This window comes from Amblyomma americanum, chromosome 2 (genome assembly GCF_052857255.1).
Source record: "Amblyomma americanum isolate KBUSLIRL-KWMA chromosome 2, ASM5285725v1, whole genome shotgun sequence".
Classification (NCBI taxonomy): Eukaryota; Metazoa; Arthropoda; class Arachnida; order Ixodida; family Ixodidae; genus Amblyomma; species Amblyomma americanum.
Window position 1 is genome coordinate 65,893,962 of NC_135498.1, and position 71,545 is coordinate 65,965,506.

Consider the following 71,545-nt stretch of genomic DNA (forward strand, 5'->3'; position numbering starts at 1 on the left):
CCGGGCGATAGGCGAAGCTACAAGGAAGCATGTATTAACGCACATGGTAGCTGGCCCGTCAGGCAGCAACCCTTTTGGAGTCTTGCCAAGGTGTGGCAGAGTTCACTGGCCAATTGCTCGCACTCCTGCCTGGATGCATAAGACGGGCATAGCATCGTCTTCGCTATGTTCTTTATGTGGTTCGTGCGGGGATGTCAAAATCGATATTATGTACTGCCCAGAGTACAACCCGAAAAAGCATGTGATGTTCGCTTCCTTCAAGATGACAGGAACCATTCACAGTACAGTTCAGGACATTGTCTACCCGAGTAGAAACCGGACAGGCAGAAGGGAGGCTGCACGCCTTCTTTTAACATTTCTACAGGACACTGATCTTGTTTCTAAATGGTGACAGCAGGAGCGGACTATGGCCTACTGTGATTGAATGTGTGTGTAGATGATGTCTTCTAGAGTGAACTACGTTAAAATGTGAGTGAATGTGTGTATGAATTGTGGCACTACAATTTACTATGTTCTATTGTGACTGAATATGTGCATAGATGGTGACTTCTGGAGTGGACTGTGATGTGGACTGTCTTGAGTGATTGTGTGCATAAATGGCGACTGCGGGAGAGGAATGTGTGCTATTATAAGATACTGTGCGCATAGCGGGGTAGATGAGACAAGTTTAGGACAATGCAGCGATGGCGTAGAGGTAGAACATCCGCCTCGCGTGCAAGAGGACCGGGGTTCAAATCCTGGTGCCGCGCAATTCTCCACCGGGTTTAAAAAAAAAAAATCCGCGTGTCGATGGAATTGCATAACCAGGCCTGGAGTGCGGCCTGATCTCGGTGACCAGAACCGATAACGCACTCTCTCACCAGAGCAGGATTTGGCCACCCTGGTGTAGTACTTGGCCACAACCTTCTATGATCAAACCAATTAACCCTCGGCCCTCAGTCCCCAGCGGCTGCAGAGCAACTGACCACGGTGGCGGTCAGACCTGTGACGCAGCGGAGGGTGCTAAGAATCTCTGGCTCCGGACAGGCCGCCATTGGAATCTGAACCTGGCAACGTTTAACGCTAGAACTTTAGCTAGTGAGGCTAGCCTAGCAGTGCTGTTTGAGGAACTAGCGGGAATTAAATGGGATGTGATAGGGCTTAGCGAAGTTAGGAGGACAGGTGAGGCGTATACAGTACTAAAGGACGGACACATACTGTGCTATCGCGGGTTAGAGGACAGACGAGAACTTGGTGTGGGATTCCTCATTAATAAGGATATAGCTGGCAACCTAGAGGAGTTCTACAGTATTACCGAGAGGGTAGCAGCTATAGTAATTAGGCTGAATAGGAGGTACAAGCTGAAAGTGGTGCAGGCCTATACGCACCCACATCCAGCCATGATGACCAGACCGTTGAAAGTTTCTATGAGGACGTAGAATCGGCAATGAATAAAGTAAAATCGCAGTACACTGTACTGATGGGCGACTTCAATGCGAAGGTGGGCAAGAAGCAGACTGACGACCACGCGGTAGGTGACTATGGCATAGGCTCTAGAAATAGCAGGGGAGAGTTATTAGTCGAATTCGCGGATAGAAATAATTTACGGATCATGAATACCTTCTTCCGCAAACGAGAAAACAGGAAGTGGACCTGGAAGAGCCCCAATGGTGAGATTAAAAATGAAATCGACTTCATACTATGCGCTAAACCTGGCATCATTCAGGATGTGGCCGTCCTCGGAAAGGTGCGTTGTAGCGACCACAGAATGGTAAGGTCTAGAATTAGCTTAGACTTGAAGAGGGATCGGAAGAAGCTAGTGAAGAAGAAGACCATTAACGAGTTAGCCGTAAGAGGGAAAGCACAGGAGTTTAGGATAGCGCTGCAAAACAGATATTCGGCTTTAACTGAGGAAGATGATCTTGATGTTCATTCAATGCACGATAATCTGACATCAATAATTACGGAGTGCGCAGTAGAAGTAGGCGGTAGGACAGTTCGAAAGGATACCGGGAAGCTATCTCAGGTGACGAAAGATCTGATTAAAAAGCGCCAAAACATGAGGGCATCTAACTCTACCGATAGAATAGAACTAACGGAGCTATCAAAGTTAATAAATAAGTGCAAGGTAGCCGACATAAGGAAGTTTAATATGGAGAAAATCGAGCATGCTATAAAGAACGGAGGTAGCCTAAAAACAGTGAAGAGGAAACTAGGCATAGGTAAAAACCAGATGTATGCATTAAGAGACAAGCAGGGCAATGTCATTAGCAATATGGATAAGATAGTTAACGTAGCCGAAGAGTTCTACACAGACCTGTACAGTAGCCAATGTTATCAGAGCGTTAATGAGGAAGACAGCAGTGCACAGCAATGCGTCATCCCGCCAGTAACGAAAGATGAAGTAAAGAAAGCCTTAGAAGCAATGAAAAGGGGAAAAGCAGCTGGCGAGGATCAGGTAACAGCAGATCTGTTGAAGGATGGAGGGGACATCGTGCTAGAAAAACTAGCCACCCTGTATACGCAATGCCTTATGACCTCGACTGTACCAGAAGCTTGGAAGAATGCAAACATTATCTTAATTCATAAGAAGGGAGACGCCAAGGACTTGAAAAATTACAGGCCGATCAGCTTACTATCCGTTGCCTACAAAGTATTTACTAAGGTAATCGCTAATAGAGTGAGGGCCACGTTAGACTTTAATCAACCAAATGATCAGGCAGGCTTTCGTAAAGGATATTCCACAATAGATCATATTCACACTATCAATCAGGTGATAGAGAAATGCGCAGAATATAATCAACCTCTATATATAGCTTTCATTGATTACGAGAAAGCATTCGACTCAGTGGAAACCTCAGCACTCATACAGGCATTGCGTAATCAAGGGGTAGAAGAGCCTTATGTCAAAATACTGGAAGATATATACAGCAACTGCACAGCTACTATAGTCCTCCATAAAGTCAGCAATAAAATTCCAATAAGGAAGGGCGTCAGGCAAGGAGACACGATCTCGCCAATGCTGTTCACCGCATGTTTACAGGAGGTATTTCGAGGCCTGAATTGGGAACAGTTGGGAATAAGAATAAATGGAGAATACCTAAATAATCTGCAATTTGCTGATGACATTGCCTTGCTGAGTCACTCAGGAGGTGAACTGCAAATCATGATCAATGAGTTAGACAGGCAGAGCAGATCGATGGGTCTAAAAATTAACATGCAGAAAACCAAGGTAATGTTCAACAGCCTAGCAAGGGAACAAGAGTTCACAATCGGTAGCGAGAGCCTAGAAATTGTGACGGAATACGTCTACTTAGGGCAGGTAGTGACAGCTGATCCGGATCATGAGAGGGAGATAACTAGAAGGATAAGAATGGGGTGGAGTGCATATGGCAAATTCTCGCAGATCATGAGTGGCAGTTTGCCAATTTCCCTCAAGAGGAAAGTGTACAACAGCATAATCTTACTGGTACTCACCTACGGGGCAGAAACGTGGAGGCTAACGAAAAGAGTTCAGCTTAAGTTAAGGACAACGCAGCGAGCCATGGAAAGAAAAATGATAGGTGTAACGTTAAGAGATCGGAAGAGGGCAGAGTGGGTCAGGGAACAAACACGGGTTAATGACATCCTAGTCGAAATCAAGAGAAAGAATGGGCTTGGGCAGGGCATGTAATGCGAAGGCAAGATAACCGCTGGTCCTTAAGGGTAACGGAGTGGATTCCAAGAGAAAGTAAGCGGAGCAGGGGGCGGCAGAAGGTTAGGTGGGCGGATGAGATTAAGAAGTTTGCAGGCAAAGGGTGGATGCAGCTGGCAAAGGATAAAGTTAATTGGCGAGACATGGGAGAGGCCTTTGCCCTGCAGTGGGTGTAGTAAGGCTGATGATGATGAACATAGAAGGGACGCTACGCTGGAGCAATTGCCGCAAGAGTAAGCAAGGCTAATCCCACCTGTAGTATTCAACACCTCAACTCAACTCAACTTCATTGGCCAATGTCTTAGCTGCGCCGCAAAGCACCAGTGCTGTTGCAACCCCGCCGAGCAGATGTGTGCGGCACCTGGTGCTGCGCCAGCCGAAACCAGAAAATCTAAAACGGAACAGCAGAGAACGAGGGATAACAGCAAGTCTTCTCGGTGGCTCGATGAGGCAACCAATATGGCGCTCGCGTGCAGTCCGACGTCTCGTCCACACTTTGCGCTGATTTAGATTAAGATTGCGGGCCTACCGGCCGCAGTCGCGTCCACGTTAGCGGCACGGCAGATGAGCTCAGGGAGAACTGTGCCCCCAATTTGCATATAATTTTCTCTGGCATCAAGGAAACAACTTTTCGCGTATCGGCGAGCTAAGTGATTGAAACCTCCACCACTAATCTTTTTGAGTGGTTATACGAAGGAAATTATTCATGGCATATTACTCAGGGTAAGGCAGCCCGGATGAAAAAACATCTAAGCGCATCTGTAATTCTCAAGGCTTAGGATGAGGCGTAAAGATTTTACTGCTTTCTAAAGGCGTTGTTCAAATATGTTGTACTTTGTTTCATGCCGGTCTTAAGTGAACAAATGACTAATGCATATTCATTCATTCATTCATACATTCATTCATTCATTCATTCGCACTCTTAAAGAATATAAGTTACAAAGATTCACCCAAGAAAGCAACCAGCCGCACATTATTTTTCCTTTCTGCTCGAAGACCGAAGTACTGCGTGCTAGCTAGCGAAAATGATACGACTCGCGGTGACGGTACCGACATCGGCAGATTTTACCGTAACGCAGCGCGTCCCTCGTTCAAATACTGCTGTTAGACGTTGTACTTCGGGAGGGAATATGCTGGGAGTGTTGGTTCATCGTTACAACAAAAGTATAGCGCGGTAACTACAGAGGACGAGGCGAGGACATGACAAGCGTTTGTAGTTAAATTTCTCGTAGTGTTGCCCATGATTTTCTCTTAGTTTACTTCGAGCGCTGAGAGCTTAAGCTCAGGTGGTGCTTTTGCTTTGGCAAACTGACTCCTTTCTCATCATTCCCTCGCCTTTAATCACGCATTCGTGCTCCCGGCAGCCATGCAGAAAGTCGCTTCATAAAAATGTAAAGCTGTGAGTGTGCTGCTACGCAACGCAACACCACGCTCTTATACCTTCATGGAGAAAGGGCAGCGCCACGAGAGCAGCAACAGAAATCCTCACTTGACAACGCCAATTGCTTAAGGTATAACAATTGGCTGACAACGTAACACTGCGCCCTTTTTAGTTTACGATAATTTGTGCGTGTGGTGAAGACCGGATTTGCTCTTCGTGATTTCTACGTTTACAGAGCGTTTGAGATTAGCCTTGCCATGTACCGCTTTCTCCGGGAGCTACCATGGCACGTGTTTCGAGAGTATTATTTGCGGAAAGCTTTAGCTTGAGGCTACCTCGGTACTGCATAGTTGCCGCACAGGGAACGAACTACCCATGCGTGTCGCCCGCATGCGTAACCAGCTTCTGGCTGACAGATCTAAAAGGCAACGTTCGAAAGGGGTTTCAATATTCAATATTCGCCGCTTATGATTATGACAGCTCCGCAATTTTGTTTCCGAAGCTGAATTTCGCACCATAACGCAAATGTAAAGCAATTTAGTAAAAATGGTAAAAGGACGACCGCAATAACTGCTGAAGGTAATCACAGCACTTGTTCACAGCGCGAGGATACTCGGAGAGCTACGGGAAAAAAAACTTCTCCGTCGAGCCGGATTCGAACCAGCGACCTATGGATGTCCATAGTGCAAAGCCTCCTACAGTCCACCGCTCTACCAACTGAGCTATCGACGGGGACGAAGGTGAGGCCGGCTTCTTTTCCTGAAGTGCGTCGTGTGCAGGCCTTGCAGGAAAAGCCATCGCGGCAGCGTATCGCTTGACTTTTGACTCGACAATGGCCTCGAGGGGCCTGGGCCGCTATTCACTTTCTTCGCTTCGTGCACTGAGTGTTTTGGTGTCTCGTTTTATTTTACTGCAAATGTGACCGTTTTAGAGAAAAGGAAACGCGCCGCAATTGGTGCCTCATTCTCGCTGGGCAATTTAACCAGCCAATGAGGGAATTGATAAAGGGGAGGGCAGAAAGAGATAGAGGCGTCGTATTCGCGGTTCCCGATTAATTTACACCGCCCGGGTTTCTTCAACACGCGCTTGTATTTTGCATTTTGTCTCCGTTTAAATGCGGCCTTTGAGGCAGGGATTCGTTTTTCCTTGCACTTATGCGATCGCTATTATCCGTCCAAAGAGGCGATTTTCACGAACTCGGCATCAGTGCCTTTTCTAATTTAAAACCTGTAATGGGAGGGGGTAAGTGAAGCCCCCTCTAATTTCAGGCTTTGACTCTGTCCAGCTGGTATTTAACGTGCACTGACATCGCACTTTGACGTACTCTATGGTGGCGTCCACCTAACGCGTTACGCAAGCATCACATTGTGGGAAGCAGCCCACACGGAGTTTCTGAACGCAATGCTATTCTACACCACTGCAAAAGAGGCCGTTTCCTCTTTCCCTGGACTAGAGCTGTGAGACAAGCTCTTCCGTAACAGGCAATTGCAGTGCTTGTCTAGCTGTGCTGGTGCAGCGCTGGAATTGTCTGGCGATATGTACTCGCGCAATTGACTTATATTGATGAACGGACTGCATGTATGGTATTGTTCGCATTGTACGTTTGAATCTGAATCTAATTCTTGAAGTACTATTACCATTTCGTTCATAACTCATTGTACTGCGTATGGAACGCATGGTGTAAGAATATGTTCTTACACCATGTTGTGACGTCGCGGCTGACACAATTGTTCCCCGGCCTAGTCAAGGTCTGTTGACCGCTTTCTGCAATAGGAGCTTTTAACATTGTACGAATGTTGGAATAAACTCGATTTGATTTGAGAAATTACGCTATCGATTTCTTTTTACTTTGCCTCTTTGCGTTGTTGCACCACATAAGGACGACGCTCATTGGTCTGAGTCGCTCCATCACCGCCCGCCATGGCGCATCCAACTGTGCCCATCCTCTTCTACTTCCCGATGATTTACTAGTTTCATGCAGACGCCGTTGCTTGAAGGGCGTTGTATATACCTGTATCACACCGGAAGAACTTGGGCCGAAATCCCGGTTTCGAACCCGGCTGCGGCGGCCGCGTTTCTTTTCCTCAAGAGTGCCCAGAGCAGCCCTTCCTTCGGGAGGCGGCGCAAAAGCGTAACGGTTTTCTCTTGACGACACAATGGCCCTGGGGTGCCTGCACTGCGATTCAAAATGTTGATGTGACGACGTTAGTCTGCCGGAGATCATTTCACAGCTGTGGGTTGCTCTTAGATTGGCTGAAAAATATAAAAAGAACACTCCGTCGAGCCGGATTCCAACCAGCGACAAATGGATGTCCGCAGCAGTTGACCTCTACAGTCCACCACACTACCAACTGAGCTATCGACGGGGACGGAGGCGACGCCGGCTTCTTTTCCTCAAGTGCGCCCAGAGCAGCCCTTCCTTCGGGAGGCGGCGCGAAAGCGTAACGGTTTTCTCTTGACGACACAATGGCACCGGGGTGCCTGCACTGCGATTCAAAATGTTGATGTGACGACGTTAGTCTGCCGGAGATCATTTCACAGCTGTGGGTTGCTCTTAGATTGGCTGAAAAATATAAAAAGAACACTCCGTCGAGCCGGATTCCAACCAGCGACATATGGATGTCCGCAGCAGTTGACCTCTACAGTCCACCACACTACCAGCAGAGCTATCGACGGGGACGGAGGCGACGCCGGCTTCTTTTCCTCAAGTGCGCCCAGAGCAGCCCTTCCTTCGGGAGGCGGCGCGAAAGCGTAACGGTTATCTCTTGACGACACAATGGCCCCGGGGTGCCTGCACTGCGATTCAAAATGTTGATGTGACGACGTTAGTCTGCCGGAGATCATTTCACAGCTGTGGGTTGCTCTTAGATTGGCAGAAAAATATAAAAAGAACACTCCGTCGAGCCGGATTCCAACCAGCGACATATGGATGTCCGCAGCAGTTGACCTCTACAGTCCACCACACTACCAGCAGAGCTATCGACGGGGACGGAGGCGACGCCGGCTTCTTTTCCTCAAGTGCGCCCAGAGCAGCCCTTCCTTCGGGAGGCGGCGCGAAAGCGTAACGGTTATCTCTTGACGACACAATGGCCCCGGGGTGCCTGCACTGCGATTCAAAATGTTGATGTGACGACGTTAGTCTGCCGGAGATCATTTCACAGCTGTGGGTTGCTCTTAGATTGGCTGAAAAATATAAAAAGAACACTCCGTCGAGCCGGATTCCAACCAGCGACATATGGATGTCCGCAGCAGTTGACCTCTACAGTCCTCCACACTACCAGCAGAGCTATCGACGGGGACGGAGGCGACGCCGGCTTCTTTTCCTCAAGTGCGCCCAGAGCAGCCCTTCCTTCGGGAGGCGGCGCGAAAGCGTAACGGTTTTCTCTTGACGACACAATGGCCCCTGGGTGCCTGCACTGCGATTCAAAATGTTGATGTGACGACGTTAGTCTGCCGGAGATCATTTCACAGCTGTGGGTTGCTCTTAGATTGGCTGAAAAATATAAAAAGAACACTCCGTCGAGCCGGATTCCAACCAGCGACATATGGATGTCCGCAGCAGTTGACCTCTACAGTCCACCACACTACCAGCAGAGCTATCGACGGGGACGGAGGCGACGCCGGCTTCTTTTCCTCAAGTGCGCCCAGAGCAGCCCTTCCTTCGGGAGGCGGCGCGAAAGCGTAACGGTTATCTCTTGACGACACAATGGCCCCGGGGTGCCTGCACTGCGATTCAAAATGTTGATGTGACGACGTTAGTCTGCCGGAGATCATTTCACAGCTGTGGGTTGCTCTTAGATTGGCTGAAAAATATAAAAAGAACACTCCGTCGAGCCGGATTCCAACCAGCGACATATGGATGTCCGCAGCAGTTGACCTCTACAGTCCACCACACTACCAACTGAGCTATCGACGGGGACGGAGGCGACGCCGGCTTCTTTTCCTCAAGTGCGCCCAGAGCAGCCCTTCCTTCGGGAGGCGGCGCGAAAGCGTAACGGTTATCTCTTGACGACACAATGGCCCCGGGGTGCCTGCACTGCGATTCAAAATGTTGATGTGACGACGTTAGTCTGCCGGAGATCATTTCACAGCTGTGGGTTGCTCTTAGATTGGCTGAAAAATATAAAAAAAGAACACTCCGTGGAGCCGGATTCCAACCAGCGACATATGGATGTCCGCAGCAGTTGACCTCTACAGTCCACCACACTACCAGCAGAGCTATCGACGGGGACGGAGGCGACGCCGGCTTCTTTTCCTCAAGTGCGCCCAGAGCAGCCCTTCCTTCGGGAGGCGGCGCGAAAGCGTAACGGTTTTCTCTTGACGACACAATGGCCCCTGGGTGCCTGCACTGCGATTCAAAATGTTGATGTGACGACGTTAGTCTGCCGGAGATCATTTCACAGCTGTGGGTTGCTCTTAGATTGGCTGAAAAATATAAAAAGAACACTCCGTCGAGCCGGATTCCAACCAGCGACATATGGATGTCCGCAGCAGTTGACCTCTACAGTCCACCACACTACCAACTGAGCTATCGACGGGGACGGAGGCGACGCCGGCTTCTTTTCCTCAAGTGCGCCCAGAGCAGCCCTTCCTTCGGGAGGCGGCGCGAAAGCGTAACGGTTATCTCTTGACGACACAATGGCCCCGGGGTGCCTGCACTGCGATTCAAAATGTTGATGTGACGACGTTAGTCTGCCGGAGATCATTTCACAGCTGTGGGTTGCTCTTAGATTGGCTGAAAAATATAAAAAAAGAACACTCCGTGGAGCCGGATTCCAACCAGCGACATATGGATGTCCGCAGCAGTTGACCTCTACAGTCCACCACACTACCAGCAGAGCTATCGACGGGGACGGAGGCGACGCCGGCTTCTTTTCCTCAAGTGCGCCCAGAGCAGCCCTTCCTTCGGGAGGCGGCGCGAAAGCGTAACGGTTTTCTCTTGACGACACAATGGCCCCTGGGTGCCTGCACTGCGATTCAAAATGTTGATGTGACGACGTTAGTCTGCCGGAGATCATTTCACAGCTGTGGGTTGCTCTTAGATTGGCAGAAAAATATAAAAAGAACACTCCGTCGAGCCGGATTCCAACCAGCGACATATGGATGTCCGCAGCAGTTGACCTCTACAGTCCACCACACTACCAGCAGAGCTATCGACGGGGACGGAGGCGACGCCGGCTTCTTTTCCTCAAGTGCGCCCAGAGCAGCCCTTCCTTCGGGAGGCGGCGCGAAAGCGTAACGGTTTTCTCTTGACGACACAATGGCACCGGGGTGCCTGCACTGCGATTCAAAATGTTGATGTGACGACGTTAGTCTGCCGGAGATCATTTCACAGCTGTGGCTTGCTCTTAGATTGGCAGAAAAATATAAAAAGAACACTCCGTCGAGCCGGATTCCAACCAGCGACATATGGATGTCCGCAGCAGTTGACCTCTACAGTCCACCACACTACCAGCAGAGCTATCGACGGGGACGGAGGCGACGCCGGCTTCTTTTCCTCAAGTGCGCCCAGAGCAGCCCTTCCTTCGGGAGGCGGCGCGAAAGCGTAACGGTTTTCTCTTGACGACACAATGGCACCGGGGTGCCTGCACTGCGATTCAAAATGTTGATGTGACGACGTTAGTCTGCCGGAGATCATTTCACAGCTGTGGGTTGCTCTTAGATTGGCAGAAAAATATAAAAAGAACACTCCGTCGAGCCGGATTCCAACCAGCGACATATGGATGTCCGCAGCAGTTGACCTCTACAGTCCACCACACTACCAGCAGAGCTATCGACGGGGACGGAGGCGACGCCGGCTTCTTTTCCTCAAGTGCGCCCAGAGCAGCCCTTCCTTCGGGAGGCGGCGCGAAAGCGTAACGGTTTTCTCTTGACGACACAATGGCACCGGGGTGCCTGCACTGCGATTCAAAATGTTGATGTGACGACGTTAGTCTGCCGGAGATCATTTCACAGCTGTGGGTTGCTCTTAGATTGGCAGAAAAATATAAAAAGAACACTCCGTCGAGCCGGATTCCAACCAGCGACATATGGATGTCCGCAGCAGTTGACCTCTACAGTCCACCACACTACCAGCAGAGCTATCGACGGGGACGGAGGCGACGCCGGCTTCTTTTCCTCAAGTGCGCCCAGAGCAGCCCTTCCTTCGGGAGGCGGCGCGAAAGCGTAACGGTTTTCTCTTGACGACACAATGGCCCCGGGGTGCCTGCACTGCGATTCAAAATGTTGATGTGACGACGTTAGTCTGCCGGAGATCATTTCACAGCTGTGGGTTGCTCTTAGATTGGCTGAAAAATATAAAAAGAACAATCCGTCGAGCCGGATTCCAACCAGCGACATATGGATGTCCGCAGCAGTTGACCTCTACAGTCCACCGCTCTACCAACTGAGCTATCGACGGGGACGGAGGCGACGCCTGCTTCGTTTCCTCAAGTGCGTCCAGAGCAGCCCTTCCTTCGGGAGGCGGCGCAAAAGAGTAATGGTTTTCTCTTGACGACACAATGGCCTCGGGGTGCCTGCACTGCGATTCAAAATGCTGATGTGACGACGTTAATCTGCCGGACATCATTTCACGGCTGTGGGTTGCTGTTAGATTGGCTGAAAAATATAAAAAAGAACACTCCGTCGAACCGGATTCCAACCAGCGACATATGGATGTCCGCAGCAGTTGACCTCTACAGTCCACCACACTACCAGCAGAGCTATCGACGGGGACGGAGGCGACGCCGGCTTCTTTTCCTCAAGTGCGCCCAGAGCAGCCCTTCCTTCGGGAGGCGGCGCGAAAGCGTAACGGTTTTCTCTTGACGACACAATGGCCCCTGGGTGCCTGCACTGCGATTCAAAATGTTGATGTGACGACGTTAGTCTGCCGGAGATCATTTCACAGCTGTGGGTTGCTCTTAGATTGGCAGAAAAATATAAAAAGAACACTCCGTCGAGCCGGATTCCAACCAGCGACATATGGATGTCCGCAGCAGTTGACCTCTACAGTCCACCACACTACCAGCAGAGCTATCGACGGGGACGGAGGCGACGCCGGCTTCTTTTCCTCAAGTGCGCCCAGAGCAGCCCTTCCTTCGGGAGGCGGCGCGAAAGCGTAACGGTTTTCTCTTGACGACACAATGGCACCGGGGTGCCTGCACTGCGATTCAAAATGTTGATGTGACGACGTTAGTCTGCCGGAGATCATTTCACAGCTGTGGGTTGCTCTTAGATTGGCAGAAAAATATAAAAAGAACACTCCGTCGAGCCGGATTCCAACCAGCGACATATGGATGTCCGCAGCAGTTGACCTCTACAGTCCACCACACTACCAGCAGAGCTATCGACGGGGACGGAGGCGACGCCGGCTTCTTTTCCTCAAGTGCGCCCAGAGCAGCCCTTCCTTCGGGAGGCGGCGCGAAAGCGTAACGGTTTTCTCTTGACGACACAATGGCCCCGGGGTGCCTGCACTGCGATTCAAAATGTTGATGTGACGACGTTAGTCTGCCGGAGATCATTTCACAGCTGTGGGTTGCTCTTAGATTGGCTGAAAAATATAAAAAGAACACTCCGTCGAGCCGGATTCCAACCAGCGACATATGGATGTCCGCAGCAGTTGACCTCTACAGTCCACCACACTACCAGCAGAGCTATCGACGGGGACGGAGGCGACGCCGGCTTCTTTTCCTCAAGTGCGCCCAGAGCAGCCCTTCCTTCGGGAGGCGGCGCGAAAGCGTAACGGTTTTCTCTTGACGACACAATGGCCCCGGGGTGCCTGCACTGCGATTCAAAATGTTGATGTGACGACGTTAGTCTGCCGGAGATCATTTCACAGCTGTGGGTTGCTCTTAGATTGGCTGAAAAATATAAAAAGAACAATCCGTCGAGCCGGATTCCAACCAGCGACATATGGATGTCCGCAGCAGTTGACCTCTACAGTCCACCGCTCTACCAACTGAGCTATCGACGGGGACGGAGGCGACGCCGGCTTCGTTTCCTCAAGTGCGTCCAGAGCAGCCCTTCCTTCGGGAGGCGGCGCAAAAGAGTAATGGTTTTCTCTTGACGACACAATGGCCTCGGGGTGCCTGCACTGCGATTCAAAATGCTGATGTGACGACGTTAATCTGCCGGACATCATTTCACGGCTGTGGGTTGCTGTTAGATTGGCTGAAAAATATAAAAAAGAACACTCCGTCGAACCGGATTCCAACCAGCGACATATGGATGTCCGCAGCAGTTGACCTCTACAGACCACCGCTCTACCAACTGAGCTATCGACGGGGACGGAGGCGACGCCGGCTTCTTTTCCTCAAGAGCGCCGAGAGCAGCCCTTCCTTGGCGATGCGGCGGGACGAGACAATGGCCCCAAGCGGCCTGCTCGGCAACTCACCTTCCCGCGTTTCGCACTAAGAAATTCTTTACATCACCATTGTTCTGATTGGCTGCTTCCTTCGGGTTTCTTCCTTCCATTGTGTCCTCTTTTCAGTGGACTGCTGTATTTATTATAATTTGTTCAGATACCCCATTTTCAAAAACTCCTGACGCAAATAAGTGTTCTAAACTGCAGTAACATGTGATCAAACTTCTGGAAGATATACGCTAACTATGACCACTGCCAGCTGCCTTATCTACAGCCTTAAAGGCTCAAAGGGCACCACATGAGGGGGCAGGGGGGAATGATATAAAACACATGAGATGATGAGCGGACGTCGCCTAATATAGCAGTTTTTGCGCACGAATTTAACAAATAATGCAGAACAACGAAAACTAGAAACCCTCAAGAAGGCAGTTGACCGTTCGGAATAAAACGGTGACACAAGAATGATTAAATCACAAAACGGTAATTAAATATTATTTAAAAGGTCAGCGACCACGGAGGAAAATGTTTCGGGATTAGATTTAGTAACATCAAAACTAGGACATCTACAAGGACGTGCGCTGCGTTGCATTTTCCTTACCCATGGTAGTATAGAGCCGACTTACCGCCCTAAAGGTTTCGAAGGAAGTTAAAATGAATAAATCTTTTTTATTATTATCAATAACAAAACACTGCAGAACAAACGTGAATACATTAATGAAACTAGCACGCATAACGCGGAATAAGCATCCTGGAACAAGCTGCCAGAACAAGCTGTAAGTTTAGAGAGTGGCGGAGTGTCCTCATCATTCTTATCGGATGTATTTAATAAAGGTTGATCTGTGGGGTATCGATGTGTTTTGTAGTGCATTGTTGAAACTGTTCTGCATTGCTTTGTTTCCTTTCCGTTCGGATGTTAGGCAATATGAAACCACTTCCATTCAGATATTTGGCTCTGTGTTGCGCCTGGACAGTATGTGCACTCTTTTGTTTCCATTCTGTTCTCATATTACTTTGTACAATCCACTCATTTTCACGTTTCCGTATCTGCAGCGCTAAAGACGGCACAGAAGGAACACACACGTCAAACAACAGAGCGCTCTTTTTCACGCCGAGAAACTTGTCTCACCATACTCAGTAGTTCCGGTCTAGATATACTCGGCTCGACTGCGAACTTGGGCCCCTTGGCATAGGACTTGCGTGATGTTGTGTGGAAGGAAGACACCCTCCTTGACGTGGATCTGTTGTCCAGTCGTTTGGGGTCTTCTGGGGAAGTAGCGCACGAAGTGCTGGGAACGTCCGCTGCCAAAGGAATTCAGTGGTATGGTGAATACACATTGATAACTGCTGCCGCTGAATCTTTGAATGATCTGGTCCCGCATAGAAATGTACCAGAACCTTCAGGCGTTCCCTGTACGCTCGCACATGCTGCAGCCATTCCGACCGGAGAAGATTGCAGTCTTTTTCCATGGCTTGCTGAGGGTTGAACACCGCCAAATTGGGCGGAAAGGTTGTGTGGAAGGATTCTCTCCCGAACGCAAAAGCCGAGCGAGCGAACTCTGCATGTAGCCGCAGCGACTACTGGAACCACTTGGAAAGGATCAAGAGCACATGCAAAAGAGCCCTTTGTACTAGAAATGAAGTTCCACAATACCGTATGCTGGGCGAATTGGCTTTTAACTTCCATATCTATAGCGCTAAAGACGGGACAGAAGGAACACACAAGTCACACAACTGAGCGCTCTGTTGTGTGACGTGTATGTTCCTTCTGTCCCGTATTTAGCGCTGTAGATATGGAAGTTAAAAACCAACTCGCCCAGCATACTGTATTGTGGAACTTCATTTTTGATGTATTTTTGCACTGTGTTTTCCGTGGTTTCACTGCACTGTTTTCTTTGCTTTCCGTCCTCACGTTAGGTGGTATCAAGCCAGTCCTACTGAGGCCCTATTTGGGGCTGATAGTATCTGTAGATAAATATACTGAGCAGTGAGATTGTTCCATGGTGAAATTGCTGCAAGTAATCGTGAGGAAGGAAACGAAGACACACACGCGTCTGGGAGAAAATGTTTGCGTGGGTTATGGGCCCTAGTAGAAAGAGAGATAGGAGGCAGACAAAACAGGCGCTTTTGGTGAGAGCTACATAAAAATATATCGTGAATACTTTTTACATCTTGAGTGTTGCGCCTATTTTTCCATATTCTTTTTTCTCCTGTTGTCGGAAATGTTTTCTTTTATTCAGATTAATTTTCTTCCTTCATTAGAGGCCGGTTCAAATCCTGTGGGGTGTGGAAATATGGGGGGAGGGGCAGACTTCCACCCCCGCACTCATGCTCCGCTTATGCAGCGTTCCCGCTCGCTAACCGCGGAGCGGTTCGTGCTCGTGGGAACAAATGGAAGGGACGACAAAGCGTGAACACTCAAATCGTATTTATTACTCTTGCAATTAATACATAGAGCGGGCCAGCTAGCTACAGAACGTCAACGAGGCATTCCTCGGAAATAGAAGGCTACGTAAGGAGGGCTTCCGACTTACCGACTGGGGCAGGGGCGCGACTTCGGAGACATCGGCGGCGAACATTTGTATGCGCCGACAACGCCGGCCGGGTTTTCCCGTGCGCTCCGCATTCTTGGAGCCAAGCCATCCCCGAGCATTTTCTGGGGAAGGAGACGAGAGCGCGCGTTTTCTGCGCTCGGTTCGCTGAATGGAACCATAAGTACAGCGGCAAGGCACGACGGATATCAGTGCGCCGGCCGCGAAAGGTGACGTCACGCGCGGCTCCGACGCTGGAGCGGACGCGGCTATGGCGAAGCGCACGCCGCACCTGTTGCTCCTCCTTGGTTGCCATGGTAACGACGCATGCGCACAACTTTTCCCTCCCAGCCACCGCGAAATGCTCGACTGGTAGCCCCAGTGTAGCTCACGCTGCAAAAACTACCTGTAACATAAACGAGATCTTAGATGTCTTTTTCAGTGCATGTCAGTACTGTGGGTGCTGTTAAAATGCGTGAAGGAATGAACAAGACCAAAGGAGACGTTATGCGAGGGATGTGAGCTCAAGGTGTCTTTTTGTGACGTCACGCGTAATTGTTTTCAGCAGGCCGAGGTGATAAATCGCGCAGCGCAGTTATGAATGCCTGCGAGGACAGCAGCGAAGTATGCTTGCGAAGTGTTCCAGAAAGATTAAGCGTATTCAACCTTTGGTCTGAGTTGCCTTGATCACGCCATAGTCCCATGTTCGGCAAGTCTTCACAACGGCACGTTTCGATATGTACCACTAATTACAGCGATGATGTCACGTGAAAATTTATATTTACATGATGGCGCGTTGATAACTAGTATAGAGCTGAGATGGTATTGTAGTGTGAGTTGCAATGTGAAGGCGGCAAAATTTCATAGCTTTGTATTGCGCAAAGTTTAATGGCGTGAGGCAAGATTAATGCCACGTGTGGCAGTGTTTAGGAGTTTTTGGAGTACGTTCATGAATTCTTGGTCAATTAAGGCGTCGTGTATGAAGACATTGTCAGCGAACAACCTGAGTTTAAACAGTGTTAGAAGTCAGGCCATTCATGTGTATTACTAAAAATAAAGGAAACAGCCACGCGTCCTGTGGAACACGCGATTTTAGCCTCAAAAAGGAAGAATTATGATTACAAATTATTAATTATTACAATCCCTCTCAATGAGTGCGCTACTTACGTTTAAAAAAATTGTATAGCTAAAAGGCCGGACAACTTCAAGAATATGTGGTCATGGAAGACCCGATCAAAGTTCTTCGAGAAGCCTAAAATGTGAACCAGTCAGGGGGTAGCGGCCACGTATTGTTATAAAACGAGTAAATGCGGTGTTAACTGGGTTGCGCATAAAAGTCGCTTCCTACGGCCGTGCTGTTGAGGATGGAAGTTGACTGGCTAAGGGTGTTGTTAGTGGTCCCCTGATTTTCCTGAGTGCTATTTTCCAGACGTTAGCAGTGCTGAGAAATTGTGAAAATATTAGTCATAGCATTTGATATTTCAGTGATTCAGTATTTCTCTCTGTTTTATTATTGATTTTGTCGTAGGCAAGTGACGTTGACAGAGTAAGTGAGCGAATAAAGTTTGGTATGCCGACGTCTGCATTATTGTTCTATTCCTTTCATTGCTTGTGAACAAAAGTGCGTATCCGACTCATGAAGGTGAGCTTTACGAGTGCAGAAACTGAAGCGAAATACTCGTTTAGAGCGGTGGCACCATTCTCAGGGCTGAGCAGCTCGCCACCGCGACGTGCTGATTCTGTATCTAGCCTTTTCGTTAGCCTCCAAGCTTAGGTTCCTCTGGTGAGTGTGGAAAATTACGTCTTTTACGTGATTATGCGGGATAATTGGTGATCTGCTGAGCATGACTTGGCGGTAGATGTCAAAATTACAGATCAGCATCACCCACTAAGACTATTTTCCTCAAGCAGCAGGACACGTTGATTTTGGCTTCCTCAGGCAGCAGCACAAAACATTTGTCATAGAAAGAAGTTATCTGTCACTGAAAACAAAGAAAGCATGATGAAACTGCGATTATTTTTGTTGTTTGTTTATTACAGTATAAAAATAATTGCGTAATCACTTAGAATATAATTTCAAAGAAAGTAGGTCAAAAGACAACATTACTAGTGAGATCCGAATTAAAGAGCTCAGCATGTCCAGCGCTCTACCAACGGGCTGCTTGCGAAATGCGTAAACCTCGGCAGTGGTGATGGGGGCGTCCAGCCTCTCATTTGGGCCTCCCGTGTACAAGATTGTGCTAGGAGGATGGGGGGCGCCGATGTATTTGGTTTTGAGGGCGGTGAAGAGGGCCGCGTCGTCTCCGGGGTACAGATGGGCGATTTTCTTGAGTGTACGGTTAGTGGCAGACCGCGATGTTTGCGGATCGACGAGGCTGCGGCTCGATCTACCACACGCAACACGGCAGCTGGCGCGGACAAGATCACAGTTGGGATGATTTGAAACCTGGACAAGTGGCAGATCGAGGTCCTCACTACCTACATAAATGACACCCTATGGGAGGCGGGAGAACTCCCTGCAGAGTGGAAACACTCCGAAATCGTGACTATCCCAAAACCAGGCAAACCACCAAGCCTGGAAGCATTACGACCCATCTCCCTCACCTTTTGCCTGGGCAAACTATACGAGCGCGTTATCCAGACCCGCCTCCTAAACTACATAGAGGACAACAACCTTTTCCATCCACTATGATCGGTTTCAGAAAAGGTCTTTCTACGCAAGACGCTTTCCTCCTTCTCAGGGAAGAAGTACTCAGTAACATCCCGAGAGGCGGCGAGCACCTAATTATGGCACTTGATCTGAAAGGCGCTTTTGACAACGTTTCTCACGACGCCATCTTGAAAGAGCTCAACGCCCTCGATTGCGGACCCAAGACCTTCAACTACACCAAAAACTTTCTCAGCAACCGCACTGCCACAATTGGCATGGGAGATGTCCGCTTCGGCACAAAGCAGACACCCAACAAAGGCACTCCCCAAGGCTCTATCATCTCCTCTCCTCTTCAATATAGCTATGATCGGCATGGCAAAAGCACTCGAGGCTATTGAAGGCATCGGCTGTACTATCTACGCTGATGATATTACCATCTGGTCCACCTGGGGTTCCCTTGCCGAGAAAGAAAGCACCCTACAAGAGGCAGTCAATTGCGTAGAAAGACAAGCAGCAAATTGCGGCCTCCGCTGCGCACCCGACAAATCCGAAATTATCCGCATTCAGGGCTATGCCTACAAATCTCCCGGCGACATCGAGGTTTACCTCGAAGGCACGAGAATAAAGGAAGTCCCTCTTTTCCGCATCCTGGGCCTTTGGCTTCAGAGCGACAGGAAAGCCAACCACACGTTACAGCGTCTCCGGACAACTGCCCTCCAGATCTCCCGCATGATTCGGCGCATCACTCGCAACCGAAAAGGCATGAGAGAGGAGGATACAGGCAGCAGCACAAAACATTTGTCATCGAAAGAAGGCAGCTGTCACTGAAAACAAAGAAAGCATGACGTAACTGCGATTTTTTGTTGTTTCTTTATTGCAGTATAAAAATTATTGCGTAATCGCTTACAATATAATTTCAAAGACAGTAGGCCAAAACACAACATTACTAGTAAGATCCGAATTAATGACCTCAGCATGTCGAGTGCTCTACCGACGGGCTGCTTGCGAAATGCGGTGGGCGTAGGTTCGGGTCGCTCCGGTGGCATAGTGCTTTTTCCTCTACTCTGTGTGAAACTATTCTCTGCCTAGACGCCTAAACAACTAATTTGTTGCTGTAATCAACACAAACAGGAAAGAAAAATCGTGCATTTCCATAAATATTTATTTGTGTCAGGCACTGTTTACTTCTTTCGTCTGTATCCTGGCCTGCCCTTCATCTCCTTACGCTCGTCCGTTAAAAAATTGATCGGGTAGTTTCTTGGACAGTCCTTCTTACACTTTGACTCTTCAATTGTTTTGATAAGGATCATGGATGTTTATGGTGCAAGGGCATCTGTGGCCAAAGAGCGCCATGACACAACGTACTTTCGTTTGATCAAGATGGGGTCAAAGACCCATTTACCGAGAATTTCACCCTGAATTCGCCGAGAACTTGGCCAGGAGAAGCTTGTACTCATTGTTTTAATGTCGCAACATATAAAAACAGAGAGAAAAAAAGTCCAAGATCAAAATGAGATCTTTGCTAATAAAAGCCATTGGACGCATGGTAGGCACTCAGATTGTGCTGCGAACGCCGCTGTCAGCAATGACTCTTTATTTTATTTGACAGCACTTATACAGTATAAATTGGAATGTATCGTTTTGCGAAAAGGGTTTAATATCCTATACTATATGTTCATAGAAAAAATCACGGCTATTTATACCATTCCGCTTTTCCTAAAATAACTTTACCTGTTTTAAAGAAAGCGCGAAAGCCTTGTATTACTCCTGATTCACAAAAATGTGTACAAGCACGAAACCAATTGTTTGGAAGATTTATAAAATCGAAAAATCTGTCAATTGTAAAACTATTCAAATACTTAAGAATATAACAGGCTTCAAAAATATGAGGGCACTTAATTCTGCTCACGTGTGCAAATGCGAAAACATGTGTTACCATGGCAGCCGCAATGGTTCGCCGCCACCGCGTTTACGCTCATTAAATCACTTTATTTCCTTAATTAATCGCCTTAATTTATCGCAGTTACTCCTCTTTTCTCCTTAATCACAAATTTAGTTTTTCAAATTCGGCGCCATTGCTCTTTCCCGTCTAGACTACTGTGCCGTCCGACGACTTTTGCTTCTAATTGATTAACAAATTACTCTATGTCCTTGAAATATTTTAGTTCAATTAATTATCACTCATCAAACATATTTAAATCCATTTCAAAGATTATTTCCATTCTGACTATTTGTCCACTTTTCTTCCATGCACGGTTGTTTTCCCGTCCTCTCACTTTATCGACGTCCACGCTATTTCGACGATTTTCCGGTTCTCTGTTTTAATTAATGAACTATTCATCCCATCGACAACAAATTTTGTCGCACATCACCCTCACAAAATACCCTTTCGATTACTATCATTCGTTTGATCGTAACTGTGCCGTAAAAGACACAACGGCTGCCGACACGGTTTGCGGACACGCACTCGCCGACAGACACAGCCAAGTAACGTTTCTCATTAATAAATATGATTGCCGATATTGCTCGACCTATGCAGATATATCGAAATATGCGGAGTAAGAGCAGTGCCGTCCGTTCCAATGCTGCGCATGGAGCCAGAGCTTTCAGCCTAAAGAGCTTTCACGTTCCGTTAAAGGGCCATCTATAGCGAACAAGTTTTTTGCGCGGATTTACGTAAACATTACGCGGAAAAATAGGAGATGATTCTCTTTAAGGCTAAAGAAGCTTTCTACTACGCTGGTTGCGCTAGATTACTTCTTTCAACCAACAATGGAGGCAGAACATGTCTCTATATTTAGATCAAAATGTAAAGTATCTGTCCCGTCTACTGTAACCATTATTGCTGGTTTTGAATGAGTGGGGTGTTTTTTACTGTATAGCACTTCCAGCCGCCATCACGAATTTCGCCGATGGGAGTCCGAAGCCAGGGCCGGGCAGTATAAAACCTCTGTTGGTTTTGAGAAAAATTGCTGGTGGTTTAACTCTGGTTAACCCTGGTCCAAAGCAAAAAGCTGCATCTCCCAGGCTGCGTTTGTGGTCGAGCGACTGGCGGCTTCCATAGACGCGGCTCGGGTGTCCACCGAGATATGTGAGACAGGCGTAATTTCCTTTCCTTAAAACCGATTTTCATTTCATTAACTTTCCCTTACGGGCGCGTTTCGGGTGTCGGTCTCCACGACAGTCGGCGCGGTGGCTCAGTGGTTCGGGCGCTCGACTCCTGATCCGGAGTTCCCGGGTTCGAACCCGACCGCGGCGGCTGCGTTTTTGTGGAGGAAAAACGCTAAGGCACCCGTGTGCTGTGCGATGTCAGTGCACGTTAAAGATCCCCAGGTGGTCGAAATTATTCCGGAACCCTCCACTACGGCACGTCTTCTTCCTTCCTTCTTTCACTCCCTCCTTTATCCCTTCCCTTACGGTGCGGTTCACGTGTCCAAAGATATATGAGACAGATACTGCGCCATTTCCTCTCCCCCAAAACCAATTAATATTATTACGTCACATCGATCACACCTAGCGTTCCTGCTGAACGCACCAAAATGCGCCGGCGTTTTATGTAGAACCCACTTTCATGACCAGTGCATGTGATGCCGGCAAAAGCGTTTCCGCTTGACCGGAGGTCAAGGTAAAATGTCAAAGGTTAAACTCAAAGGGCAAAAATCAAAGGTCAAGGTCAAAGTCGAGATAGATTTTGTAACAGCCGCTGGTGTCGCTGCTGTAGCTGACGTCATGTGTCGAAGCTGACTACCACCAGTTATGCTCATGGTTTGACCTCTGCCTACATTCAAGGTGAAAGTTGTGGCCACCGTGACCTCTAGCTACATACAAGAACTTGCGGCCTCGCTGACAGCTCCAAAAGCTGGCGTGGTGAAGCTTTTCGCTTAAAAGAAAAAGAGGAGCATAAATATACATTACGCCCAACGTGGGGCTTGAAGCCATGACCCTGAGATTAAGAGTCTCATGCTCTACAGACTGAGCTAGCCGGGCAACGGCCGAGGCGGCAGAGTAGCATCGGTTGGCTGCAGGGTCAGGCGGCCATTCTTTTGTAGCTTTGCCAAGGGGTACACCAGAGTTGATTTGCCGATGTTATAGCGGCCGCCACAGAGCAGTGCTACAACTGCAACCTCGCCGAGCAAACGTGTGCAGCACCTGGAGCTGTGCCAGCGGAAACCAGAAACGGAGACGCGAAGTAGCGTAGAAAACGAAGAAAGTGCCTTGTCGGTAGCTAGACGAGGCAACTAACCTGGCGCTGGTGTGCCTCCGACGTCTCGAGAGTCCACACTTCGCTCTGACTTCGATAAAGATCGCGGGTGTACCGACTCGGCTGGATGAAACAAGCAGCGCTGCCGCGTCCACGTTAGCACCCCGGAAGATTGCTTCAGGGAGAAAATCGCCTCCAATTTGCATGCAATGTTCGTCCTAGATAAATGATTACTCTGGCGGTTGAAGAAACAACTGATCGCGATCGATGACGACGTCCTCTGGCACAGATGCCTCGAGAAGCATGGCTGAAACTTTCTGCTGTCATCGAGCTAAGTGGTTCAAACGTCCAACCTTCTTTAAAGGTTGCGAAGGAACTTAATTCAGGCAAAGGGAGCCTTCATGTAGAAACGTCTTTGCGCATAAACTTTTCAAGGTTCAAGATGAGGCTTGATGCCACCATTTTTGCTCTCTTCTAAAGACGTTGTTCAAGTGCGTCATCCTTTGTTGAAAGCCAGTGCTAAGTCAACAAACGCTTCATTCATTCTCACAGTTATGAATCAAGGTTACCATGACTTCCTTTCTTAGCAACCGCTCTGGCTCAGTGGTAATGGCACTCGTCATCTGACCCGATACAGTTTGCCTCAGCATGGGCTACGGCAGTCGCATTTCGATGAAGGCAACCCGTGTGCTGTGCGATGTCAGGGTATGTTAAATAATCCCAGGTGGCCGAAATTATCCGCAGTCCTCCGCTATAACGTCCCTCATAACCTTAGTCGCTCTGGGACGTAAAACCCCATAAAACAAACCCAAGGAAAAATCAATATATTCTTTCTTCAATTCACCCAAGAAACAAACCAGCAGCACACCTGTTTTCGTTTCAGCTGCAAGATCGAAGCAAATGTGTGCTTACTAACAAATTTGTTACGACATCTCGCGGTGATGATGACGACATTGTCGAATTTTACCAATGGCGCGTCCCACGTTCAGAAACTCCTGCTCCACGTTGTATTTCAGAAAAATTTCCTGTATGCCCATCGTTTTGCCTCTCAGTTTACTTCAAGCGCTTTGAGCTTTCGCTCAGGCTGTGTTTTTGTTTCCACAAACTGACTTCTTTCCCATAACTCCCTGGTTTTAATCGTGCATTTCAATTGAATTCAATTCTTTTTCGTCTCCAGCTATACAATGAAACGTTCTCCGGGCCAAAAAGTCCGACTGGGCCTTGACTGAGTCCCGGAGACGTTTACAGAGCAGCGACAGCCAGTATATACAGAGAAATGGTATACAGAGTGTACATATATAACAATTATACATACATAAATACAGAGCACACAACACAAAACAGGGCACATATACAGAGTTATATAACCACAAATGGCGAGACAGAAGGCAATTAAAATTTACTGAAGTATTCGTGTAGCTTTTTGCGCCAAAATGTATTCATTGTTGTTGAGTTGGACCTACCTTTCCTCTTAGAACCACCTACCCCAGTTGTGCACCGTCTCTGTACTGCCGAGTTCACCCGTTTACCACCTGCAGCCGCTACTTACATTTTGTTTAAACCTGTTCCACCTCTTCCCAACGGCCAGTATGTCATCACTCCTGGCCTTGATTTGCCCGTAACAAAGAATGCTGCCTTTGCATACACAGTTGTCACAGTATCGGCAAACAACGCATGTCTACCTGTTCTTAACTTCAGTACGCATGTCTAGACGCTTTCTCAAGGCGTGTTCCTCGCCACGCTGTCCCCGAGCGACGAGTACGTGATCTCCGCAGTCACAAACTGTCTATCGCCCCCTTCGGACGGTCATTTCACAGCTATTTAGAGACCTGACCATTATGCCAATATGATCGCTTCCGATCTCTCCGCAGACCAAGCACAGGCGCTTACCCATTTACTGCCATCCTTTCAGCACATATGTGATTTCAATGACCGCCCTTTAGCGCGTACGTCTATTGTGCAGCATCGTATCAACACCGGTGACGCCGCTCCTCAGCGCCGCCGCCTCTACAGGGTGTCCAGTTCCGAACGCCAAGTGATACAAAAGAAGTCGAAAAGATGCTCGCTAAGGACACCATCGAACCGTCCTCCAGTCCTTGGGCCTCTTCCGACGTACTTGTTGAAAAGGAAGGCGACAGTTGGCGTTTCTGCTTTGATTACCGCCACCTGAACCGCATCATAAGAAGAGACGTGTACCCAATCGCAAGGATCGATGACGCTCTCGACGACCTCCACGAATCTCAATACTATTCTTCCATTGATCTTCATTCCGGTTATTGGCAAATCGCCTTTGATGAGCAGGAACGTGAAAAAACAGCTTTTGTCACACCTGACGGTTTATAACAGTTCAAAGTCATGCCTTTCGGACTTCGTAATGCACCAGCTACCTTCGAAAGGATGATCGACTCGCTCTTTCGCGGATTTAAGTGGACTACGTGTATGTGCTACCTCGACGATGTTGTTGTCTTCTCGCACACCTTTGCCTCGCACCTTGAGCGTCTCAGCAGTATCCTGACTGTATTTCGTACGGCTTGGCTACAGCTCAACTCGTCCAAATGCCGACTCGGCCGCCAGCAACTCACCATTCTTGGACATCTCGTCGACGCCTCCGGCGTACGTCCAGATCCTGCTAAAATTGAAGCGGTGGAACATTTCCCTCGTCCACAGTCCCAGAAGGACGTGCGCAGTTTTCTTGAGCTGTGTTCCTGCTTTCGCCGTTTTATTCAAGATTTTTCCCTTATCGCTCGTTCCCTCACTGACCTACTGAATACCGACACCGAGTTTACTTGGGGCCCTGATCAACAAAATGCGTTTTCCACGCTTGTCCGCCTGCTGACGTCATCACCGATTCTGGCACATTTTGATCCCGCGGCCCCTACTGAACTCCGCACAGACGCCTGCGGCTACGGGAGCGGAGCAGTGCTCGCACAACGCTCCAGGGGTCCAGACCGCGTCGTTGCGTATGCTAGCCGCCTGCTTTCACCTGCCGAGCGAAATTACTCGATTACCGAACGGGAGTGTCTCGCCCTGGTTTGGGCTGTAGCTAAATTTCGGCCATACTTGTTCGGGCGTGCTTTTTCTCTTGTCACGGACCACTATGCCCTTTAATGGCTGTCCTCGCTGAAAGACCCCTCCGATCGTAATGGCCGCTGGGCGCTACGCCTTCAGGAGTATTCGTACACTGTTGTGTACAAGTCTGGACGTCTTCGACAAGACGCTGACTACCTGTCTCGGTACCCTGTCGAGCCCCCTCATCTCAGTGACACTGACGAAATCCCTTCTCTATTTGGAATTTCTGATCTACACAATATCGCTGAGGAGCAATGCAAGGACCCATGTTTGCAAACTATCATTGAGGGACTCAGCTCTGGAACCTCGAAGCGCTACCTGCATCTCTTCAATACCAAGACAAACGGAAACATTCCACAAGAATGGAAACATGCAAATATTATATTCATTCCAAAGCCAGGCAAGAAATTGTGTATAGAGAATCTACGCCCAATCTCTTTAACATCCTGCTTAGGAAAGTTAATGGAACATATAATTCTCAATCGGCTACAAGAATACGCTGAGGACAATAACTTGCTCCCTAACTCCATGCTAGGCTTCAGGGCTAATCTTTCTACCTAAGATGTTATGCAGCAACTCAAGGCAGACATAATAGACATAGAACGCAGCAGAGGAACTAAAGCTATATTAGGATTGGATTTGAACAAGGCGTTTGATAATGTCACGCACGATGCTATCTTTTAAGGAATCTCTCGGACATCAACCCATGGAAAGAACTTTCCAGTACATCAAGTCATTTCTCAGTAACAGAACGGCAGAGATAGCAGTGGGAGAGATTAAATCAGACTCTATCTCACTTGTAGGTAAAGGAACGCCACAGGGCTCAGTCCTGTCACCCTTCCTTTTTAATCTCTCACTAATTTAAATTCCTTCTAAATTAGCAGCCATTCCGGGGCTGCAACACACATTCTACGCAGATGATATCACTTTATGGACCACAACTGGCAGCGATGGTCAGATAGAGGATGCCCTGCAACAAGCTGTAGACATAATACAAGAAAAATTACAAACCTCCGCCTCCACTGAAAATCTGGGTGGAAGGGCTCCCTGTAAAGGAAGTTCAAAATATAAGAATCCTAGGACTCTTCCTTCAGTCAAGCCGGAAGAACAAGAAAACACTACAAAAACTCCAGACAACCGTCAATATGACGGTAAGACTAATTAGACGAATTGCAAGCAAAAGGAAGGGAGTGAAGGAGACAGAACTTTGCAAAATAGTACAAGCATTTGTAATAAGCAGGCTTGTCTACGCACTCCCATACTTAAAATTAGACAGTAGTGAAAAAGCCAAAGTAGAGTCTATGATTAGAACAGCATACGAGGTAGCATTAGGGCTACCGAACTGTACCTCCACCGAAAGGTTTCTGGGCTTGGGAGCACACAACACCTTAGACTAGCTTACAGAGGCACACTTAACAATGCAGAGAGGCCGGCTTTCCCGCACCAAAGGAGGAAGAACCATACTTGATCGTTTAGGCCTAGGCATACAGTTGCCACTCAAGATACCAAAACACAGATACCTAAACGCATCGCTAAGGTAATAAGAGTTAAGCCGCTAGCTAAGAATATGCATCCTGCTCACCACGAGGGGAGAAGGGCTAGGGCAAAAGCTCTACACAACATATACAACCAAGATGAACATGCAGTATATGTAGATGCCGCAGAATATCCCCAGAAACAAGCGTTCGCACTAACGGCGGTGGATACGCAAGGTAAACTGATAGTCTCCGGCACTACCATAACGAAATCCTCGGAAACAGCAGAAGAGGCGACAATTGCCCTTGTTATCATTAACACAAAAGCTACTACCATACTCAGCGACTCTAAATTTGCCATACGCAATTATGCGAGGGGCAGAACTTCTCAGGTTATTAATAATAATTGGTTTTTGGTGGAAAGGAAATGGCGCAGTATCTGTCTCATATATCGTTGGACACCTGAACCGCGCCGTAAGGGAAGGGATAAAAGAGGGAGTTAAAGAAGAGAGGAACAAATAGGTCCGTAGTGGAGGGCTCCGGAATAATTTCGACCACCTTGGGATCTTTAACGTGCACTGACATCGCACAGCACACGGGAGCCTTAGCGTTTTTCCTCCATAAAGCTTCTCAGGTTGCAATGAGCATATTGGGTCAAACCAAAGACTTAGACAGAATTATTGAAGTGATATGGGTCCCGGCTCACTCGGGGAACCCTGGTAACGAAGCGGCACACATAACAGCTCGAGGATTCGTCAGCCGAGCAGGGGACGCTGTCGTTGCTGAGAGTTTTTCGAAGGACGGCCTATCATCTTTTCGCGATATTACTAATCATTTTAAACTTGAAAGGAGGATATTCCCTCCTCCAGACAAAGCCTTTAATAAGGAGCAGGAGACCACTTGGAGGCGACTCCAGACGCGATCCTTCATGACGCCTTACCTGTTGTCAAAATTCTACCCCGGTGGATACGACCCTGCATGTACATTATGTGGTGATTTAGCCACTTATGATCACCTATTGTGGAATTGTAAAGAGGAGCCGCCCCAGAAATCTCTAATACAGGTTCCTACTCTCGAGCAGTGGGAGGCTGTGTTGGTCAGCTCAGACTTGGGAGTTCAAACCCGGGTCATTGAATGGGCTACCCAGGTCGCTGTCAGCCGCGGACTGATAGCCACCTAGCACGGATCGTCAGCATTCCGTCTTTTCTGACGAATTAAATGTTTTCCAATCCAATCGATACCAAAAATGGCATCCTCTATCGCCGCAACTTCCGTCCTGACGGGCCCTCCCACCTTCTAGTCATTCCTCAGCAGCTGCGCTCTTCTATAATCGCAGAACTCCATGACCTGCCTGCAGCTTGACACCTTGGTGTGGCAAGAACCTACGACCGAATACGGCGCCGATTCTTTTGGCCTGGCTTATACCGTACAGTAGCGTTACGTCACCACTTGCGAGCTCTGTCAACGCAGCAAGAAGCCTTCGGCACTACTTCTCGGTCTTCTGCGCCCTATAGACGCGCCCGAGTGTTTTAACCGGACATTAACAGACATGTAGTCTATGTACGTCTGCCCCGACCACAAAGACTGGGATCTCGAATTGCCCTACGTGACATTCGCTTACAACACCTCCCGGCATGACACAACTAATTACTCTCCGTTCTATCTCTTATATGGGAGACACGCCGTCCTGTCTTTGGACACACTTGTCCTATCCGCTGACCGTCCCGTCACCGCCTACGCCCGTTACGCCATTCTTCAAGCTGCAGACGCTCGCCAAATCGCCCGTAGTCGGCTCAAGCGTCCGTGCAAGCACAGAAGTCTGTACGACAATCGCCATCGCCATGTCACCTACTAACCGGGGTCGCTCGTTCTTCTGTGGTCTCCTTCCCGCCGCGTCGGCCTCTCTGAGAAACTTTGTCCTCTACCATGGCCCTTATCGTGTGGTGCGTCAGGTCACCGACATCACGTATGAAGTTGCTCCTCATACGCCTGCATCCTCATCATGTAGACCATGCACCCACCGATATTGTTCACGCCATGCGCCTCAAGCAATACCACGTTGCTTCTCGACCACCGGCGTAGCGCCGAGACGGCGCTCGTGCCGCCGGGAGTCATGTTACGACGAAGTGGCAGTGGAAGACGAAGTGGCCTTCCGCGTGAGAGGACGAACGAAGAGGAGGTTAATGCAGCAGCTCCCTGTTCGCGTTGGTGTTCCCTGCTAGGAACTCTTTTTGTAACCCCCAACACTTGTAAATAGCTGTAAATAGTATTTCCTCGTAACAATATCTTTATGCCGATTTAATACAACAGGTAGATTGTGCTTTATGGACTGCAACGTATATAATCGGTGCGAAAATGAGGAATGAGCGAGGGCCGGTGTTACGGGTGACAACATTGTGTTCATGGCGTGTCAATGAAGATACATGTTACAAGGAAAGGTTCCAACTCTTTTGTGGAAAAGAGACATCACTTTAAGATGAGATACTCATAAAAGTGATGGATTGGATAATAATGTAGTCAGGAAAACTATCGGTGGTGATCAAGCCAGGATCAATATTTGCTATGGGGCACATAATTTTATTTTGAAGGACACTGATTTTGTTTACATTGGTTTTTGTTGTGGTAAGCTAAACTAGGTTGCAATAGTTTATTTGAGAAAAAAATAAGGCATAACATAACATAACATAACACTTGAAGCTTAGCTTTTGCAGGCAGTAGCATTCGACAGCGGGATAGCGCCCCAGCAACGACCGAAAGCTTTTTACAGTTGCAGCCGATATGATCGTTTCAGCTCAAATCGCTGTGAAATTTTACACCTAGAATTATGTTGTTGGACAGGTTCGCTAGGTTGGCCTAAATATCGTAGTGTACTATCCACCTTAAATATATTATTTCGGGTGCGAAATATTATCGCTTTGGTTTTGCTAGCATTAAGTTTAAGAAAAGTTGGACTGCAACCGCACGCCCAGTTATCGAGAATTTCATTACAGTTTAGGATTTATGTCCTCGGCAGCCACGCAGAAAGCCGCTTCATAAAAATGTATACCGGTGAGCGGGTGGTGAACACATTTATTAATCATAGAGAGAGGTGTTGGGGGTCCCAGTGAGTGGGGCAACGCGGCGTAACACTACACTGTTACCTTCAAGGGAACTGGGTAGCGCCGAGACAGCTGCAACTACTGTCCGTCATTTGACGGCGCAAATTCTTGAAGACATAACAATTAGCTGACAACGTTACCCTGCGCCCTTTTCAGTTTACGATAATTTGTGCGTACGGTGAAGACCGTGATACAGATTCCCTTTTCGTGAATTCTACGTTCATTGAGCGTGTGAGATTAGCGTTACTGCGTACACTGCCTTCCGAAGCTTCCATGGCACGTGTTCCGCGAGTATTATTTGTAGAAAGCTTTAGCTTGCGGCTACCTCGGTACTGCACAGTTACCGGGCTGGGAACGAACCACGTATGCGAGTGGCGCCCATGCGCACACAGCTTCCGGCTGTAGATCTAAAACGCAACGTTCGCTATGCGTGCTTAATATTCAATATCCGCCTTTTATGTTTATGCCAACTCCGCAAATTCGTACCTAAAGCTGCAATTTCGCACCCTAACGCAAATGGAAAACACTTTGGTAAAAGTTGCAATAGGACAGCGGAAATAACTGCTGAATGTAATCAGCGCTTGTTCACTGCGCAAGGTTACTCAGGAAGCCAGGAAAAAAATTTCTCCTTCGAGCCGGATTCGAAGCAGCGACCTATGGAAGTCCATAGTGCGAAGCCTCCTACAGTCCACCGCTCTACCAACTGAGCTATCGACGGGGACGGAGGCAAACGAGGCTTCTTTTCCTTAAGAGCGTTGTGAGCAGCCCTTGCAGTAAAAGCCATCGCGGCAGCGCATCGTTTTACGTTTGACGGGACAATGGCCTCGAGGGGCCTGCGCCGCTATCCACTTTCCTCGCTTTGTGCACTGAGTGTTTTCTTGTCTCGTTTTATTTTACTGCAAATGTGAATGTTTTAGAGAACAAGAAACACGCCGCAACTGGTGCCTCATTCTCGCTGGACACTTTAACCAGCCAACGAAGGAATTCATAAAGAAGAGGGTAGAAAGAGATAGAGTCGCCATAGTTACTGGATCCCAATTAATTTTGGGCACGTAGAGATTTTCAAAACTTGCTTGAATTTCGCATCTTGTCTCCGCTTGAAGGTGGCCATCGCGGCAGGGATTCTTTTTTTCTGGGCACTTCTGCGTTCGCTACTATCTGTCCGATTAGCCGATTATGACGAACTCGGTAGCAGCGCCTTTTCTAACTGAATACCAGCAAAAAGAAAGCGTTAATGAATCCCCTTCCCATTTCAACATCTGACTCTGTCCAGCTCGCTAGCCTTTGTGCCTGCCTCGCGCGTACAATGACACGGCGCTAGAGTGCCCAGTAAGTATCACCCATAGTCCGATGATGTCACGAGAAGTGGGCGAATAAATTGTTTTATCCCTGTTCGCGGAGCAGCGCTTTGCAAACGATCATGACGTTCTCACCACTGGACTAAGCTGGTGCCTCACGTTGACATTTTCATGGAGAGACTTTCTGCATAGCTGCCGGCAACGCGAATGCGTGAATAAAGGCAGGGGGGTTATGCGAAAGGAGTCAGTTTGTCAAAGCAAAAACGCCGCCTGCGCTAAAACTCTGTGCGCTCGAAGCAAACTGAGAGACAAATTCATATGGGCAACACTACAGGAATTATTATTAACTACAAGCGCTTGTCATGTCCTTGCCTCGTCCTCTGTAGTTACCGTGCCATGCTTTTTGTGTAAAAACGAACCAATGCGCCCAAACATATTCCCTCCCGAAGTGCAACATTTAGCAGCAGTATCTGAACGAGGGACTCGCCGCGGGTAAATTTGCCGATGTCGCCATCATCAGCGCGAGATGTCGTCACGTTTTGTAGCGATAGCTACATTACGGTAGCATTTCGGGCCTTGAGCGTGGCGGCGCAGCCACAGGGTGACGGCGCCGCCACGCTGTCATGTGGTTAGTCACGTGGTGCGGAGAAGCTCCAGCGGTGCCGCGCCGTCTCTGGTCACGTGACCAAGTTCCCCTCGGCCAGCTGTAGCTATCCTGTCACTCCAGGTGTAACCAGAGCTTAACCACCGCCATTTTTTTGTTAGCAAGCACACATGTACTTCGACCTTGAAGCAAAAACGGAAAATAATGTGGGGCTGTTTGGTTTCTTGCGTGGATCCTGGTAACCTACATTCTTTAAGAGTGAGAATGAATGTATGAAGCATTTGTTCACTTAAGAACGGGATTACGCAAAGGACGACATATTTGAACAGCGCTTTTAGAACGCAGCAAGAATCGTTACACCGAGCTTCATGCTATGCTTTGAAAACTAGATGCGCTTACATGTTTCTTCCTCCGGGCTCCCTTACCTTGAATAATATACCCTGAATATTTTCTTTCGTATAATCATTAAGAAAGGCTAGCAGTGGAGGTTTTAATTATTTAGCTCGCCGATACGATGAAGGTTGTATCCTTGATGCCAGAGAAAATTGTATGCAAATTGGAGGCACAGTTCTCCCGAGCTCATCTGCCGTGGCGCTAACATGGACGCGACATCGGTCGATGCGCCCGAAATCTTAATCTAAAACAGCGCAAGGTGTGGACGAGACGTCGGACTGCACGCAAGCGCCAGGTTGGTTACCTCATCGAGCCACCAAGAAGACTTATTTTCCTTCGTTTTCTACTATGCTTTGTACCTGCTGTTCTGGTTTCGGTTGGCACAACTCCAAGTGCTGCACCGTTTGCTCGGCGAGGTTGCAGCAGTACCGCTGCTCTGTGAAGGCTGCTACGTCGGCCAATGAACTCTGCCACACCTTGGCAAGACTCCAAAAGGGTTACCACCTGACCGGCCAGCTAGCATGTGCGTTAATACATGCTTCTCTGTCCCGTCGCCCATAGCCCGGCTAGCTCAGTCGGTAGAGCATGAGACTCTTAATCTCAGGGTCGTGGGTTCGAGCCCACGTTGGGCGTAGCTTTCTTTTTATGCTTTGTCATTTCGTCTTTTGTTTACTGCTTTTTAGCCGCTTTGTTCTTGATTTGTATCCGACTACATCTACAAGCGACCGTGCAAGACAAGAACTACTTCGGAAGAGTATATTTTCAAGGAACATAAAGCAGACCCAAAGGACTTCATACCGATAACACTGATGAGCTTCGTTCGTGTTGCGTATTGGGATCCCCAACATATCGTGTTTCTGGATCACTTCGAATTGCACAGTAGCATGCCGTCTCATCTTCCTGCTGAACCACAGCCACATGCATATTTGTTTCAAGAAATACATCCTCAGCAAAAATCTGAGGCAGCGTTGGTTGGCAAATTACAAATGCATAGTGAATGCACGTCTGAAAAAATCTATACTCGGCGCTTACTTTTTCGTTTGTAATGCACTGCTTTTATGCCACAGGCCACTACCAAAGCTGCCTCTCGATTTTCTGAAAAATGTTGCGATGCACCTGAATTTAACAGCTGATAGCGCAATCTTTGCAAAATCAAGAAACTTCCCAGATTTAAAGGCATTCCACGAGAAGCGATACTGACATGTACTAGCCATGCAGTACTGGGGTATTTACCGGCTGTCACTGGCCACCACCACAGTGCTGTGCGACTGGAAAATGAAAGAAAATATACTCGAAATATATTTTCGGAAGGAATCTGCTCGAGCAACGTAAGCAAGCAGAGTTAGTGAAACACTATATACAATGTGGTTTGTTTAGAAGGTCCAAAACTTTTAAAAGTAGGCTTTTAAGGTAAAGAGAAGCTTTTTGCGACATAGTAATACTGCAGTTTCCGCGGACGTCCAAAAACGGGCGAATCATGCTAACTAGTGTAAGTAATTTATAATAGCAAACATTTTATCTATTATTGACTTGCACTGATTGAAATTGCAGATTTGTAGCCTGCTGTTATTAACAGCCATATCAGTTCTCAGAATTTCGAAAACGCAATTGCCCTCGCCGCTATGGCTCGACTAATATTGGCCATTTCTCGCGCCATTCGAAAAGCGCCCGCGTGCATGGAGAGCGCAGAGCGATGTCAATCAAATCGCGACCCTGCGTGACGCAGGTACCACGTGACAATCTTTGCACCGCCCGCGCTGCAGCGAAAGGGCGACGAGCAGGGAGGGATGGCAGCACGGGCGGAGCTGAGATTGTGGCGTGTCGTGTTCGCGCCCTCCCGCAAGCGCGGGGTTTTTGAATGGCGCAGTTCACTATTCAATACTAGTTAACCATCCTTATAGTTAGCACGTCTTAGCTACATTCTGATGTACTACAGCGCTTAGAATACTATGCAGAAAAAGGCGCTCTTCTAACTCAGAAAACCTATTTTTAAAAATTGTGTGAAGTCTTAGGAGAAAGAGCCTGTACGAATAAAACTTCATGAATGTTTTATCACCACTGCTGAGTGAAAAAAATAAAGGCTGCATATAATCTCTTCTCTAGCGCATTCTGAGTCATAAATATCGCTATCGGATCCACGAAAGCATGGAGACAGGTTAACGACAGCAGATGTTTCAGAGCTTCCTTATTTCTGAGAGGTATTATGTAATGACACAACAGCGGAACGTATAAGGCGCTCATTCCTAATTAAATATAACTGCGAGTTTTCATTCACTGAAACTAGTTCTTGTAACCTCTCTTAGATGGTTTTCTTGAACGAGGTGAGCGTTCTCGAGGGAAAAACCAGCGGCCAATAGAAGAGAAGGACGCTCTTGTGCAGACGACAAGCATCATCTACCCTTCTCAATTTTGCCAGCATTGCGGCGCTGTTCGCGTTTATTGCTTTCCCTGCAACGCCACGCGGGCGTAATGCCCTGTACATTAAAAACTCACACCTGTCGACATAATGCGCATGTCGCTATCTATCCTTTCTCTTTTGAAATCCTCGCCGCTTTTGCAGAGTCGCAAGCTTTGTCGTTATCTGTACTTAAATATAATTGTGAACTCTCATTAGTTGAAGCCAAGTTATCGTCTCGCAAAGGAACCTTTGTTGGACGAGCTACTGATCTTTTAAAAGCGAAAGCTTTTACTGCTCCCCTGCTCACCTTCCTCGCCGTATGCGCGAGTTTGACCTTGAACCAAGGAGAAGCCACGTGGCAGCTGTGACGCCACTCAGCCGCCGCCGCCGACACCGAGCGCTCGCCTCTGCATAGTCCCGTGACAACCATGACGTCACTTAATTGCAACTACGCCGGAGCCATGCGCTCGCTCTGTATAGATAGCCTCCGCAGCCTCACAGGCGCTGCCAACGGATTGCAACAGCTCTCGAGAATATAGCGGCAGCAGTCGTCATGGATGATCCAGGCGAGACGCCTCGTGAGCTGTCTGCGTCTCACAGGCTGCGAAGACGACAGGCCGAATCCGATCATCCAGTGGACGCAGCTTGCCGAGGGGCTGCCGCACAGAGACGAAGAGAGTAACCAAAGCGAAAGCTTTAAACTTAAGCCTGGTAAACATTGGCTAGACGTCAGTCATCACCACCAAGCAACACCCAAGTCCAGCCAAGCTCTACCGGGCTTAACTTTCAAGCTTTCGCTTTGGTTAGTTAGGTTTAGGCGGGGTAGACCTTTGCCTAATTTCGTCTTTAAAGGGACCCAGAAAAGGGGTTTCAATAAAGGTGCGATATGTCTGGGACGTTAAAAGACGACGGTTCATAATTATCTCCCAGCAAGAATTATTTTAATGCGTTTTGTGGAAGCTGAAATATATGCAGACAAAGTGTGAACTTCCGCGTCTTCGCGCCTTTCCTTCTCTCGCACGCCAAAACGGCGGCGCTCCTCCGCCGGCCCCATTCACGCGGCCCCTACCCTACCTCCGCCGGCTGCGGCGCGCGCTTAGTGGCCGTGGCCGCGGTAGCGCGTGACGTCTAAAATTGCTTGGCGCTCTGAACCAATGATAGCCCCCGACTACTCACGTCATTTGCAAGAGGTGACGTCGTCTGCCAGGCTTTCGTGCGAAAGCCCGGCACCGCGCGTCGCCGCGAGGTGCGAAAGCGGGTATTTTTAACAATGTATTGTAAATTTCCCGCTTGCTTCTGAGGTCTCGCACGCGGCATGGACGCTCGGTGGCCTGTACTCTACATAGTGCAAGCATTTTGAAGACAAGCTCAAACACCTTTCTGTGGCGCTTTAAATCATCACAAATGAAAGAATACCGTTTCGGGAAATTTCCTCCGCAGCTATGCTGAAAAACACCGCCAACACTCCAATTGTCAAGTGCCACGGATAAAGCGGTCAGTTTCCGCCATTGACAATGCCTTTGGCGACGAAAGTGAAAATGTTTTCTTGCTACCGTAGCACGGTAGTGAGGACAGCCTAGCGTGGGCGGGGCCGACAAGACTACGCGTCACGTGCGCCATGCAGTGACGAGTACTGACGGGCGTTGCAGGGCGCGCGCTTAAGTCGTGTGACCTTTAAAAGGCACGATAGGTACTTCAAATTTGTTAAGCCACAATTACCCGAGGGCAATCGCGAATTCGAAACTATAAAAACTGATACGGCTATTACTAACGACCGGCTACAAATCCGCATAGTATTTCCCATGCGCTTGTGTAAAACCCATAACTGAATGGATAACTACGATCGCGGATATAGAAAAAAATAAACTAACAAAATAGGACAAACTAAAGTGGATAAAGGACCCCCCCAACAAGAGAAAGATGAATGACAAAAAAAAAAAGCCTCCCAATGCAGAACACAAGGTAATTGAAATTGCAGCGCCAGCCACTCCGGGCCATTGTCCTGTCAAGGGTAATGGATAATCTGGTACTGCGGTTCCTGAATCAGAAGCTGCACATGGCGCACTCAAAGGAAAGAAAGCTCGTTTCGCACTTCTCGCATCCGTCCCCGTCGATAGCTCAGTTGGTAGAGCGGTGGACTGTAGCAGGCTTCGCACTATGGACATCCATAGGTCGCTGGTTCAAATCCGGCTCGACGGAGTAAATTTTTTTTCTTCTTTAATTGTTGCACATTCGCTTTGTGTAGTACAGCTGCTAGATTATTACTGTCAGCAAGTTCTTATTATTGTTCTACCAACGCTTGCATTAGGTCAAAGATGGCAGAAAGCTCTCTTAAACAGAGTTAAACCCAGTAATTCACAGGGGCTGGGAGTGTATAAAAGATATGAACCTCCACTATTTATGCGCTAATGGTCCCATCACTGCAGGAGTGTGGAAACATACGAAATATTTAAGAAAATACGCAACATAATTCGCATTTTCGTAGAATTAACTACTTTTCGTGGTTTCTGAATATCAGAGGATGATAAAACAGGGCACAAGTGCGCAGGCCAATGAAGTAAGTAAGTCGAAAGCAAAATTAAAAACTGACATGATTTGTTAATGCAGCATATTACAATCAGACATATCTGAGAGCTTAAACTTGCAATAGGCACTGTTTTGATAAATATGTTGGAAAAGGCCGCATCATCCAGTAGATCAGCAACCCATGTATTTCTGCGAGCAGAAATGAAAATGTACGTTTTTACACCCGACCGCGGCGGCTGCGTTTTTATGGAGGCAAAACGCTAATTAAGGCGGCCGTGTGCTGTGCGAAGTGTGTGCACGTTAAAAATCCCCAGGTGGTCGAAATTATTCCGGAGCCCTCCACTACGGCACCTCTCTCTTCGTTTCTTCTTTCTTTCACTCCCTCCTTTATCCCTTCCCTTACGGCGCGGTTCAGGTGTCCCACGATATATGAGACAGACAAAAAAAAACAATTATTATTTTTACACTCTGTATCGCAGGCGCTAAGAGGCGCATTACAGGAAAAATACTGCACGTAAAAAAAGAAATAGAATATCTTTTCATAATAAGGAAAAATTTTACGCCCAACGTGGGGCTCGAACCCACGACCCTGAGATTAAGAGTCTCATGCTCTACCGACTGAGCTAGCCGGGCGACGTGTGGCACATGACAGTAGAACGTATTAGCGCACTTCTTTGCACGACGATCAGGTGGCGATTGTTATTGCCTTTTCGTTTGAGGCAATGAATGTTGCCCAGTGTGTACTCCTAGAAACCGGCTCCCGAACATTTAACTCTTAGGCCACGCGCGTTCAGCACTCGGAGCCGCGCCAACTGCTAGGGGAAGCAGAGATACCGATCAGCAGAGGAAAAATCAAGAATAATTCCAGAAAGCCAAGTAAAGGTGGCCGACTACTATCGCGTGCAGCCTCGTCGACGTCGCACGCTTCGGTAGGGTTAAGACGACTGACTTGCCGCTCAGGTTTCGCTCGACGCAAAGAGCAGCGTAGACGGGTCCAATGTAGCGCCAACGGAAGGTGCATGATGTCGGGCGAACTGTGTCCTCTGTCCACATGCATTTTATTGATTGATTAGCGGCTTTTTTCTGTATGGAGTAAAACGTAAACAATCGCAAAGAATCAAGCAGCTTCCTTATATGCAAGGGTTGAGCAATTGCTGCAACAGACTGTTTGAAATCAGCGTGCGCAGTGGTACGACATGCCTTTGGATCTCTTCGCTATTATAGCTGTGCCGGAGAGGTGCCAAATGTTCGCCTGCGTGAGGCAGGGGCTTGTGATTTTTCTATCTTTTCGGTAGCCCCAACTTACACAAGATCTGTCTTTCTATCTTTGTTGGGACAGCCTTCGGCCGCCAAGCCGACGTCTTCATGAATGGGTGTTTGTTTAGGCCCCACTTGTATCGCTTTTCAGGACAGTTTTTCGCAGCGTACTTGGAGCGTTGAGTGCAATGTATACAGGGGTAATGTCTCCTAAAATGAAATAGATTTGATTTAAAGCTGCAGTTATTAGACACTTCTAGTTGGACGTACACAGGAAGCTGGCGTACCGAATACCCAGCAATTCTGGGCAAAACCATTCTTCAACGGGAAATCGTTTATGAACGCAAGTTTTTCATATATTGGAAGTTTTCACTTTAACTGTCAATATATCCGGAGATCACCCGATGGCAGTCTTGCATTTTTGTTTCTATTCACGTTTTTGGAATCGTCAAAAGCGTTCACACCATTGCTTTTCTATGACGATCTTAACTGTTCGATGCGATCGCTGGAAACACTTCAAAAGAAAGATCTTGCTACATACCAGAATAATGGATTATTACCTCCAATATTTCCATAAGAGTGTAGTACAATTTTCAAATTTTCAAAATTTTTGCCCGAGAAATCTGGAATTGGCATAGCTCACTGCGTTGCGCACGCTGTAAATGGCGAAAACACGACTCTTTTAGATTGCCATGACATAGCGTCCCTCAGGTAATGCAAACTTTACCTCAGGTTTACGTGCAAACAGTGGCGTCATCTAAAGACAAGGCGTCAAAGCACATCAACGCTGGGTTGAAGAAATATTTATCAGTAATTATTGATAACAAAGGTGGGTGCATTGCGAGCCTTTTTTCTTCCCAAACAAAAACTATGTCAATAGAAGAAATGTAACAGCTGACTATAAGCTAGAGAATATTTCGCCGGGTATCGTTGCTACGAAGAAAAAAAGTGCATATTATAGTTAGGCCTAAGAGATTAAAAATGGCCAGATTTTCTGAAAAACAGGGGCTATTTCTCGTAAACACGGTAACGTAAACACGGTAACGATATGCTATAACTATTTTATATAAATGCATTTAACGTACTGTGAACATGATGTAACAAGACACAATTAGAACACTGATTGCTCATGAGTCAAATTTCCGGTCGCTTTATGTGCATTCTGAGTCCTGCGCCGTGTCCAAATTACGTTGTTATCAACCATCTAGCCTGAAGAAAAGTACAGTTTGAGTTCAAGAGTGCATGCTGCCGGGCTAGCCTGCTGCATGATGTGAAGAAGTCAGCGCGAAAGAACAGACGAGAGACACTAGAACCAAAAGACTGTGAATGACTGTGGCTGGTGAATGTCTTGTTTGCCTTCTTGTATCTCCCGTCTCGCTTTCGCGTTGACTTCTTCACATTATTAATGTGTCGTCTAAATTGTCGCCCTTCTTCAAGTAAATCTTCAAGTGACGAATGCCAGACTACTGGATAGTATTTCCTGTTTTATAATTCTTACGATGAATATAGCTTGCAAACATATCCTTCGTTGATCTAACGCAAACCTACGAGTCATACATTTTTCGTCCCACAATAAGAAGGTTATTTAACTCAAGATACTTGCTAGTTCTCTATTCTTATGCGTACCTCTTGCCCTAGATGTTATGTTGCACCTTGCGACAGTATTGCTGAAAAAAGTAGAAAGGAGAATGGCGAGAAGAAAAATAAAATACCAGTCCGGTCGGCCTGCGTTGGTACGACGACGTCACCACGATAGACCTCCTAGTCTGCATTCGCGCTCATGTCAGTGCAGGTACTTCGGGGCCAGGAAGAACAGCGCGGCCACGCATTGCATTTTACCGAGAGCGCCACTCCCCGATATACGTCCCTCATGGTAGATGGTACGCCTGCGAAATATGACCCCTGAGCAGAAGGCGAACACGGCAGTCTCAGGTTACAATGTACTGTGCATGCGCGTCGTCAGTGCGCATGCGCAAATCGTCTTGAGGGCGCCAGATGTCGCCAGGCACCCGGCAGCTGCACGCGTGCCTGCTGCATCGAGACTTATCAGCGCGTGTTCACCGCCGGGGGGGAGGAGGAGGGGTGGGTGGGTGGGTGGGGGCCGGGGTTTCTGGTATCCCGTAAATGGTAACGGTAACATGGAACATTAGACTCTCGATACCCCGGTAAAGGTAACACGGTACACGCTATGATAAATGTATCTGTTGACTCTCTGCTTAACGTGATCCTTGTGGATAAGCCGTGAGCTTCACTTGATTAGGGCAGAAATTTGGCGAGTTGGTTAAGGTGCATGGAGGAAAAGGCGCGTAAATACGAAGACGCTCGTCCTTGCAGATTCACTTGAGCAAACTGTTAATCCCCGGCTCCCTGTCTTCCTTTTAACGATGCCCATCTTGTCCTGAGATATAGTCATGCAGAAAATCGCTAGACGCAAACGGAGGCAACGATATATACGTTGATACAAGGTAGGCAGTATTAGGACAGCCGCAGCAGCAGTGCGCCATTTGAATAGCTCGTGGCGGAAGCCATGTTTCCTCTAGTTTACTGACAACATTCCATTTCGTGTCTTTACGATAACGTTTACGGGTGCGGAAGCCTGTGCTTAAGATGCGCTCTTCATGGCTCTTCAACAAATTTGATGAGACGATGGTAAGTGCCAGTAGTTGCTTAGAAATAGTATACAAATAATAATAATAATAACAATAATAACTTTTTTCTCATCCGCGAAAATCAGAGGAGAAAGACGGCAACCATGCCTCACTGATGACAACAAAGGTATATTATTCCTCAAATACTTATTAATTACGAAGCTAGCAGTACAGTCATTATACACCATTTTTACTCCACCTGTTTTAATGCATCCATGTTTCACGTGCTCTAAAAGCTCAAACAGATCTTCATGTACAACCTTACCGTTCGCCTTAGGCAGGTCGAGTTGCATCATGGCTACCCGACCAAGCGTGGCGTCACGATTGAAGAACACTTCTAGCTAAGCGTATGTTAGTAAAAATAGTTCTGCCTTTTTTTGCACAAGTCTGGTGGGGGCCAACAAGAGCGTTAATTGCGCTTTCGAGTCGTAGGGCTAACACTTTCATATAAATTTTGTAGTCTGCACTTGTTAAACTTATTTCACTGTAATACACCACCGACTGCCACTTAACAGGAAATTAACTTAAGTGGGAAATTCGGAAAGACGGAGGAGTTAGGTTTCTTTCATAGCACTCGCATATTACCCGTTGCAACGCTACTGCCATTTCCGTTTTAAAAGCCTTGTAAATTGCTGCACCAAGACTATCCGGCCCATGGGACTTGTCTAAACTTAGCTCTTGTATTGCACATTCGATTTCTGCTGCAATTATGCGGTTTTCAAGAGCTCGCACCAGTTCATAATCAACTTTTGCCATTAGCGACAGGAAGTCTGCTTTAAACTGCTCAATGTTAGGTGTTTTGTGACTAAACAAGTCGTTATAATATTCGAGAAACGCCATTTCAACCTGCTCACGTTCACAAGTCACTTCGTTTTGATAACAAATTTTTTTTATCTCTTTTGAAACTGCAAACTTTTCATCGCTAAGCTCCCTTTTCGCGGGCGTTTCTCCGAGCCAGTCTTTCGCTACGCGCCCTTATCACAGCCCCGCGTTACTTCATTTCATCTATAACGTCAAGCTTAGTTTTTGTTTCTTTTATTTCTTTTGTGAATAATCCTGGCTTAAGACCTTCCATAAAGAGCATGTAATCAAGAGCAATCTGAAGTTCCCTCTCTTGCTGTTTTTCTTTTCACTTTAAGGCACATGCTCGTTCTATGGCAACCATTTTAATGTCACATTTAAATTGTTCTCATGTTTGTATAAAATTTGAATATTTTTCAAACAAATTTTCCATAAGACCTTTAGCCTTGGTGATGAACTATTCATCATGAAACAAGTTGTCATTAAATTTCCACAGGTCCTAGCTGAACTTAGAATTCTTTTTAATCGCCCCACGCGTAACAGTGACTAAATAGTGATCATTGAAGCTTACATGTACTGTTTGGTACTGGGAACACAAAGGCACGCACTCAACAGGCGCATAAATTTCATAAATTCTGTCTACCCTAGCATGACTGTCACCTTGAAAATGGGTGTACCCTGTTTGTCCTTAATTCTGCAATATGATTCCACATCTTCTAGGTCTGTCTCATTAACCATCTCATTTAACAGCTCGGCACTCATGACACGAACAATCCGGTTTGTCTGTTTTTTTTTATCGATTGATCTGCGCGCCCAGTTGAAATCACCAAGCAGAAGAACACGCTTTTCAGTAAGCAAGAAAGGTTTCACACGGCGTAAAATACGCTGCCCGTTCAGAATTATATTCGGCTCATATGCACAGACAGCTCACCACTCAATTCCAGAATAGTTAAAGTCCCATACTAAAATTCGGCCGCTTTCACAGGAAATCACGGACTCAACATACCATTTGCAATTACAATTGAGAATAAGGCATCCTCCCGACCTCCCAGCTTCACGGAATACGCAGACACTGAATCGCGTGCAGTATACTTCTGCCACCGTATCTCTCAGCTCTTCGCTTTCAATTTTAGTTTCCTGAACAGCTAACAGATCGATTTCATTTTCGAGCAGAACACGATTTAGCTGGTTTTTCCTTGTCCGCGCAGACAGCACCCTTAAATCCAGTTTAGCTATGCGCAAACTTGAAGTGAACTGAGTAGCCATCTCAAAGATTGGAAAAGGCCGCTATCGTACTCGCATCGCAGTGTAGACAACCGAGTGGTTCGATCTGATGCGTGGCATGCACGAGAGTCCATCTTGACTGCAAAGCTGAGTGTTCCTCTGAACCCGATCACAGACCGGGCGTCCACATGGGCGACCGAAAACAGCGGCTCCGCTAAGGCGGAGGAAACGCTGATGAAGTGCTACGATGCGGCGGCACGTTTGGTTTGGACATGAACGGCGCACGGCGAACAGAAGGCGCCTTCGAGAGAGGCTCCTCGTGGTACGCGTCCTCAAACCTCGTTGCCCCGTCATCGGTCTCGTCTTGTGTCCTCTAAGCCGGCAAACAGGAGACCACAGGCATCTCGGTGTCGCTGTCCTTCTCTTCAATCTGCTGCCGACTTGCCTCAAGCGGTGCAGTCTCTACCTGGACGATGTCTTTTCCAGACACAACCTCAGCCTTAGTGTCGGGCTGAGGTGCCCCGGCGTTGGTGGAAGCGTCAAGTCCTTCAGGCGACAAGATGTTCTCGCAGGCCATGCATTTTGGTTGTGCGTCTTCCTGGCTTTCACTGGTAGCCTCCACTGAGTGGGCTTTGGCCATAATGTGTCTTCGGCAACGTCCTTACGCACTGGGCCGGTAATGTTAGCATAAGTACGCACGCACTGGGCGTATTCGTGGCCGTAGTGACGACAGAGCCCACAACGTGGTACACGGCACTCTTAACGCATGTGTCCCGTGCGTCGGCACCGAAGGCAGCTGGCCGGAACGTGGGCGAGTGCGACGTCCTCTCCAACCCGCAGCTGGTGTGGTAGGTCTTCGATAGTTAGCTTAGAAGGCACTGATCGCGCAGTTGACGACTTGTCGACGCAGCCTTTCGTTCTCCACTTGTCCCGGGCTATATCTGTCCCCTTTCCGAAAGCCGCCAAAGCTGTCTTCACGTCGTCATCTTGCACGCCGTGTAGCAGCAAGAACAGCTTCAGTCTGACGCCCTGGTTACAAGGGACAATTACCACACAGCGGTGGTCCTTGACGTTGAAAGCTTCCGCTTGTAGAATTTTAGTTATGGCTTCTTCGTTGCAAAATGTCACAACCCACAGATGAAATGCCCTGAGGGCGACCACTTCCGGCAGCAATGACAGACGCTCGAGAGCGTCATGAACGTTTACAACGCTATATGACCTAGCTATGACGTCGCCATGCAAAACAGTATGCAAAACACTCGGACCTGTTGGCAGGTGTGGTAGCATCAGTTGATAGTCCTCGGCCGGTTTTTCCGTACTCCTGTTACCGCAGCCTGGCTGGGCCGATGAAACAGCTCCGATGGAGCACATGGTGCATACGTCCGTCACGCTCGGTGGCTGGAAGTAGAAACCAACTGAGCTATCGACGGGGACAAAAGAGACTCTGGCTTCTTCTCGGACAGTCTTTAGTACATGATTCACAACAACACAACAAACACAGGCAAAAGGGAGACTAGACAAAACAAGCAGTTAGTCTCCCTTTTTTCTCTGTCAAGTCCAGCTTTCTCGGTGAAAAAAAATTGAAAACTGCAAAATTGTAAGACACTGTTATGGAAATATTGAAGGTAATGGTCCATTATTCTAATGTATAACAAAATCTTTCCTTTCAAGTTTTTCGACCGATCGCATCGAACAGTTAGGACTGCCATAGAAAACCAATGAAAAACGCTTTTGAGATAGCAAAAACGTGAATAGAAAAAAATACAAAACTGCCGTAGGGTGGTCTGCGGATATATTGATTGCTATAGTGAAATCTTACATTATATGAAAAGCATTTAGTTAATAAATGCTTTCCCACTCAAAAATGTTTTTGTCCAGAATTGCTGGATATATAGTGCACCACTCTACCAACTGAGTTATCGACGGGGACAAAAGAGAGTCCGGCTTTTTATTCACAACAACGCAGCACACACGGACTGAAGGAAGATTGGACCAAACAAGGGCTAGTCTCTCTTTTGTCCGTGCTGCTGGGTTTTGTGAGTCGTAAATATATAGCAACTCGCCCAACTTACTTCTGTGATCAGTCTTTAGTGCATTTTTACTCTTCAATTCTTATTTTGCCGATACAGGACAAAAAAAATAAGCGTGCAAAATCAAAATGGCATCTCTGCTAAGGAAATTTTTGAGATTGTAGGCAGTTAGATTGTGATCCGAGCCGCACTGTCAGCAACGGCCTATAACTTTATATGACACGAGTTCAAAAATCAGTATACGCAAAACGCAAAAAAATGAGAAGCATCAAAAATCAACGACCAACGTGTGGCTCGAACCCACGACCCTGAGATTAAGAGTCTCATGCTCTACAGATTGAGCTAGCCGTGCGATACGCGAAGCTAAAAGGAAGCATGTATTAACGCACGTGGTAGCTGGCCGGTCAGGCAACAACCCTTCTGGAGTCTTGCTAAGGTGTGGCAGAGTTCACTGGTCAATTGCTCGCACTCCTGCCTGGATGCATAAGACGGGCATAACATCGTCTCCGCTATGTTCTTTATGTGGTGCGTGCGGGGATATCGAACATTATATTATGTACTGCCCAGAGCACAACGCAGAGAGGTATATGATGTTCGCTTCCTTCAAAAAGGCAGGGACCCTTCACAGTACAGTGCAGGACATTGTCTACCCGAGTGGCAACCAGACGTGCAGAAGGGAGGCTGCACGCCTTCTTTTAACATTTCTGCAGGACACTGATCTTGTTTCTAAATTGTGACCGCAGGAACGGACTATAGCCTACTGTGATTGAATGTGTGTGTCAATGATGTCTTCTGGAGTGGGCTACGCTATACTGTGAGTGAATGTGTGTAAGAATTGTGGCACTACAATGGACTACGTTCTATTGTGACTGAATATGTGCTTAGATGGTGACTTCTGGAGTGGACTGCGATGCAGACTGTCTGGAGTGATTGTGTGCATAGATGGTGACTGCGGGAGAGAAATGTGTGCCATTATAAGAAACTGTGCGCATAGCGGGGTAGATGGACAGGTTTTAGGACATTATTGACATAGAAGGGACACTACGATGGAGCAACTGCCGGCAGAAGAAGCAAGGCTAATCGCACATGTAGCATTCAACACCTCAACTCAACTCACCTTCATTGGCCAATGTCTTAGCTGCCGCCACAAAGCACCAGTACTGCTGCAACCCCGCCGAGCAAATGTGTGCAGCACCTGGAGCAGCGCCAGCCGAAACCAGAAACTCAGAAACGGAACAGCAGAGAACGAGGGAAAAAGCAAGTCTTCTCGGTGTCTCGATGAGGCAACCAACCTGAAGCTCGCGTGCAGTCCGACGTCTCGTCCACACTTTGCGCTGATTTAGATTAAGATTACGGGCGTACCGGTCGCAGTCGCGTTCACGTTAGCGCCACGGATGGTGAGCTCGGGGAGAACATGCAGTGCGCCAATTTGCATAAAATTTTCTCTGGTATCAAGGATATAACCTTCAGAATATCGGCGAGCTAAGTCATTGAAACCTCCACTGTTAATATTTTTGAGTGGTTATACGAGGAAATTATTCATGGCATATTACCCTGGGTAAGGGAGTCCGGATAAAAAAACATCTAAGCGCATCTGTAGTTCTCAAGGCTTAGGATGAGGCTCGGTATAACAATTCTTGCTGCGTTCTAAAGGCGCTGTTCAAATACGTCGTCCTTTGTTTAATGCCAGACTTAAGTGAACAAATGGCAAATGCTTCATTCATTCATTCATTCATTCATTCATTCATTCGTTCATTCATTCATTCATTCATTCATTCATTCATTCATTCATTCATTCATTCATTCATTCATTCATTCATTCATTCCTTCGTTCATGCATTTATTCGCACTCTCAAAGAATCTAAGTTACCAACATTCACCCAAGGAAGCAACCAGTCGCACATTATTTTTTGTTTCTGCTCGAAGACCGAAGTACTGCGTGCTAGCTAACGAAAATGATAGGACTCGCGGTAACGATACCGACATCAGCAGACTTTACCGTAACGCGGCGCGTCCCTCGTTCAAATTCTGCTGTTAGACGTGGTACCTCAGGAGCGAATATGTTTGGGAGCGTTGCTTCATTGTTACATCAAAAGTATAGCGCGGTAACTACAGTGGATGAGGCGAGGACATGACAAGCGCTTGTAGTTAATTAAATATCATGTAGTGTTGCCGATGATTTTGTCTCTGAGTTTACTTCGAGCTTAAGCTCAGGTGGTGCTTTTGCTTTGGCAAACTGACTCCTTTTTTATAACCCCCTCGCCTTTATTCACGCATTCGTGTTCCCGGCAGCCATGCAGTAAGTCGCTTCTTAAAAATTCTAAAGCTGTGAGAGTGCTGCTACGCGGCGCAACACCAAGCTCTTATACCTTCATGGGGAAAGGGCAGCGCCAAGAGAGCAGCAACAACAATCCTCACTTGGCAACACCCATTGCTGAAGGTATAACAATTGGCTGACAACGTAACACTACACTCTTTTTAGTTTACGATAATTTGTGCGTATGAAGAAGACCGGATTCGCCTATCGTGATTTCTACGCTTACAGATCGTTTGAGATTAGCCTTACCCTGTACCTCTTTCTCCGGGAGCTACCATAGCACGTGTTTCGCGAGTATTATTTGCAGAAAGCTTGAGCTGGCGGCTACCTCAGTACTGCACAGTTACCGCATGGGGAACGAACTACGCGTGCGAGTGGCAACCATGCTCAACCAGCTTCCGGCTGATATATCTAAAAGGCAACGTTCGCTTGGGGTGCTGAATATTCAATATTCACCGTTTAAGAGTATGACAGCTCCGCAATTTTGTTTCCCAAGCTGAATTTCGCGCTCTAACACAAATGTAAACCAATTTAGTAAAAACGATAACAGGACGACCGTAATAACTGCTGAAGGTAATCACAGCACTTGTTCACTGCGCGAGAATACTCGGAGAGGTACGGGAAAAAAAATTTCTCCGTCGAGCCGGATTCGAACCAGCGACCTATGGATAACACCATCTGCCGGACTAGTTGGTTGCGATCCATATGTATCAGCAGCGCGAACACAAAAAGGAAGGAGAAGGAGAATATAGATAGAGGGAGATGATAGTTCAGCGCTCTGTACTATTTCTCCTTCTTCTTCCTTTTTGTGTGCGCGCTGCTGATACATACGGACCTATGGATGTCCACCGCTCTACCAACTGAGCAATCGTCGGGGACGGAGACGAGACCGGCTTCTTTTGTTTAAATGTTTCGTGTGCAGCCCTGGCAGGAAAAGCCATCGTGGCCGTGTATCGTTTTACTTTTGACGGGACAATGGCCTCGAGTGGCCTGCGCCGAGGATTCCATTTCCGTACGCCGAGGCGAACGAACGTGTGTGTCATGGGCTCTGTAGGAGGGGCTTCAGCGGCCCAGCAGGGCCGTGGTAACCGGATCTCTGGCCGTGATGACCCGGATTATCAAGTGCTTTTTCTTCAGCTATCCACAGGGCGAGTTGTTTTGAACATTCTTTTTTTGCATGCAGATGTCCGTGAAAGGCCATACCGCTTGGAAGACTTCCGTGACACTCTGGCTAGCCCAAGGTAGATGTACACTGGTAGCGAAGGCTCCATAGACGCCCATTGGTCCAAAAAATGGCGGCTCGTGTTCACTCCAGCGCCCCCTGGATTTTGGGGGGCAAACTACGCAAACGTGACGTAGAATGACGTCACGCATACGTATGCTTTTGGCGCGAATTATAAAGCGGTCTTTCTGTAGAATCCGCGTTTTCGAGCCCGTACCTCCCGAAGGTTGCTGCCTTTCAGCGCGCCCCAACCTTTGCCAGTCAAATGTGCTCGAGTTCCTGCTAGTTATGGCCTTGTTAATGTGCAATTGGGAACGCAATGAAAGTGACTGGTAAAGGAGAGGCAGCATAGAAAGGCAGCAACACTTCCAGACACTCCCGCCACTGTGGCCGGGTTAGCCGGGTATCGAAACAAGGCCTGCAAAGACGCGCTGTAATGCACCGCACACTCATGAATAGGGGGCAGGTCAAGAGTGTTGCAAAAATACAAAATTTGCCAGGTTTTATTAAAATGACTTACCTCTTTCATAAAACAAGGTGCTAATATATTTTTTCTTTTCTATTGGCAGATTACATTCTAATTTTGTAGCTTTATAATTTCTTTATATGAGTGTTTTGCCCCCCCCCCCCCCCCCATCCTCTGGTTGTGCTGCAGTCGCGCTAAACCACTTTTCGGCCCAGCCTTCGCCACCACTTTAAATCCGCCTTGGCTAGCCTAGGCTTGCTGTCTGAAGTTATCGCTCTGTGGCGTATCAGATTAGTCATGTATGGGCTATAGCCTTCAAAAACGGAAACGGCGTGCATAAGCTTTTGGCTCTGAAGGAATTGATTGTGAACGAAAGGCGGTGCGTTGTGATAGAACCTAACAACCAAGCTTTGCGTATCAAGCTTCACTGGATGCTTCACAACGTACTGGACGATGACATACGGGCGGCGCTTTTGCCGTACGGCAGAGTGACGGACGTCTCCCGGGAACGTTGGCGTGCTCAAGGTGTGCAATACAAAGCGCCCTCGACACGCCTGGTGGCCTTAAATTTGAAGACAGACGTGACAGTGGACGACCTGCCACATCATATCCGTGTTCAGGTGAACTGGCGCTTGTTGTGGTGCCCGGTAGGGCCCCGCTATGCTTGCGCTGTCGCAATACCGGCCACATTCGACGCGACTGCCATGTGCCACGCTGCGCACTATGCCACCGATACGCCCACGGAGAAGAGCAGTGCGTGAAGTCATATGCCTCTGTCAGGCAGAAAGCTACGAGGGAAGTAGACGTCAACGGCCTGCTGATGGATGAAGCTGAAGTTGACGAATCTTCGAAATGAACTGAGGAGAAGAGCGGCGAGGACGCGAAGTCTCCAGAACAGAAGTCCGGAGGTGACCACAAGGCCAAGGCCAGTGATTCTCCGTGTCTCACGACTTCTGAACAGAAGCCCACTGCGACGAACACGACTACGGGTGCAAGCTCTCTAAGCACGCACGATGGAAGAAATGCTACGCATAAAGCTGAGGCAATGGACGCCAGCGAGACAGGCACAAGTGGTGCGGTGGTGAAGAGAACTCATGACGAGTTAGCTACCCACGATGGACAACCGAGCGAGCCGAACAACGGTGAACCCCCGCCAAAGTCGCCGGGTGTGCGTCGACCGATGCTACGCCCGAAAACGAAAATCCCGCCGGATAGAAGTTCGGCGGTGAAGCCCACTTAGCATACAAACTTGGTGCTGTCGAAGGCACCGGGCTACTACTGATTCGAAACGGTAGGAACAACTGAAACTACGAACAACACATTCGAGGTACGGTTGAAGACTTTACTGGACTTGGTTTTGGTGTGTCATGTTGTAATTTTGTACCTTAGAACTGATAGAACAGTGTCAGTCATGTGTGTAATGACATCATTGGTATCCTTCTGCTTGATTCAATATGGCAAATAACTTAAATTCTTCGCTCCGCATAGCGACAATTAATGTTAGGGGCTTGGCTGCAAAGCGACGGCAATACCAGCTTAGCCGCCTTTGCATGGAAAACGAGCTAGATCTAATTGCGATACAAGAAACAGGTGGAAAAACAAGAGCAGACTGATCATATGGTGTCACCTTTCACAACGATTTATAATGTCTGTGTATGCCATGCCGTAGGAAAATCTGCTGGCTGTGCTATATTGATCCGCAAAAGTGTGGGGATTATTGAGGAAATGATTACTGTGTCTGAAAATGGTCGCCTCATCGTCTTGGATTTTTCGTTGGCGGGAGAAATACAGAGTCTAGACACACAGTCTGGTGTGTGTTTAGGCCCCGAACAATGTCAATGACAGATGTATTTTCTTTGAACACCTTAATCAGCATCTGCCTTGCGAAATGCATCTTATTCTGGTGGGAGACATTAATTGCGCTTGCTTTTCTGAGATAGATCTAGAGTGGCATACGTACGTGATAGAAGCGCCGAGTTACTTAGTTCCTTGGTGGTTGACTATAACTTGGAGGATGTGGGTCACACATTAACAAGCGGCGGCCGGCCGCATTTCACTCACACCCAGCAAGGTAGTCAAGCCAGGCTAAACAGAGTTTACGTGTCCCTAGCTCTAATTCCCCTTTGCAATAGTTACAACGTTATACCTGTTTCATTCTCTGATCACGGCTACGTGAGTTTCAACCTTGGTAATAAGCAAAAGCAGCCACAATTTAACTGGCACCTGTGGAAGTTGAACGCTAAATTGCTCAATGATGAACCTTTCGTTGAAGCAGTTGAGGAAAAACTAGAGCGGCTAGTGAACGATGAGCCAGAAAATTATTCGGCTGCCTGGGAAGAATTCAAAAATGAAGTTAAAATGGCAGTGATTGAAAGAGCAAGCATCAAGCGTCGAAATGAGATGAATGAAAAAGATCTTCAGCGCCAACTAGAATACTTGCTAAACAGAGTGGGTTTGGAGCCTGAAAAAGTGGCCGACGAAATAAAAACCAAAAGTGAACTTGAGGTCATACACAACGAGAGATATAAGGCAGCTATTATTCATGCACGAGGCGAACGATTATGGCTTGGGGAAGCATACAATAAACGCTCTCTTACTGACGAGATAAGGTATGCATCAAAAAATGAAATCAAACAGATCCGCTATAAGAACGAGGCAACGGGTGAGCTGAAAAAGACAGAGCAGGCGTTCGTGGAATATTATCGCGAGTTGCTTAGCAACGTTAGTCGTGTAAGGGACACTTTCATCACAGAATTCATGACTTATATGCCAAAGATAGCAGATGACGTCAGAGACAGCCTTGAGGAAGAGATAAGTGCTCGCAAAATCGAGGCCGCTATCGGCGAACTGCAGGCAGGAAAGTTCCCGGGACCAGATGGCTTGAGAGCCACATTTTACAAGGTTTTCACCCATCAATTAGCATGTGTGTTACATCGCGCTATCAATGGGGCGTATGAAACAAGACAGGTGCCACCGTCCTTCAGAGCTGTTCATATCGTTTTGATTCTTCAGACGGATGATCGTGACAAGCTGCTGTCAGTTGGCTCATACAGGCCTATCAGCCTTACGAACACCGATTACAAAGTGTTTATGAAAGTGCTTGCGAAGCGGGTGCAAACGGTGATCAAGCACTTAGTTGGGCCGCATCAAACATGCGGCATCAAAGGTCAAACGATCTTCACGAACACTCATGTAGCAAAAAATGTGTTGCAATGCTGTGACGACATGGACGGCCAAGTTGCCATGTTGCAACTCGATTTGGCGAAAGCTTGCGACAGGGTGTCACACGAGGTCCTCTTCTGCATATTGAAGCATGCAAATGTAGGCAGCACAATTTTAGGTGGTTTAATGATGTCCTATCGAGATTGGTGTACCAAGCTCATGATAAGTAAGTCACTAAGAGAAAGGGTCCCAGTGCAATCTTCAGTAAGGCAAGGATGCCCATTGTCTCCCCTATTCTTTGCTATATATGTCGAACCTCTTTGTTTAGCCGTAATTCACCAAACATTAATACGAGGCTTAAAAATGCATTCTACTGAGGTAAAACTGTTGGCGTATTCTGTCAAGATCGCGAGAGTGTGTTAGAAGTGGCCAACCTTGCTAAGGCTTTCTGTAAGCTAACGGGCTCAGAGATAAACTGGGAAAAGAGCGTGTGCTTGTCCATGTACGACATGGACAAGTACACCTACGACGTATCTTGGTGTGCCTATCAAACACTATCAGGAACCCGCAGGGTACTGGAGCGATGCAACGGAGAAAATTAAGGAGAGGACGGGAAACCGGCAGGGTCGCGGCCTTTCAGTGTTTGCACGTGCCTGTGCTTACAATCTGTATTTGATAGCTAAAGTTTGGTATCTGTTGTAAGTGCTGTTTATGGCCCGCGCAAATGGGCAGAAAAGGCATCGGGCTTTTGCTGTGTTTATATGGGGCTCAACATGGGAGAGGGTGAGTCGTATCAACCTTTTCCGCTCAGTCCGCGATGGAGGGCCTAGGTCTTTCTCATTTGTTTATTAGGCAGAATGTGTCGCGTTTCTTTTTTGTGCGTGACCAAAGCGACAGTTTTTTGCACACAGTCATACAAGTTCGACTTGGGAAAGCGCTTCCTGAATTTATTGTGACTACAAGTGATATAAGATGTCGCCGTGTGACTCGTTACTTTCATGAAGTTGTTGTTTCCTTGAGCATGTTGCATGCAAGGTTTTCAATGGATTACCTATGTTCTGTCACGAAGAAGAAACTGTACGCAGACTTAATTGAAAATCTACTGCCGACACCATTGTACAGGTCTGTTTACTCTGGGGGCTAGGAAAGAACGTTTTAAAACGTGTTAAAAAAATGCCGGTAAGACTTCTGTCAAATGCTTTTTCTTTAAGCAGCACACGAACACACTACCCGTAAAAGCGTGGCTAGATCAGAAATGTATAATTGTACCCTGCACAATTAACTGCTTACTCTGCAAAAAAACCAGAAACTATTGAACACGTATTTATCGACTTTTGGGACCCTATATGCCACTGGGACATTCTGCAGCGAAATCTTAAGAAACAACTACCAATAACGCCATACTGGATCCGGTTTCTCTGTCAAGTGTGATGAAGGCATTCCCTTTGATATATTGATGTTACAGGGCCTCCACAGTCTGTGGCAAACTCGAATGGCAATCCGCCATGCAGATGTTACTGTTCACCCTGTACGCGAAAACTTTATTCAGCATATGATCTACATGTAAGAAGTCTATCAGGCATTACTTCACCCCCCTCATTGGATTAATGTATTTGATGATTTGGTGTGCCTGAAGAAATTTTATCTTTACTCCTCCAACCGAACACAGGCTGGTGTGTTTTGTCTGTATATTGAATATCATGATACCGGTAATAAAGAAAAAAAGGAGGGGCCTGCGCCGCTATCCACTTTCCTCGCTTTGTGCACTGAGTGTTTTCTTGTCTCGTTTTATTTTACTGCAAATGTGAATGTTTTAGAGAACAAGAAACACGCCGCAACTGGTGCCTCATTCTCGCTGGACACTTTAACCAGCCAACGAAGGAATTGATAAAGGAGAGGGTAGAAAGAGATAGAGGCGCCATAGTTACTGGATCCCAATTAATTTCCACCGCCCGGGTTACTTCAACACTCGCTTGTGTTTTGCATTTTGTCTCCGCTTAAACGCGACCATGGCGGCAGGGTTTCGTTTTTCTTTGCACTAATGCGAACGCTATTATTCGTCCAAACAGACGATTTTCACGAACTCGGTGGCAGTGCCTTTTCTAATTTAATAGCGGTAATGGGAGGCAGTAAGTGAAGCCCCCTCTCATTTCAGGTTTTGACTCTGTTCAGCTCGTATTTAACATGCACTGACATCGCACTTTGACGTACTCTATGGTGATGTCCACCTAACGCGTTACGCAAGCATCACATTGTGGGAAGGAGCCCACATGGGGTTTCTGAACGCAATGCTGTCCTATACCGCTGCAAAAGAGGCCGTTTCTTCTTTCCCTGGGCTAGAGCTGTATGGAAAGCTCTTCGGTAACACGCAACGGACAATGCTGGTCTAGCTGTGCTAATGCAGCACTGGAATTGTCTGGCATTATGTACTCGCGCAATTAACTTATGTTGATGAACAGACTGCATGTACGGTATTGTTTGCATTGTACTTTTGAATTTCAAATAAATCTTGAAGCACTGCTACCATTTTGTTCATAACTCATTGTACTGCGTATGGGACGCACGGTGTAAGGATATGTTCTTACACCATGATGTGACGTCGCGGCTGCCAAAATTGTTCCCCGGCCTAGTCAAGGTCTGTTGACAGCTTTGTGCCATAGGAGCTTTTAACATTGTACGCATGTTGGGAATAAACTCTATTTGATTCGAGAAATTACGCTATCGATTTTTTTTTCATTTTACTGTTTGCATTGTTACACCACATCCAGCAAGCAGGTATCAAGGACGAAGCTCATTGGTCTGAGTCGCTCCATCACCGCCCGCTATGGCGCATCCAACTGTCGACATCCTCTTCTACTTCCCGATGATTTACTAGTTTCGTGCGGACGCCGTTGCTTTTAGGGCGCTGTATATACCTGTAGTACACCGGAAAAACTTGGCCAGAGATCCCGGGTTCGAACCCGGCTGCGGCGGCCGCGTTTCTTTCCCTCAAGTGCGTCCAGAGCAGCCCTTCCTTCGGGAGGCGGCGCAAAAGTGTAACGGTTTTCTCTTGACGACACAATGGGCCCGGGGTACCTGCACTGCGATTCAAAATGTTCATGTGACGACGTCAACCTGCCGGAGATCATTTCACAGCCGTGGGTTGCTCTTAGATTGGCTGAAAAATATTTAAAAAACACTCCGTCGAGCCGGATTCCGACCAGTGACCTATGGAAGTCCGCAGCACGAGACCTCTACAGTCCACCGCTCTACCAAATGAGCTATCGACGGGGACGGAGGCGACGCCGGCTTCTTTTCCTCAAGAGCGTCGAGAGCAGCCCTTCCTTCGGGATGCGGTGGGACGTTAAAATGGCCCCAAGCGGCCTGATCCGCAACTCACCTTCCCGCGTTTCGCACTAAGAAATTCTTTACATCACCATTGTTCTGATTGGCTTTCCCCCGCGTTTCTTCGTCCTATTGAGTTGCCTTTTAAGTGGACTCCTGTAGTTGTAAATTGTTCAGATACTCCATTTTCAAGAACTCCTGACGCAAATAAGTGTTCCAAATTGCAGTAAAATGTAATCAAATTGCCAGAAGATATACGCTAACTATGATCTCTGTCATCTGCATTATCTACAGCCGTAAAGGCCTGAAGGGCACAACATGAGGGGGCAGGGGGGAATGATATAAAACACATGAGATGGCGCTCGGACGTCGCCCAACATAACACAGTTTTTGCGCGCAAATATAACAAATAATGCAAGAACAACGAAGACTAGAAACCCTCAAGAAGGCAATTGACCATTCGGAATAAAAATGTGACAAGGGAATGAATAAATCACAAAAGGGTGATTAAATTTGCTTCTAGTGTCAGCGACCACGGAGGAAAAATTTTCGCAATTAGTTTTAGTAACATCAAAACCAGAACATCTGCAAGGACGTGCGCTGCGTTGAATTTTCTTTACCCATTGTACTATAGAGCCGACTTACCGCCCTAAGTGGTTCGAAGGAAGATAAAATGGTGAAATCTGTTTTATATTATTATCAATAAGAAAACACTGAAAAACCAACGCAAATTCATTAACGAAACTAGCACGCATAAAGCGAAATAACCACCCTGGAACAAGCTGCTTCAACAAGCTGTAAGTGTTGAGAGCGGCGAACTGTTCTCATCATTCTCATCGGATGTGTTTAATAAAGGTTGATCTGTGGGGTATCGATGTGCTTTGTAGTGCTTTGTTGAAACTACTGTTCTGCATTGCTTTGTTTCCTTTCCGTTCGGATGTTAGGCAGTATCAAACAACTTCCATTGAGATATTTTGCTCTGTGTTGCGCCTGGACTGTATGTGCACTCTTCTGGTCCCATTGTGTTCTCATATTACTTTCTACACTCCACTCGTTTTCATGTTTTCATATCTACAGCGCTAAAGACGGGACGGAAGGAACACACACGTCACACAACAGAGCGCTGTTTTTCACGCCGAGAAGCTTGTCTCACCATAGTCAATAGTTCCGGTCTAGATGTTATCGGCTCGACCGCGAACTTGGGTTTCTGGCATAGGACTTGCCTGATGTTGTGTGGAAGGAAGACACCCTCCTTGACGTGGATCTGTTGTCCTGTCGCTGGGGTCTTCTTGGGAAGTAGCGCACGAAGTGTTGGGGATCGTATGCTGCCGAAGGAATTCAGTGGTACGGTGAATACACCTTGATAGCAGGTGCCACTGGATAATTAATGATCTGGTCCCGCATAGAAATGTACCAGAACCTTCAGGCGTTCCCTGTACGCTCGCACTTGCTGCAGCCATTCCGACCGGAGAAGCTTGCAGAGTCTTCTTCCACGGCTGGCTGAGGGTTGAACTCCGCCAAATAGGGCGGAAAGGTTGGGTGCAACGATTCTCTTCCGAACGCAAAAGCTGAGCGAGTGGGCTCTGCATGTAGCCGCAGCCACTACTGGTACCACTTGGAAAGGATCAAGAGCACACGCAAAAGAGAAATGAAGTTCCACAATACAGTATGCTGGGCGAGTTGGATTTAACCTCCATATCTACAGCGCTAAAGACGTGAAGGAACGAACACACACAACAGAGCGCTCTGTTGTGTGACGTGTGTGTTCATTCTGTCCCGTCTTTAGCGCTGTAGATATATGGAAGTTAAAAACCGACTCGCCCAGCATACTGTATTGTGGAACTTTCTTTTTAATTGGTTTTGGGGGGAAAGGAAATGGCGCAGTATCTGTCTCATATATCGTTGGACACCTGAACCGCGCCGTAAGGGAAGGGTAAAGGAGGGAGTGAAAGATGAAAGGAAGAGAGAGGTGCCGTAGTGGAGGGCTCCGGAATAACTTCGACCACCTGGGGATCCTTAACGTGCACTGTCATCGCAGAGGACACGGGCGCCTTAGCGTTTTTCCTCCATAAAAACGCAGCCGCCGCGGTCGGGTTCGAACCCGGGAACTCCGGATCAGTAGTCGAGCGCCCTAACCACTGATCCACCACGGCGGGGCATTGTGGGACTTCATTTTCATGTAATTTTGCACTGTGTTTTCCGTGTCTACACTGCACGGTTTTTTTTCTTTCCGTCCTCACATTAGGTGGTATCAAGAAAGTCCTACTGAGGACGTATTTTGGGCTGATAGTATCTGTAGATAAATAAACTGAGCAGGGAGTTTGTTCCATGCTGAAATATCTGCATGTAATGGTGACAAGGAAACGAAGACGCACACGCGTCTGGGAGAAAATGTTTGCGTGCGTTATGGGCCTTAGTCGAAAGAGAGATAGGAAGCAGACAAAACAGGTGCTTTTGGTGAGAGCTAAATCCAAATATATCGTGAAAAAATTTTACATCTTGAGTCTTGCGCCTATTTTTCCATATTCTTTTTTCTCCTGTTGTCGGCAACGTTTTCTTTTATTCAGATTATTTTTCTTCAAGCATTACATGCCGGTCCTAATCCTCTAGGCTGTGGAAATATGGGGGGGGGGGGGGGGACAGCCTTTCGCTCCCGCACTCCCACTCCTCTTATGCAGCGTTCCCGCTCGCTAACCGCGGAGGGGTTCGTGCTCATGGGAACAAAGGGAAGGGACGACAAAGCGTGAACACTCATATCGTATTTATTACACTTGCAATTAATACATAGAGCGGGCCAGCTAGCTACAGAACATCAACGAGGCATTCCTCGGAATTATGAGGCTACGTAAGGAGGGCTTCCGACTTACCAGCTGGGGCAGGGGCGCGACTTCGGAGATATCGGCGGCGAACATTTGTATGCCCCGACAATGCCGGCCGGGTTTTCCCGTGCGCGCCGCATTCTTGGAGCCAAACCATCCCCGAGCATTTGCTGGGGAAGGAGACGAGAGCGCACGTTTGCTGCGCTCGCTTCGCTGAATGGAACCATAAGTCCAGCGGAAAGGCACGAGGGATCTCCCTGCGCCGGCCGCGGAAGGTGAGGAGAGCCTGCAGCTGCAACCGCTCGTGACGCTGGCCTTATCTCGAAGGAACACAAAAGGTGCCGTTCCCGTCGCTGTTTCCGCTTCTCTCATGAGGGAGACTTTCCTGCTCCTCCAGCTGGTGCTGTCCTAACGCACGATGGTGAAGATGGACCGCGTCGAAATGGAGGGGGGAAACAGGTTCTCCACAAGGCAACACTAACCTAGACTTTTGTTTTCCTGTATAATACTCCTTGGTTTCAGTCGGCTCACAGATTTCAATCTGTCCTTGAAGCGCTCCAATAAGCAAATTGACAAAGGCATGAAAATTTGAATAACTATTCGTACCTAATTAACCAACTACGCGGAATTTAAAACCTCCTCTGATATGCGCCACAATGAGAATGCCTACTAATAACTGACTGCCTTAGCTTATGGTTAAGCCTAGGATGCGAAGCATACGTCGCTTGGCAAGCCGTACTTCTCGTTCTTCTCCCGTTTCCGTGGCTCTTTGTAATTTGCGCTTTGCGGTCTGGCGAGCCGCACTCTCCCTGGCCGACATCTCGCTGCTCAACTGACTCAACGAGTGCGTCGCCTTTTATACAACTGCGTGACGTCAGTATCTCCTAGCGGTAGGAGCGGGAGTTAGGCCGCCGGCGGAGGCTGCGGGTCCGCAAGCCAGCGCACGAGATGAGCCCCAGCTTTCACAGCTGTTGTGACGTCATATCACGTGGTGCACCGGTGTAGGTCAAGTGGTAGCTACGCGGCCGCGCGCGGCGCAGCAAGGAAGAGCTCGGCTGTGCGGCTAGTATGCTTCGCATAAAAATTGTCAGTGGCTTAGCTCGGCTATGCCAGGATATACGTAGCGAAAGGTACGTTTCCCTGGCTGAACTTGTGGTCACTATATGTTTAGCAATGAGAGACACTCTGTATACACATCTTTTATTGATGCTCCATCTCTGCGGCTTTGTGCCCTCTATTACGCTCGCCATTCTGGCATATTCGTTTGGTAAACCGTTCCCCTCTGTTCGGGTGTCTCCGCTGCTCTCTTCGCCTTCTTACGCTCATTCTCTATTTGTTGAGTACCCAACTGCCAGGCGACAACGTCAGGATCGGAAGAGTTAATCTTCTTTTGTCTATACATCTGTTTCGCAGAGGCTGGACTCTCCTTCTGTGCTTTCATGTCAAACGTTGTGATACAGCCGCCCATTACATCGCCGCCTTTTATACGCAATGCTGCGCATGCGACGCGTGGTTCGAGTTATAGAGTGGCATGCGGCGAGGGGGCGGCGAAGCGCGCTGCGCACCTCTGTGGTCTTTCTTGTAACTATGGTATCGGTACGTCCGCACAACTGCTCATCCGCGTGACGTCCCGCGCGGCTCCGACGCTGGAGCGGACGCGGCGATGGCGAAGCGCATGCTGCACCTGCTGCTCCTCTCCGGTTGCCATGGTAACGGCGCATGCGCACAAATTTCCTCCCCCGGCCATCGCGAAATGCTTGAATGGCAGCCCCAGTGTAGCTCTCGCTGCAAAAATTACCTGTAACATAAACGAGATCTTGATGTCTTTTTTAGTGCATGTCAGTACTGTGGGTGGTGTTAAAATGTGTGAAGGCATGAACAAGACCAAAGGAGACGCTATGCCAGGGATGTGAGCTCAAGGTTTCTTTTTTGTGACGTCACGCTTAATTGTTTTCAGCAGGCCGAGGTGATAAATCGCGCAGCGCAGTTATGAATGCCTGCGAAGACAGCAGCGAGGTATGTTTACGAAGTGTTGCAGAAAGATTAAGCGTATTCAACCTTTGGTCTGAGTGGCCTAGATCACGCCATGGTCCCAAGTTCGGCGAGTCTTCACAACAGAGCGTTTCGATATGTACCACCAATTACAGCGATGATGTCACGTGAAAATTTGTATTTATATGAAGGCGCGTGGATAACCAGTATAAAGCTGAGATGGTATTGTAGTGTGAGTTGCAATGTGAAGGCGGCAAGATTTCTTAGCCTTGTATTTCGCAAAGTTTAATGGCGTGAGGCAAGATTAACGCCACGTGTGACAGCGTTTAAGCGTTTTTGGAGTGCGTTCATGAATTCTTGCTCAATTAAGGCGTATGTACGAAGACGTTGTCAGCGAACAACGTCAGTTTAAACAGTGTTAGAAGTCAGGTCATTCATGTGTATTACTAAAAATAAAGTAAACAGCCACGCGTCCTGTGGAACACGCGATTTAAGCCTCAAAAAGAATTATGATTATAAATTATTAATTATTACACTTCTTCTCAAGGAGTGCGCTACTTACGTTTAAAAAATTTTGTATAGCTACAAGGCCGGACAACTTCAAGTATATGTGGTAAAGGAAGACACGATCAAACTCCTTCGAGAAGCCGAAAATGTGAACCAGTCACGGGGTAGCGGCCACTTATTGTAATAAAACTTGTAAATGTGGTCAACTGGGTTGCGCATAAAAGTAGCTTCCTACGGGCGTGCTGTTGAGGATGGAAGTTGACTGACTTAGTGTGTCTTTGTGGTCCCCTGATTTTCCTGAGTGCTATTTTCCAGTCGTCAGGCACGTTAGCAGTGCTGAGAAATTGTGAAAATATTAGTCATAGCATTTAATATTTCAGTGATTCAGTATTTTTCTGTCTCTTATTATTGATTTTGTCGTAGGCAAGTGACGTTGACAGAGTAAGTCAGCGAATAAAGTTTGGTATGCGGACGTCTGCACTATTGTTCTATTCCATTCATTGCTTGTGAATAAAATTAAGTGCGTATGCGACACAGGAAGGTGAGCTTTACGAGTGCGGAAACTGAAGGGAAATACTCATTTAGAGCGGTGGCACCATTCTCAGGGCTGATCAGCTCGCCACCGCGACGTGCTGATTCTGTATCTAGCGTTTTCGTTAGCCTCCAAGCTTAGCTTTCTCTGGTGAGTGAGGAAGATTACGTGTTTTACGTGCTTATGCGGGATAATTGGTGGTCTGCTTAGCCTGACTTGGCGGTAGACGTCAAAATTACAGATCAGCATCACCCACCAAGACTATTTTCCTCGAGCAGCAGGACACGCTGATTTTGGCTTGCTCAGGCAGCAGCACAAAACAGTTGTCAAAGAAAGAAGGCAGCTGTCACTGAAAACAAAGAAATTATGACCTAACTGCCATTACTTTTGTTGTTTCTTAATTACTGTATAAAAATTATGGCGTAATCGCTTACAATATAATTTCAAAGAAAATAGACCAAACGACAACATTTCTATTGAGATCCGAAATAATGAGCTCAGCATGTCCAGTGCTCTACCGACGGGCTGCTTGCGAAATATGGAGGGCGTAGGTTCGGGTCGCTCCGGTGTCTTAGTGCTTTTTCCTCTACTCTGTGTGAAATTATTTTCTGCCTAGACGCTTAAACAACTGATTTGTTCGCTGTAATCAACACAAACAGGAAAGAAAAATAGTGCATTCCCCTAAATATTTATTTGTGTCAGGCACTGTTTACTTCTTTCGTGTGTATCCTGGCCTGCCCCTCATCTCTTTACGCTCGTCCGTTAAAAAATTGATCGGACCGTTTCTCGGACATTCCTTAGTGCACTTTGACTCTTCGATTGTTTTGATAAGGATGATGGATTTTTATGGTGCAAGGGCATCTGTGGCCGAAGAGCGCCATGGGACAAGATACTTTCGTTTGCTCAAGATGGGGTCAAAGACCCATTTTCCAAGCATTTCACCCTGAATACGCCGAGCACCAGGCCAGGAGAAGCTTGTACTCAATGTTTTAATGCCGTAACATATAAAAAGAGAGAGAAAAAAAGTCCAAGATCAAAATGAGATCTTTGCTAATAAAAGCATTGGTAGGCATGGTAGGCACTCACATTGTGCTGCCAACGCCACTGTCAGCAATGACCCTTTATTTTATTTGACAGCACTTGTACAATATAAATTGCAATGTATCGTTCTACGAAAAGGGTTTGATATCCTATACTATATGTTCATAGAGAAAATCACAGCTATCTATACCATTGCGCTTTTCCTAAAATAACTTTACGTATGTTAAAGAAAGCGCGAAAGCCTTGTATTACTCCTGATTCACAAAAATGTGTAAAAGCACGAAACCAGTTGTTAGGAAGATTTATAAAATCGAAAAATCTGTCAATCGTAAAACTATCCAAAAACGTAAGAATAAATCAGGCTTCAAAAATAATAATGAGGGCTCTTAATTCTGCTCACGTGTGCAAACGCGAAAACATGTGTTACAATGGCAGCCGCACTGGTTCGCCGCCACCGCATTTACACTCATTGCATCACTTTATTTCCTTAATTTATCGCCTTAATTTTTCACACTTACTCCTCTTTTCTCCTTAATCACATATTTTGGGTTTTCAAATTTGGCGCCATTGCTGTTTCCCGTCTTGAGTACTGTGCCATCCGACGACTTTTGCTTCTAATTGATTAACAAATTACTCTGTCCTTGAGACTTTTTAGTCCAATTATTTATCACTCACCAAATATTTAAATCCATTTCAAACTTTATTTCCACTCTATTTGTCCACTTTTCTTCCATGCACGGTTGTTTTCCCGTCCTCTCACTTTATCGACGTCCACGTTATTTCGACGATTTTCTGGTTCTCTGATTTAATTAACTATTCATCCCATCGACAACAAATTTCGTCGCACATCACTCTCGTAAAATACCCTATCGATTACTATCGTTCGTTTGATCGTAACTGTTCTGAGAACGACACAACGGCTGTCAACACGGTTTGCGGACACGCACTCGCCGACACAGCCAAGTAATGTTTCTCAGTAATAAATATGATCGCCGATGTTGCTCGACCTATGCAGATATATCGAAATATGCGGAGTAAGAGCAGTGACGTCCGCCAGTGTACTGCGCATGGAGCCAGAGCATTCATCCTAAAGAGCTTTCACGTTCCGTTAAAGGGCCATCTATGGCGAACAAGTTTTTTGCGCGGATTTACGTAAACATAACGCGGAAAAATAGGAGATGATTCTCTTTAAGGCTAAAGAAGCTTTCTACTACGCTGGTTGCGCTAGATTACTTCCTTCAACCAACAATGGAGGCAGAAGATGTCTCTATATTTACATCAAAATGTAAAGTATCTGCTCCGTCTACTGTAACCATTATTGCTGGCTTTGAATGAGTGGGGTGTTTGTTACCGTATAGCACTTCCAGCCGCCATCACGGATTTCGCCGATGGGAGTCCGAAGCCAGGGCCGGGCGGTATAAAACCTCTGTCGGTTTTGAGAAAAATTGCTGGTGGTTTAGCTCTGGTTAACCCTGGTCCAAAGCAAAAAGCTGCATCTCCCTGGCTGCGTTTGTGGTCGAGCGACTGGCGGTTTCTATAGACGCGGCTCGGGTGTCCACCGAGGTATGTGAAATAGGCGTAATTTCCTTTCCTTAAAACCGATTTTCATTTCATTTACTTTCCCTTACGGGCGCGTTTCGGGTGTCGGTCTCCACGACAGACGGGATTCTTCGGTGGTCGTTCGAAGCGAGCGGACGTGTTTTTTAGCTCTCTGCTCCTTCGGACGCTGGGCCTAAGGCTTCACGGCGTTGCGGGGTCTCCCCATGGAGGCCACAGACACCGTGAACGAGCGAAGGCCTGTGTTTGGCGGTGACAGTCAGCAACGCAGGGCAGGCCGCTCTCGCTCACGATCACGGAGACGAACGCCGTCCAGAGGAAGGTCGTCCAGCACCATTCGGCGAATGCAGGCCGAGATCGCTGATCTGCGGGACACGGTGAGGTGCCTGACGTCGGCGCTCATCCCCACCTCGGAGAACCTTGAGTCCGTCATCGGGACCTTGGACGTGTCGCCGGCGGACCCACGCGTTCTAGCATTGAGGGACGCCATGGCGCTCGCTTACCAGACGCAGAACTCCATGGCGGCTCCCTTCCCGCCATTTCTGGCCACCCCTGCGCTTCCTGCCGCCATTGCTACTACTGGGGAACCGGCTGTGATGCCCTCTCCCCCTGATGCTGCTGCTGCGGGCTCACCGCGGACACCTGCAGCCGAGGAGAGCATGTGCACCCAAATGGACGAGTCTGCTCTCCGGAAACGGCGACGCTCAACGGGGTCAGAGGAGGAGAGGGACTCGGAAACCAAAAGGGACATCGCGGTGGCCAAGCGGGAAACTCGAAGGCCCCCCACCGTCACTGTTCCCTCTCCCTCCACACTCGAAGGAGCAGGGCCTTCCCAGCACGAGCCCCATGGAGCCCACCTCCAGCCTGCTGCTGATGCTGCTGCTGTTGCTGGTGGGGCAACGGCGTCCGGAAGAAAAACGGGTGCGACCTCACCAAATCCCGCCGCACGAGACCAGGCTGGGGCTGGGGCTTCGTCTGCTGGCAGCGAGCGCGCCCGACTCTGCGGCGCGCCGCAGCAATGCCCCGCAGGCAGCGGCGACGCTGATGCTGGGGCCAGCCTGGTCCCGTGGCGCATTATCACTACCAAGACGCAGCGGCGTCGGAGAGCTGCCCTGGAGTGAGCCGCGGCTGCCGTGGAGGTCCCGTCCAGCCTGGTGGGGACGGTGCTGTTTCGGCCGGCGAACCGGGCACCGCCGTCACCAGGGAACAGGGCTGGGAGTTGGCCGAGGAGATCGGATCCCGCCCGGGCGTCCTCGCCGTCCGGGTAAACATGCGGCGGAATGTGGTGGCAGTGGACGCGGGGAGCAGCGATGCTCTCCAGGCCCTGCTAGCCACGGCCGTCATCCGCGGCGTGCCGGTCTGCGCCAAGGAGCCTCCTCCTCGGAATCAAAGCTCCGGCCTGGTCTTCGGTGTGGACGGGCGCAGGACGGCGGAGGAGCTGCTAGCGGCGGCGGAGTCAACGGTACCGATGGTGTCGGCGTCTCTGTCGGGCAGCACACTCGCTCTCCGTTTTGCGGCGCCGACACCCCCGGCGTTCATCACCATATTCAAGAGCAGGCTCGCGGTCTGCCCCTGCCGTCCCCGGCCGCTGCAGTGTGCCAAGTGCGCCAGCCTGGGGCAAGCCACTGAGGTGTGTCGTGCTCCTGCCCGATGCACGCGCTGCGGCGGGCCGCACGAGCCTGGTACCTGCGCGAGCAAGCCCCGCTGCATTAACTGCGGGGGGCGGCACGCAGCCATTGACCCAGCGTGCCCGCACTGGCAGCGAGAGCGTCACGTGGCCACTTTAATGGCCACATCCATGGCCCCGATGTCCAGGCGGGTTGTCCGAGCCGTCGTCCAGGCTGAGACAGCGGCCCCAGGCCAGCAACATCAGCAGACGCCGCGCGCTCTTTCTTATGCGCAGGTCGTCAGGGGAACACCGCAGCAGCAGCAGCAGACACGGAAGCAACGGCAGCGCCGGCAGCGGCAGCGGCGATCCGGTTGCCCGGCGTCCCGTACAGCGCGGCCCGAGCCTGCGGCCGCTTCTCACGGCCAGCCCCCTGACGCACGGGACGCGGAGATCGCGCGCCTAAAGCTGGCGTTGCGCGCCCTCAGTGCACTTTTCCCGGAGGGCACCGATGGACACCGGGCTTGCTTAGAAGCAGCGGGTGCTCCCGCACAGATAAGCCAGCATGATGGCTAGCCGCCGGACTCCCTCCCGCATACCATCCATCCTGCAGTGGAACGTGCGCTCACTTGCGGTGCGGTACGCCGAAATGCGAGTTCGCATCGCACAGGATTCCCCGGAAGTTATCGCGCTGCAGGAGACGTACGTACGTTCACACGACTGGGAGCCCCAGATGCGGCTACCTGGCTACATTGGCTACCACTCAGCCACCACGTGCGAGGAACCCACCTGTGCCGCAGTGCCCTGTTGTGACACATCTCATCGCCCCGGGAAATCAAGGTGCGCGATATACGTGCGGCAGGACGTCCAGCACACCCTCGTCGGCTCGGCGGCGGCGACATCTGACGCCCAGGAGTGCGTGGTGGTGACAGTGCGCGTCGGTGGTGTTGACACGTCGGTGGCCAGTGTTTATGTGCGTCCAGCTGTCGCGTGGAACGCGCTGTGTTTTCGTGCTGTGTCTTCGTGCTGTGCCCCGCGCCAAATCATCTGTGGTGATTTTAACGCCCACCATAGTGCGTGGGGCAGTGCGCGCCACTCCGCGCGTGGAGACGACCTGCACGACGCAGCAACGCAGCTGGGGCTCACCCCCTTGAACACCGGCGAGCCCACCTTTCGACGACGCGGAACAACCGGCTCCTGCATCGACGTTGCCTTCGCACCCAGAGGCATCGAGGCGACATGGCGCCGATCACCATCTCTCTGGGGCTCGGATCATTACTCCATCCTAATTGAACCCACTGCGATGGAGGCGCGCCCCAAACGTGCCTACCCCATTACCAACTGGAGTGCGTTCAGGCGGGCGGTCGACGAGGCGGCGGCCACTGGCGCAGACTTCTTTTCAAGTCTAGTCCGAAGCGCTCTCGCAGCCACCCAACAAGCAGAGGTAAGGGCAGGGCAGCCCACACCTGATATGAAGCTGCTCAATCTGCGCGAGAAGAGAGATCGCGCAGAGCGACGGGCGCCACGGACTGACAGAGCCGCCGACTGGACTCTCTACAACCGCTTGGACGCAGCAGCGCGCCGCCACGCCAACAAGCTATACCGCCGGCAGTGGGCTTCACTGTGCCAAAGGATGGAGGAAGATGTCAGCTCGCGGAGGCTGTTTGACACCCTGCGGCGCATCGCCGAACCACAGGCAAACCGTCAACCGCTGGCCGCCCTCGCAATCTCCAGCGGGCTCAGCTTTGTAGAATTGGCAGAGCGGTTTGCCGATCGGTTCGCGCCGCCCAGCCCCGCAAACGCCGCTAACATAGCTGCTCCTGAGAGCCCAAAAAGCGACGCCAGTCCCTCGCCCGTCGCCTCGGAAGGTCCATGTGATGCGCCGTTTACCGCGGCGGAATTGAACAATGCGCTGCAGCGCTGCCGCCGCCGCTCGGCGCCCGGACCGGACGGGGTGACATACCAGATGCTGCGAAACCTGGATGCGCAGCAACGACAGATCCTCCTGTGGGAACGCGGGGAGCTACCGGAGGATTGGCAAACCGCGGTCGTTTGTCCTATCCGAAAGGCAGGGCGCCCACCTACGGAGCTGAGCGGGTACCGGCCAGTGGCATTAACATCGGCGGCAGGTAAGCTCATGGAGCATATGGCGTTGCAGCGTCTGAACGAGCGGGCTGCGGAGGCTGATTTGTTTGACGAGCGGCAGACGGGTTTCCGTGGGATGCGGTGCACGGCTGATTCTATATCGGACGTTGTTACAGCGCTGGAGCATGCCAGGGCAGCAGGCCAGGTTGCGCTGCTGCTGCTACTGGACGTCTCGGGCGCTTTTGACAACGTTCACCGCGCAATAATTCTCGCGGTTCTTGAGGGGGCTGGTGTGAGCGGGCGCCTTTTGCGATACGTTCATGGCTTCCTGAGCGGGCGCACCATGCGCGTACGAGTAGGGGGTAAGCTCTCCAAGCCTCGCCCGGTCGACATGGGCGTGCCGCAGGGCTCTGTCCTATCACCATTTCTGTTTAATGTGGCCATGTCGGTTGTGCCGGCCTCCCTCCCCACGAGCGAGCGACACCATGTGTACATGTCCATATATGCAGACCACATAGCTCTGTGGTGCCGAGGACCACCGGGCGAGGCGTGCCGCATGCGGGGGTGCCTTCAGGGAGCCCTGACAGCAATCGATGCCAGCTTGCGCAGCCTTCGTCTGTCGCTGAGCGCGGACAAATCGGTGGCCATGGCCTGCGTTTCGCGCTCGCACGCGCACCTTGCGCCGCTGTCACTGGATGGGACTCCGATTCCTTGGCGTAAATCGGTGCGGTACCTTGGCCTGGACATCGACTGGCGCCTTTCCTTCCGCCCCGCGGCGACCAAGGCCTGTCTGCAGATGAAGAGGATCACCGCCGCCGTGCACAAGCTCACCGCTCGAGGCCAGGGCATCTCCCAGCAAGCCGCGCTGTGTCTATACAATGCCGCAGCTTTGGGGCCGGTGCTATATGCGCTGCCGCTCGTCACGGTGCGCAAGCCGTGCTGGAAGAAGCTCGAGCTTCAGCACCGCAAGCCCCTGCGCGTGTGACTAGGCCTGGCCAAAAACTCGCAGTGCGCCGCAACGTTGGCCGAGGCAGGAGCGTGGCCCCTTGAGCTCCAAGCAGCGCGCAGGGCACTTAATCACATCGACGGGCTTCACCGCGCACCGGACGGCGGCTCGCTGCTGCAGAGTATGCGCTCGCACCCGCGCTCACGAATGGGCGCGGCGCTGCTCAAGTATGAGCAATTGAGCCAAGGCCCCCCCCCCCCCCCCCTAAGGCTCCTGCGCGCCCTGGCCTGCTGCCTCGGGGGTACAGCGAGAGATCGTCGGCATCGCGGGAAAGTGGAGCACACCCCTCTGCGCTGTGCAGCAGCTGGCCAGAGCCGTCATACACGAGGAGCTCCAGGACCATCTCCTTGTGTACACCGACGGCTCAGTGGCCCGCGACAGCTGTTCCCTTGCTGCGGCGGCCACCATCCCCGCCCTGCGACTGCACAGCCAGCAACACGCAGCCTTCCTGGGCTCCTCCACCACGGCGGAGTTGATGGGGATCCGGCTCGGGCTGGACCTGCTGCTCACCCTCGGCCCTCCGCCGCCCAGGAGTGCTCTGCTGTGCGATTCCCGCGCCGCCCTCAGCCGCCTGCAATCTAACGGCCGCGGTACCCCACTAGTGCGGGAAATTCGCTCGCGCATCGAGCGCCTCGCGCAGAGAGGTTGTGCCGTGCGTGCACAGTGGGTGCCCGGTCACTGCGGCATCGCCGGCAGCGAAGAAGCTGACGACCTCGCGACCGCTGCACACCAACTACCTGCCAGCGATCTGCCCCTTGCGCTGGAGGACGTGCGTGCGGCCATTCACGACCATCTCCAAAAGCAGCACCCCGACCCACGCATCGCGGGAGGTGAGCGCATCGACAGTGTCACCGGCTGTCGCGCACTTACACGGTCACAACGTGCAATGATCGTCCGCGCGCGCATTGGCTGCGTGTGGCCCGGGGAACGACGGGTGCGTCACGGAATCGCGACGAGTGATGTGTGTGAAGGATGCGGTGCAGTGGAAACACTAGAACATCTGCTCCTTCGCTGCTCCGCGTTCGCCGATGCTCGTCGCGATATGCCCGCGGCCTATAGGGCGCAGGGCATACTACCAGACTCCATCAAGACGCTATTGTGGCCGCAGGGCAGTGCGCGCACTCGTGAGCGAACTTTGGTGAGCCTCTGTGCATTCCTCGAACACACGGGCTTGACGTCCCGTCTGTTCCCCGTCATGTAGTTACACGCAGTGACCGAACGCTCCGCGAGTTCTATCTTGAACGATTAATAACTGGACCCCCCCCCCCCCTCCAGTTGTAACCTACACAGTGCTGTGCGCGTGCGTGATTTAATTCCTCTAAAATGAACTAATCACGCGCACAACCTGGACACATTTCTGATTGTGTAAATAGTTTGTACATATTACTTCTCCCACTATCCTCTCTTCCTGTCCCCTCACCTCTTTCATTTCATTTCTCCATTCCGCCTGCTGTCCTTTCTTTCCGCTGCCCCAGCTCAGGTGCTTCAGTATCGATGGCAGATGCCGGGGCTAGCAAAATATTTTTCCTTCCTTTTTCCTATTATTTTTAATAAAACCACTACCACCACCACCACCCGTGTGCTGTGCGATGTCAGTGCACGTTAAAGATCCTCAGGTGGTCGAAATTATTCCGGAGCCCTCCACTACGGGACCTCATTCTTCCTCACTTCTTTCTCTCCCTCCTTTATCCCTTCCCTTACGGCGCGGTTCAGGTGTCCAACGATATATGAGACATACTGCGCCATTTCCTTTCCCCCAAAAGCCAATTATTATTATTATTATTATTTTATATAGAACCCACTTTAATGATCTGCGCATGTCATGTCGGCAGAAGCGTTTCCGCTTGACCGGAGGTTAAACGTCAAAGGGCAAAAATCAAAGGTCAAGGTCAACGTCGAGATAGATTGTGTAACAGCCGCTGGTGTCGGTGCTGTAGCTCACGTCAGGTGTCGAACCTGACTACCAGCAGTTATGCTCATGGTTTTACCTCTGCCTACATTCAACGTGAAATTTGGGGCCACCGTGACCTCTAGCTACATTCAAGGACTTGCGGCCCCGCTGACAGCTCCAAAAGCTGGCGTAGTGAAGCTTTGCGCTTCAAGAAATGAGGAGCCTAAAAAAGACTTACGCCCAACGTGGGGCCCTAACCCACGACCCTGAGATTAAGTCTCATGCTCTACAGACTGAGCTAGCCGGGCAACGGTCGAGGCGGCAGAGTAACATCGTTTGGCTGCACGGTCAGGCGGCAGTTCTTTTGGAGCTTTGCCAAGGGGTGCACCAGAGTTGATTTGCCGATGTTAAAGCGGCCGCCAC

The 71,545-nt window shown here is 48.9% G+C and overlaps 10 non-coding genes across 10 annotated transcripts in view; 2 read left to right on the plus strand and 8 right to left on the minus strand.

Moving 5' to 3' along the window:
• Positions 1-6, minus strand: part of TRNAK-CUU (transfer RNA lysine (anticodon CUU)) — a 73-nt gene extending 67 nt beyond the window's left edge. Inside the window, exon 1 of the tRNA in view lies at positions 1-6. This exon is cut by the window's left edge and continues 67 nt beyond it. This is a non-coding gene — a tRNA (tRNA-Lys).
• A 5,688-nt stretch (positions 7-5,694) lies between these two features.
• Positions 5,695-5,786, minus strand: TRNAY-GUA (transfer RNA tyrosine (anticodon GUA)). The gene is given in 2 exon segments: positions 5,695-5,730; positions 5,750-5,786. It is a non-coding gene; the product is annotated as a tRNA-Tyr (tRNA).
• A 5,577-nt stretch (positions 5,787-11,363) lies between these two features.
• Positions 11,364-11,454, minus strand: TRNAY-GUA (transfer RNA tyrosine (anticodon GUA)). Its single transcript is given in 2 exon segments — positions 11,364-11,399; positions 11,418-11,454. It is a non-coding gene; the product is annotated as a tRNA-Tyr (tRNA).
• Positions 11,455-12,914: 1,460 nt separating this feature from the next.
• TRNAY-GUA (transfer RNA tyrosine (anticodon GUA)) lies at positions 12,915-13,005 on the minus strand. Its single transcript is given in 2 exon segments — positions 12,915-12,950; positions 12,969-13,005. It is a non-coding gene; the product is annotated as a tRNA-Tyr (tRNA).
• A 220-nt stretch (positions 13,006-13,225) lies between these two features.
• Positions 13,226-13,316, minus strand: TRNAY-GUA (transfer RNA tyrosine (anticodon GUA)). Its single transcript is given in 2 exon segments — positions 13,226-13,261; positions 13,280-13,316. It is a non-coding gene; the product is annotated as a tRNA-Tyr (tRNA).
• Positions 13,317-22,487: 9,171 nt separating this feature from the next.
• Positions 22,488-22,560, minus strand: TRNAK-CUU (transfer RNA lysine (anticodon CUU)). Its single transcript has one exon. It is a non-coding gene; the product is annotated as a tRNA-Lys (tRNA).
• An 8,482-nt stretch (positions 22,561-31,042) lies between these two features.
• TRNAY-GUA (transfer RNA tyrosine (anticodon GUA)) lies at positions 31,043-31,134 on the minus strand. Its single transcript is given in 2 exon segments — positions 31,043-31,078; positions 31,098-31,134. It is a non-coding gene; the product is annotated as a tRNA-Tyr (tRNA).
• A 2,137-nt stretch (positions 31,135-33,271) lies between these two features.
• On the plus strand, positions 33,272-33,343 carry TRNAK-CUU (transfer RNA lysine (anticodon CUU)). The gene has a single exon. It is a non-coding gene; the product is annotated as a tRNA-Lys (tRNA).
• A 3,873-nt stretch (positions 33,344-37,216) lies between these two features.
• Positions 37,217-37,308, plus strand: TRNAY-GUA (transfer RNA tyrosine (anticodon GUA)). The gene is given in 2 exon segments: positions 37,217-37,253; positions 37,273-37,308. It is a non-coding gene; the product is annotated as a tRNA-Tyr (tRNA).
• An 887-nt stretch (positions 37,309-38,195) lies between these two features.
• Positions 38,196-38,268, minus strand: TRNAK-CUU (transfer RNA lysine (anticodon CUU)). The gene has a single exon. It is a non-coding gene; the product is annotated as a tRNA-Lys (tRNA).
• Between the last annotated feature and the right edge of the window lie 33,277 nt (positions 38,269-71,545).